The sequence below is a fragment of the Sarcophilus harrisii genome, chromosome 2 (assembly GCF_902635505.1).
Source record: "Sarcophilus harrisii chromosome 2, mSarHar1.11, whole genome shotgun sequence".
NCBI lineage: Eukaryota > Metazoa > Chordata > Mammalia > Dasyuromorphia > Dasyuridae > Sarcophilus > Sarcophilus harrisii.
Genome location: NC_045427.1, coordinates 280030324 through 280102412, shown reverse-complemented (window position 1 = coordinate 280102412; position 72089 = coordinate 280030324). Strand labels below are relative to the sequence as shown.

The 72089-nt window shown below is 36.1% G+C and overlaps 3 protein-coding genes and 1 pseudogene across 3 annotated transcripts; all 4 read right to left on the bottom strand.

The window, feature by feature from the left end:
* Positions 1–14058: 14058 nt before the first annotated feature.
* LOC116421564 (granzyme B(G,H)-like) lies at positions 14059–17729 on the bottom strand. Its single transcript, XM_031952282.1, has 5 exons — positions 17627–17729; positions 16912–17059; positions 15499–15634; positions 15011–15268; positions 14059–14349 (listed from the first exon to the last, which is right to left on the bottom strand). Exons 1-5 carry the CDS (start codon positions 17682–17684, stop codon positions 14200–14202), a joined length of 750 nt encoding a protein of 249 aa, XP_031808142.1. The 5' UTR covers positions 17685–17729; the 3' UTR covers positions 14059–14199.
* A 6994-nt stretch (positions 17730–24723) lies between these two features.
* On the bottom strand, positions 24724–28610 carry LOC100920867 (granzyme B). Its single transcript, XM_031952281.1, has 5 exons — positions 28469–28610; positions 27754–27904; positions 26669–26804; positions 26171–26422; positions 24724–24987 (listed from the first exon to the last, which is right to left on the bottom strand). The coding sequence occupies exons 1-5, from the start codon at positions 28524–28526 to the stop codon at positions 24838–24840; spliced, it is 747 nt and encodes a 248-aa protein (XP_031808141.1). The 5' UTR covers positions 28527–28610; the 3' UTR covers positions 24724–24837.
* A 13600-nt stretch (positions 28611–42210) lies between these two features.
* On the bottom strand, positions 42211–45883 carry LOC116421563 (annotated as a pseudogene).
* A 7055-nt stretch (positions 45884–52938) lies between these two features.
* LOC100913913 (granzyme B(G,H)-like) lies at positions 52939–56940 on the bottom strand. Its single transcript, XM_031949509.1, has 5 exons — positions 56874–56940; positions 56300–56447; positions 54879–55014; positions 54375–54626; positions 52939–53195 (listed from the first exon to the last, which is right to left on the bottom strand). Exons 1-5 carry the CDS (start codon positions 56929–56931, stop codon positions 53046–53048), a joined length of 744 nt encoding a protein of 247 aa, XP_031805369.1. The 5' UTR covers positions 56932–56940; the 3' UTR covers positions 52939–53045.
* Between the last annotated feature and the right edge of the window lie 15149 nt (positions 56941–72089).

Below are 72089 nucleotides of genomic sequence, written 5' to 3'. Positions count from 1 at the left end.
AGCTGCCTCCTGTACTCTCACTGTCTGCCCTCAGTCTGTACCCAATCTGACCATCCCTGCCCCCAAGCAAAAACAGACCTTTTTTTTAAATAGCTTTTTATTTACAAGATATATGCATAGGTAATTTTTCAGCATTGACATTTGCAAATCCTTTTGTTCCAACTTTTCCCCTCCTTCCCCTCACCCTCTCCGCCAGAGGGCAGGTTGACCAATACATGCTAAATATGTTAAAGTATAAGTTAAATACAATATATGTATACATGATCAAACAGTTATTTTGCTGTATAAAAAGAATTCATTTTGATTTTATTTTGGTATGGAGTGTGAGATGTAGTTCTATGCTGAGTTTCTGATATATTATTTTCCAATTTTCCCAGCAATTTTTGCCAAATAGTAAGTTTTTTTTTTCCAGAAGTAGGAGTTTAGGGTTAAGCAAATAGTAGATTTTTGTAGGCCTTGATTATTGTCTTGTGTGTATCTAATCTATTCCAGTGATCCAACACTCTGTTTCTTAGCCAGTACCAAATGGTTTTGAATACTGCTCTTTTATGATACAGTTTCAAGTTTAGTATTGCTCAGCCACCATTTTTTGTAATTTTTTTTCATTGATTCTCTAGATATTCTTGACTTTTTTCTTCCAGATGAATTTTGATATTTTTTGTTCTAGTTCTATAAAATATTGTTTTGGCAGTTTGATTGGTATGGCACTAAAAAAGTAGAGCAATTTAAGCAGAATCATCATTTTTATTATATTAACTCAGCCTAGCCATGAACAATTTCCCCAATTGTTTAGTTCTAATTTTGTTTCTGTGAGAAGTGTTTTGTAATTACTTTCATATAATTCTTGGGTTTGTCTTGGCAGGTAGACCTTCAAGTATTTTATTTTTTCTACTGCAACTTTAAATGGAATTTCTCTTTCTATGTCTTGCTGATGGGCTTTGTTAGTAATATATAGAAATGCTGATGTTTGTGGGAGTTTATTTTATATCCTACAACTTTGCTAAATCTGTTAATTGTTTTGAGATTTTCTAGTATTCTCTAAGTACATCATATTTCATCTGCAAAGAGTGGTGGTTTTATTTCCTCATTGCCCATTCTAATTCCTTTAATTTTTTTTATTCTTATTGCTAAAGTCAACATTTTTAGTACAATATTGAATAATAGTGGTGATAATTGGCATTCTTGTTTCACCCCTGATGTTATCGGTAATGCATCCAACTTCTCTCCATTACAAATAATGTGTGCTGTACATTTTAGATAAATACTGCTTATTATTTTGAGGAAAACTTCCTTTATTCCTATGCTCTCTAGTCTTTTAGTAGGAATGGGTGCTGTTTTGTCAAAAGCTTTTTCTGTATCTATTGAAATTATCAATGATTTCTATTAATTTTGTTATGTATATGGGTGATTATGGTAATAGTTTTTCTGATATTGAACCACCCAGAATTTATGGTATAAATACCACTTGGTCATGGTGTACTATTATATTGATAACTTGCTGTATTCTCTTTGCTAATAATGTATTTAAAATTTTTGTATCAATATTCATTAGGGAGATTGGTTTATCATTTTCTCCATAATGTTTCCCCAAGGAACATTATTGCAAAACTCCAAAATTATAATCTGAAGGAAAAAATGCTACATACTACAATTCAAATATCATAGAGCAACATTCAGGATTACCCAAGATCTGGCAGCTTCTATAATAAAGGATTGGGGTTCCTGGAATACCACATTTTGGAAAGCAAAGGACCTATGATTACAACCAAGAATTAACTACCCAGCAAGACTGAGCATCCTTCACGGGAGGAGATGGATCTTCAATGAAATAAGAGACTTTCAATTATTTGTATTGAAAAAAACAGAAGTATAGAAATTTAATCTTGAAACACAGGATTAGAGAGAAGGATAAAATGGGAAAAATATATATTATTTAAAGGTTAAACTGCTGACATCCTTAAATGGGAAACTGATATCTTTAATTCATGAGAACTCTATCTGTTTCAGTGTCATACATACATACATAGAGAGAGGAAGTCATACATAGACAGAGGAAGTGGTTATGAATGTACGCTGATAAGATGATAATAAAGAAAAAGTCATTAAGGGATGGAAAAAAAGGTCTGTACTGGAAGAAGAGGAAAGAGGAGGTATAATGGGACAAATTGGATCACAAGAAGAGGCACAAGAGACTTATCACAATTTAGGAAAGAAGGGAAGAGAATGAGCATCATCAGAAGTTTAATCTCATGAATTTTGGCTTAATAGGGAGTAACAGTCATTCAGTTAGGTACAGAAATTTATCTAACCCTAATAAATTAGGAGGAGAAAGAGGAAAGTTACATGAAAGTCTGGATGGAAGGAAGGACAAAAACACTAGTAGAAAGGGATAAGAGAAGGGAGGAGGGGAGAAAGAAGGTAGGGCAAGTGGAGACATGCTCATGGTTAAAAAACAAATCACTACTAAGTAGGGACAGGATGGAAAGAGGGAACAAAAGTATACACAGGGGAGAAAATAGGATAGAGAAATACAGAGCTGGTAGTGATAACTATGAACAGGAATGGGATCAACTCTCCCATAAAATGAAAGCAAATAACAGTGTAGATTAAAAAACAGAATTTTACAATATGTTGTTTACAAGAAATACATTTGAAACAGAGAGATGTATACAGACTGAGGGTAAATGGCTGGCACACAATTTATTATATTACAGTTGAAGCAAAAAAAGCAGAAGTAGCAATTCTGATTTCAGATAAAGCAAAAGCGAAACTAGAGCTAATTAAAAGAGATAAAGAAGGAAACTACATCTGGCTAAAGCAAACCATACCCAAAGAGTAATATTGAAACAAAAAGTATATGCACCATGTGGCAGAGCATCCACATTCTTAGGGAGGTTATTAAACTAGTTGCAGGAAGAAATAGACAGCAAAAGTATAATAGTAGGGGTTGTATAATATAACTAACTATATTAGTATATGCATATTTCAAAATATGAAACTAATTTTAAAATGTAGATATGATAATCTCTGGAGAAAATTGTATAAGGCCAAAAAGAAATATACATTTTTCTCAGCAGTACATGGCAGCTACACAAAAACTAACCATGTATTAGAGCTTTAAAAAACCTTATAATCAAATGTAGAAAGGCAGAAATAATAAGTGTTTCCTTTTCAGACCATGATACAATAAAAATTATTTTCAATAAAGGACTAGGGAAAGATAGAATGAAAACTAATTAGAAATTAAATAATCTAACTGTAAATAGTGAGTGGGTCAAATAAGAACTCATACCCAGAGAATGACAAAAATGAGACAACATAAAAAAACCTATGGAATGCAGCCAGAGAAGTTCTAAGGGGAAGTTTTATGTCTCTAAATAGTCACCTGAATAAAATAGAGAAACAGGAGATCAGTGAATTGAGGATGTAACTAAAAAATTTGGGAAAAGAACAAATTAAAAACCCTAATTAAATACCAAGTTTAAAATTCTGAAACTCACAAGAAAGAATAACAAAATCAAAAGTAAAACCAAAACAAACAAACAAACAAACAAACAAAAAAACCGATTGAACTAATTAATAAAAGTTGGTTTCATGAAAAAACTAAAAAAAATAGTTAATTTTGTTAACCTTTGGTTAATTTGATTATAAAAAGGAAATAAAAGAACCAAATATCCAACATCATTCTGGAGAGCAATCTGGAACTATGCCCAAAGGGATATAAAACTGTACATATCCTTGGACTTAGCAGTGCCACAATTAGGTCTGTATTCCAAGGAAATCCTAAAAAAAGCAAAAGGCTCCCATGTGCAAAAATTTTGTAGCAGCTCTTTTTATGGAGGCAAAGAACTGGAAAATGAGTAGATGCCCATCAGTTGGGGAATGACTGAATAAGTTATGGTATATGAAAGTAATGGAATATTAATATTCTGTAAAAAATGATGAACAAGCTGATTTTAGAGAAGCCTGGAGAGATTTACATGAACTGATGATGCTGAGAGAAATAAGCAGAATCAGGAATACATTTGTAGAAAGTAACAAGACTGTGTGATGACCACCTATGAAAGATCTGGTTCTTCTCAGGAGTTCATTGATCCAAGACAATCCCAATAAAGATTGAATAGAAAACATCACACTGTGTCCAGAAAGAGAACTATGAAGATTGAATGTAAATTGACACATCCTGTATTCACTTTTTTTCTTTTTTTTTTCTTCTGTTGAGGTTTTTCCCTTTTGTTTTGATTTTTCTCTCTCAACATGATTCATAAAGAAATGTGCATTTTAAAAGTTAACATACATATAAAAATGATATAAAATACAACAAAAAGAAAGTCATTAAAAACTCACATTGAACAAAGAAGAGTTCCAGACTATAGACATATGATATTCTCACAAGAGGTTTCAGACTCAGGCAGTCAAGTCGAATATTGCTTTTCCCTCTCACATTGTTAAAGAAAATGAGGAATCCTCAAACTTTGAGGTATGTCCAAGTATAGGGAAATAGCAAGAGGAGACTTCAGCAAGAAGGATAAATGGTCTGAATGATCCAAATATAGAGGTGGTTCCTAAGGTGTGAGGTTTTTATTAGTCTGTGAAGAGCTGGCTTATCACAGAGAAAATGAGAATTAAAATGTAGGTATATAAGACATTTTCAGTTTGTCTTTAAATGATTGCACTGTGCTTCGTGAACTTTTAATTCTTTTAGGGGGAAAGGAGGGGATAAGAATTTATAAAGGATTTATTATGGGCCTACTATAGAGAGCAGTGTGTTAAGTACTTTAAAAATATGTTCTTAGAGAAATGCAAATTAAGACAATTCTGAGGTATCACTACACACTTTTCACAGGAAAAGATAATGATGAATGTTGGAAGGGATGTGGGAAAATTGGGACACTGATGCATTGTTGGTGGAGCTGTGAATGGATCCAACCATTCTGGAGAGCAATCTGGAACTATGATCAAAAAGTTATCAAACTCTGCATACCCTTTAATCCTTTGATTGATAATGTTTCTACTGGATTTATATCTTAAAGAGATTTTAAAGGAGGGAAAGGTCCCCACATGTGCAGAAATGTTTTTGGCAACCCTTTTTATAGTGGCTAGAAACTGGAAACTGAATGGATGCCCATCAATTGAAGAATGGCTGAATAAGTTCTGGCATATGAATGCTATTGCTATATGGCATATGAATGCTATATGGAATACTATTGTTCTGTAAGAAACGACCAGCAGGATGATTTCAGAGAGGCCTGGAGAGGCTTATGTGAACTGATGATAAGTGAAATGAGCAGAACCAGATCATTATACACAGCAACAAGATTATAAGATGATGAATTCTGGTGGACGTGACTCTCTTCAGCAATGAGATGATTCAAACCAGTTCCCATTGCTCAGTAATGAAGAGAACCATCTACACCCAGAGAGAGGACTGTGAGAACTGGGTGTAGTCCACAACATAGCATTTTCACTCTTTTTGTTGTTATTTGTTTGATTTTATTTTGCTTCTCTCTCTCTCTCCTTTTTAGTGGTTTGATTTTATTTTTCTTGTGTGGCATGTTAATTGCATAAATATGTATGCATATATTGGATTTAACATGTATTTCTACCATGTTTAACATATATTGGACTACTTGCCATCTAAGGGGAGGGCATGGGGGAAGGGGAGAAAATTGGAACATAAGATTTTGCAAGGGTTAATGTTGAAGAACTTTCCATGCATATGTTTGAAAAAATATATAATAACTACAATAAAAAATATAATCTCACTTGGTCCTTTCTTCTAAATGCCTGGAATTTTTTAGGACTGACCTCTTCTTCTTATAGTTCAACATCTCTTAATTGAAATTCATAAACTTTAAAAATATTTATGTCTATTCAAAATAATTGCTGTCTTCTGTAATCCAATGCAGATTCATTTTTGTTGTTTTTCATAAAACATTATTCTCAGAAAGGGTCCATAGGTTGCATCAGACTTCCTAAGGGGTCCAGGGCACACACCCAAAAAAGTGAATACCAGCTATTAGAGAAAGGAGGACACCACAACCTAGTTGCTGGAAATGGAAAAAGCATTGATCACACTGGAATTCACATGGTCAGTATACATAAGGACCTCTCTTTGAGGTGGAAGGGAGGATGACTCTGAGCATTATTCATTCATTTAACCAACATATATCAAAAAAAATCACATGATGTGTATTAGAAATATAGAACTGATCTACACTGTACAGCACTAGTAGAAGCCGAGTTACTGCTCTAAGTTATGAGAAGAAGGCAATAAAAAATGAAATTTTCCCTGCCCTCCAGAAATTTGCCTAGCAATTAAGAGATGTACTGATATAATCATAATTTTAATAACAGAACATGATAATAATAACTAATATTTATGTAGAAATTTAAGGCTTGCAATGTGCTTTCCAAATATCTCATTTGATCCTCACAACAACTTTAGGAAGTAAATGCTATTAATATGGTCATTTTACAGCAGAGGAAACTGAGGCAGACAATGGTGAAGTGAGAGATTATTTACTACACCTCCTATCTGCTTCTATTTATGATTATCAACCAATAAGAAGCACATACTGGTGTGGGGGCAGAGTCAAGATGACACAGTAAAGGCAGAAACTAGCTCAAATTCTCCCTCAAACAGCTCCAAATTCCTTTAAATAGTGACTCTAAACAAATTTTAGAGCATTAGAACATTCAAAAAGACAGAGTAGAACATTTTCCAGCCAAAGGAAATTTAGAAGGTCAGAGGAAAAGATCTATGATAACAGGGTGGCAAAGAGATCATAAAGAAGGGAAAGGGACCTGTATGTGCACGAATGTTTGTGGCAGCCCTCTTTGTAGTGGCCAGAAACTGGAAACTGAGTGGATGCCCATCAATTGGAGAATGGCTGAATAAATTGTGGTATATGAATATTATGGAATATTATTGTTCTGTAAGAAATGACCAACAGGATGATTTCAGAAAGGCCTGGAGAGACTTTCATGAACTGATGCTGAGTGAAACGAGCAGGGCCAAGAGATCATTATATACTTCAACAACAATACTATATGATGATCAATTCTGATGGACATGGCCATCCTCAGCAATGAGATGAACCAAATAAGTTCCAATGGAGCAGTAATGAACTGAACCAGCTATGCCCAACAAAAGAATTCTGGGAGATGATTAAAAATCATTACATTGACTTTCCAATCCCTATATTTTTGCCCACCTACATTTTTTATTTCCTTCACAGGCTAATTGTACAACAGAGTCCGATTCTTTTTGTACAGCAAAATAATGGTTTGGTCATGTATACTTATTGTGTATCTAATTTATATTTAACATCTACTGGTCATCCTGCTATCTGGGGGAGGGGGTGGAGGGAAGGAGGGGAAAAATTGGAACAAGAGCTTTGGCAATTGTCAATGCTGTGAAGTTACCCATACACATAACCTGTAAATAAAAGGCTATATAATAAAAATAAATAAAAAAAAGATAACAGGGTGGGTGTTCAGAGTGCTGTCCAGGTGGAAGCTGCACCAGCACAGCCTTGGCTCCAGCCCCAGCATCAGCAAAGCAGGACCTCTGAATCAGCAACGGGACCAGTAGCTTCCAAACTTCTCAGCCCAGAGATGCCAAAAAAGACTTGAAGGTCAGCAGAAAAGGTCTATGGCAATGATTTGGGAGTCCACAACACAGTCTTAGCTCAGGACTAATGTACAGTGCCCAGTATAATGCCTGTCTGGCACATATTAAGTACTTACTAGATGCTTATTTATATTCTTCCTTTCTTTCCTTTCCCTTTTTTTAGCTTTCCTTACCTTATCTTTGCTTCTCTTCTGTTCCCTTTTCCCCTTTTTCTTCCCCTTCCCTGTACTTCTAGTTTTTATCTTCACTTACCTTTCCCCCCTCTTGTCTTCCCTTTCCTTTTTCTTCCTTTCCTTTCCTTTCCTTTTCACATGTAAGTGAGTGCCCCATGAGTGACACAATATGACTGAATCATGCTCTTCAATATAGCGTCCTGATAATATCAATGAAAAGTGAAGGGGTGGGTGAAGGGGTCTCTCATAGCTTCTCTGGCTTTCCCTTGCCTGATTCTAATTTTCTTAGAGTTATTTGCATCTCTGAGACTTTGTACCTCTTTTCCTAATTGGTTTACTTTTTTTCATAATCTTTTTGTTTTTCTTGGATAGTTTAAATATTTTTCTTTAGTTTTTCCTTAATGTCTCTTATTTGATTTTTGAATTCTTTTTTGAGTTCTTCAATAAATTCTCTTGGAAGCAATTTCACTGGGGTAGAAGCTTTTTTTTTTACTGAAGTATCCTTCTCTGAAGATGTACCCTGATCTTCCCTGTTCCAATCATTTGTTTCAGTGGTGGGATTCTTTGTTCTTTGCCAGTTCATTTTTTTTTAAATAAGAGGTAAGCACCTCTAATTGTGGGATGGGGAATAGTGCCTCAAAATTCGCTTCAGCTCTCCACTCTGACCAAGGACCACAAACAAAGAGCTTCACTCTCTTGTAGGTGCTCATAGTCAACAGTACCCCTGTCCCACTGCTTCTGCATCTCACCTGGTGCTGGTTCATTGTTACCTACAGTCACATCTCAGCAGCATAGCTGGGTCTGGTGCTCTCAATCATCCAAGGTTCACTTTGTCTTCTCAGGCTGAAACTCCCACTTGACAAACATTCCAGGAGATGAAATTCCTTGTGTTTCCTGCAGAGGCCTCAGCCACACCCAGCTGGCCCAGGTATCCCCACCTGATGTTTCTGGGGAGCTAGCCCAGAGGTGTTTGCACTTCAGACAGGTTAATATTCATATCTTTTTGGGTTGTATCAGGAGGACCCTAATTCTGCCCCTAGTCTTCTTGATTTTTCACCAGTCTATGTTTGCTCTGAGGTGCAACTTTGTTTTATTTGTGGGGGAAGTCAGAAAAACTTGAAATTTACCAACCTACTCCCCCATCTTCCCAGAATCGTCCTCTAATACAGTACATCTTACAGCTACAATGGGGCTGGACACTCCTGACAGTTCTAGGGGAGAAAAAGAGTTCTTGTGGTCAGGGGCCTAGAAGGATCTCTGAAAACAACTGCACAAAATCCCTGAAGCTTGAGACAGTGCCCTGGAAACAGAACCCTACTTTAACAAAGAGTTAAAAGCTGAGTGATAGGTTAGGAAAATGAGCAAATAACCTATAGTTTCTGAACATAGAAAGTTACCATGATGACAAGGATGATCAAAACACCTACTCAGAAGATGATAACTAAGTCAAATCCCTTACATTCTAAACCTCCAAGAAAAATAAAATTAGACTCAGGGCATGATAGTACTCGAGAGATTAAGAAAATCAAGTGAAAAAAGCAGAGGAAAAATTAGGAAAAGAATTCAAAGTGGTGCACAAAAGGAAATACAAAGAGCAAAAAGAATGCCTTAAAAAGCAAATTTGGCTTTGACAAAGGAGTTACAAAAGCTCACTCAGAAAAATATTCTTTAAAAACTAAAATTGAGAAAATGGAAGCTATTGACTTTATGAGAAAGCAAGATATAATAGAGCAAAACAAAAAAGAATAGAAAAAATGTGCAATATCTTCTTGGAAAAACAACTAACCTGGAAAATAGATCCAAGTGAGATCATTTTAAAATTATTGGTTTATCTGAAAGTTATGATTAAAAAAAAACAGCCTGGACATCATCTATGAAGAAATTATCAAGGAAAATTATCCTGAAATTCTAGAAATAGAGGATAAAATAGAAATTTAAAGAATCCACTAATCACCTCCTGAAACAGTTCCCAAAATGAAAACGCCCAGGAATATTATTAGCCAAATTCTGGAACTGCGATATCAAGGAGCAAATATTGCAAGCATTCTGAAAGAAATAGTTCAAGTATAGTAGAGTCACTGTCAGGATAAATCAATATTTAGCAGCTTCTACATTAAAGGACTCAGAAGGCTTGGAATATTATATTTCAGGGAACAATCAAGCTAGGATTGCCACTAAGAATCATCAACAAAACTGAATATAAGGGTTAAGAGCAAAAACTGGACATTCAATGAAATAGAGCATTTTCAAACATTCATGATGAAAAGACTAGAGTTGAATGAAAATTTTGATTTTTAAATGCAGGATTCAGGAGAAGCATAAGGAAGTAATCAGGAAAATGATATCATAAAAGACTTAATAAGATTTATCTGTTTACATTCCTATATGGGTTGTTGTTTGTCCTTCATTATCAAAGAGGCCTAGGACATCAGGAAGGTTATACAATGACATATAAGTGATTTGGATTTAGGTAAAGGAGAGCTGTGCAAGGTCACCTGCCTCTTTTTACCCTCCAGAGCAATGTAGGTTCAGTTGCAAGATATATATCAAGACAACTGGACATGGCCCTAGATGAAATGACAGACTTTGGCCTTTTTTAAGCTAAGGTCTTCAAAAGGTCTCAGTATGACTGACTGCACCCATTCAGTGATTAAGGCTAGGTAGCAATTGAGGCAAGACTCTTCTCTTTAGTTTAGTCCAAAAAAACCTAAATAAATAAATTAGTGAATGAAGGAATCTGGGAGGGGAAGACCCTCATGGTTTCTGGCCAAAGCAGAAATGACTTGTATTTACATTCAATCTGAGTGAATGACTTATAATGACCAAATGGAGCTTGGCTTAGGATCTATTGTTGGCAAATTAATATCATATTGGTTTTGGTTTAAAGGCTGGTCTCTAAGAAAGAAACCTATCCTATAAACCCCAAAATACCTTGGAAAGATCCAGAGGTACAAAAAAAAAACAGAAATGTTTTTAAGACCATCTATAGGTAATACTGTATGTGGACAGAGGGAGGGAAGCAGGAATGAAGAAAGGAAGAGAAAAAAGAAGGAAGGAAAAAAGGAAGGAAGGAAGAAAGGAAAGAAGAAGGAAGAAAGGAAGGAAGGAAGGAAGGAAGGAAGGAAGGAAGGAAGGAAGGAAGGAAGGAAGGAAAGAAGGAAGAAAAGTGGGAGGGAAAAGGATAGAAAGAAGAAGGAAAGGGAAGGGGGAAAGAAGGAAAGGAGGAAAGAGACAGGGAGGAAGGAAAGAGGAAGAAAGGGAGGACAGAGGGAGGGAAGAAGGGAAGAGTCTTCCTACTGAACAATTCCAGGCCAGCTTTACTCAAACAGGTTCTTGTTTGTCCTTTGTCCTCAAAGAAGACCAGGACATCAGGGAGGCAAAGTCATATCATGCAAGTGAATTGGATTTAAGTGAAGGCTGCTGTGCAAGGTCACTTGCGTCATCTTGCCCTCCAGAGCCATTTGGGTCCAGAGGAAACATATAGGTCAAGATGACTAGACATGACTATGGATGAAATGGGAAAACATGACCTTTTTAAGCTAATGTCTTCAAACTTTCTTATTATGGCAGTTTGAAGGAGTATATACAGACAGAAGGCACAAGTGTGAGTTGAATATGAAGGGATATTTTTTTAAATGATGAGATTAAAAGGAAAGAGAGGAATCTACTAGGAGAAAGGGAAGGGGAGCAGTGTAATGGTGTAAATTTTTAAAAGGTACAAATTATAAAGTTTATGGAGAAAAGAAATTATAATGGGCCAGAACCCTGGAGAAGTGTACTTGAAACGAGGATTCTTACAACAAGGTATTAACTCAATGGAATTGATAAGACAATGGTTATCTAGTTTTACATGTACTTAGTACTTAATATAGTTCTACAAGATTGACACCTATTCTAAAGATTCACACTTACAATGATGTGATTATAATAGAGTATATAAGAGCCAATAAGGACTGTATTAAATGCATACTGTCCTTTATGTTATGTATAATTTCAGACAGTATATATGCTGTCCTTTATATTATGTATAATTTCTTAATCTGAAAATTGTCTGTTCATATCCTTTGATTGTTTATCAATTGGAGAATGGCTTGAAATATTATAAATCTGAATCTGAGTCAATTCTCTATATATTTTAGAAATGAGGTCTTTATCAGTTCCTTTGGATATAAAACTGTTTTGTGGGGAAAACTTTTAATGCTTTCACACTGCATGTAATTAGGTTGTGTAGTTTTGGAAGAATGACAGGAAGGTACTGGGTTCTCTAAATACTGAACTCTCTCTTGCATCTAGATGTATAGCATATTGAACTTGGAAGAAGTTCTAATACTGAAAAACTATCTTTTCTTAATTGTGTGTACATTTTAAAGTTTCTATAGCCTTTTATTAATATTATTTCATTTGGTTCTCACAACAACCTTGGGGGTAGACATTAGTTTTATTGTCAATTTACAATTGAGGAAACTGAGGCAGACAGAGGTGAAATGACTTGCACCCAGTAAATAAGTACCAAAGAACACATGAACTCAGTTCTCTCCTGGCTCTAAATACATTGTTTGATCCATTGTACTATCAAATGGTCAAACTTTATTCTGATGATAACAACAAATAATAATTTTCATGATTTAAGTAATGTGATTCACTTCTATTCCTCCATTTATACAATGTTTAAAGTAGAAATTTTTTATTAAACAAATAAACTGTCCTGCCTGAATACCTCTCCCAATTTGGAAGACTGAAAATCAGGGAAATAGACTTTATGTTGGGGTTGGTTTTTGCCATAGGATTTGTGCTACAAAGGGCAAACACTCTGACCTTTATTAAATATTGTCATCTAATATGATTAAACTTTTGTATAATCTGATCATTGAGGCAATGAATGAATGATGAAATTATATTGTGTTGCAAAGACATAAAACTGTTCTCTTCATTTGGGTAATAGCTGTATAAATTGTATTATATGACTGTTGTGGTATATTGTCCTGTAAGAAACAACAAATGTGCAGAATTTGGAGAAACATGGGAAAACTTGTAAAGTGATATAAAGAGAACCAAGCAGAAGCAAGAAAATTCAGTGTTCAATAATTACAATAACATGAATGAAAATCATCCTCAAAAGTGAACAAATTTAGTACTATTGAATAAAATATGTAACACATCTCTCTAGTATGGAGAGAGAGAGATGCATACAGAACAACACAATTTCAGTCATTTTTACACACATCTTTTTCTTTTGTTCATAGAGAGGATTTGGTGAGCAGATAATATATTAGGAAAAACTGTTATTTTTTTAGGCAGTGAGAAAAAATAAGTGTGTGTGTGTGTGTGTGTGTGTGTGTGTGTGTGTGTGTGTAGGGAATCTTTAGGAATATCTGTTAGAAGCAACCTCATGGTGCAGTAGATAGAATCCTTGGTCTGAATTTAGGACATCTGGAGTTCAAATCTAGCTTCAGATACTTAAAAGTTGGGTCATCATAAGCAAATCCCTTACCATCTACCTATCAAACTTTCCTCATACTTTAACTGGAGAGAATAATGGCAATGACAAATGTCTGTGAGCATTACACTAAGGATCAGTTTAAATAATTTATCTAAACTGTTAAGCATAATGACTGCTTGGCACATGATAAGTACTTACTAAATAATTATTTCCCTTCTTTCCCTTTATTTGTTTTTGCATTAGCTTTTCTTTCCTTACCTTGGCGTGGCTTGGCTTCCCTTTTCCCTGCCCATCTCTTCCCTGCACTTCAATCCTTTATCTTCACTTCCCCTTCCTTCTCTTCCCTTCCCGTCTCTAGTTTTCCCTTTCCTTTTCTTCCCTTCCTCATATATGAGTAAGTGTCACATGAATAAATTAGTATGATTGAATATTGCTGATAAATCCTGGTAGTAGCAGTGAGAGCTGAAGGGGTCAGGGCTTACTGACCAACATGTACCTAGGAACTTGACTGTTTGACAAGACCTAGTCAAAAAAATGTCAGAACTTTTTTTGTTGATCAAAAGATCAATTTTCACCAAGTCTCCATCCCTGTGTCTAAACTTTTTCCTAACAATAATAACAAGATATGTTACTATGAAGGTCTCTTTATCACCTAATATAATAAAAGTGACTTGGATTATATGATTTCTAATATTTTTCAAGACATATTGCTTTATACCTAATATGAACTTATAACTAATATGAACATTTCTGCTGCTAATAGACTCAGAGATGATGAAAAAGGAAGAGGAAAAAAGAATGGCTACAGCTGCAAATTAACATTCAGATTTATTGGCATGTGATCCTTTTTATTTCCAAACATCCTCTTGACTTTAGACTCTATATCCAGAAACCACTTCTTGTTATCAGAGAGAATCATTCTGTCTTGGAAACAGAATCTCACTTGATGCTTAGTACTCATGAGCCTTCATTGTTTTCTTGATCCATGATAAGAAGCTGAAGATTCGAGTATAGACACGAGGATTTCTCCCATTTTTAAATCCATACGAGACAATACCCTGGGCCACTCTACCACACACTAGAGGACCTCCTGAGTCCCCCTAAAAGACACAGAAGTTTGAAAGTTAGGCAGAGCCACTCCTTCCAAACTCACTAATTCTTCCCTTATTTAAATGAGAACCAAGCTACTGAGGGACCCCAACCAGATGTGAAGAGACCTGAAACACATCATGGGTTTACAAGTCCTTATGGATTCTAGTTGCCCCTTTTGATTTGTTAGGAATTTAATCATTGCTGACACTCTTCCCAAAAGTTATTTCACTTTATATTACTCTGAGAAAACCTCACATTTCCCCAAATGTGTACATGTGTACAACTTTGTTTTCAGGGGAAACAAGGGTAACTCAACAACAATAATAATAAAAAATAATAATAGCATGACTTTAAGGTTTCAAAAACTCTTTATAAATATCTCATTTTATCTTTGCAGTAAAACTGGGATATAGAAGCTATTATCTTCATATTACAGAGGAAAAGCTGAGCCTACCAAAAATTAAGTGACTTTCTCTACACCATATAGCTATTAAGTCTAAGGCTGAATTTCTTCTTACTCCAGGTCCTGCATTCCATCAGCTACACCACCTTCTTCCCAATTACTTTTGGAATTTAGAATATGAGGGAATTATCCCATTTTCCTTGGAAAACTTTCTATTTCACATTCTGAACTTTCCCAAAAATGTTCAAGTAATGATATTGAAGTACCTTAAAAGAAGCCTTTTTCTCCTTAGGATCTCCAGCACACAACTGGGTAGACCTGTTGTAGTATCGCGGGTAGTTCTCCTTGCACTCCTTATCCTTACTCACTTTTAACTCCACCTCCTGCAGTGTGTTTGGGAATTTCTCTGCATCGTCACATCCCCAGCCTGCCACAATGCAGCTTTTCCCAGGCCTCAGCCTGTCTTTCATCCTGGGTAAGGGCAGGAGATTCACAGCTCTGTTCAGCTTGGCCTTCTTCTCCAGCTGTCACAGGGAGGAAGGAGATTCCAGGTCTCAGCAGCCCCCTCCCTAATCTCACAGCCAGTCTCTCCACCTCCCAGACACTTGGCGCTAGGAACCCACTAGAACCACAACTTCTTGGCTACTGAATAAAGAGATGAAGCAAATGTGAGAAGATAGAAAGGTAGAAAGGGGATCAGAGAGGCTTTCCTGTCTGGTGAGCCAGATTATGTATGTGCTAGAGGGGCTAGTACCTGAAGCAACATAATATCATTATTGTAGGTCTGGTTGTTATATTGAGGATGAGGAATAGCTCTGAGCACACCAATCTTCTGCTGGGTCTTTTCTGACTTCTTGATGTTATGTGCTCCCAGAATGATGCTGATGGAACTACAAAGAAGATTAAGGAAGTCACAGATGTGAAGTTCTTAGAGAATTTTCAGAGGACAGGCAGCCTAGTGATGTGGAAAGAGTGTGGTATCTGCACTCAAAGGATGCTAATGTTCATCCCAGTTCTACAACTTCCTGACTTTGGCCAAGACTATAAACTTCCCTGGGTGTCAGGTTCTTCCTCTGTCAAATGAAGAGGTTGGACTAGATATCTCTAAAATCTCTTCTAGTTCCATCGAGATGTTCTGTGACTTCATGACCCAGAGCCCCCAACCCTCAGACTCAGAGCTCACCTTGCAGCTGCTACCACCAAAGTAAAAAAGGTCCAGGCAGGAAAGGACTGAAATTGCATTACTTATGCCATTCCCCCAGAGGTACCTTTGTGCAGCTTTGTAGGCTCAGCGGTGTTCAGTCATGGATGACCCTGAGAAATGTTTGGAAGTTGTCAAATTTTGGCTGTTATCTCACATGACTTGATGCTGATCCCAGAAGTATTACAGAGTAGAGCTGGAAGCAGACCTAGATTTGCTTTTACTAAGCAAGTCCTCCTTACTCTTTAACTTCCTGGTACTGAACTTAAAACCAGGGTTAATAGGTTACCTCTCTGAGCCGTATATTTTTGATCAAAAAATAAAAACCAAATGCAAAGAAGTGGATCTAATGGGAAATAAATGCTCTGTGCTAGTCAGGCAGACATGTTGTGATACAGTAGATATAGGGCTGGGCATGGAGGCAAGAAAACTCTAGTCAAATTGAAGCTCCAGCATTTACTAGCTGTGTGCCCCTGCACAATTCTGCCTCCTATGAATACTACCTCATGAGAACACTCAGCTATAAAATGGGGGTAAGAGTAGCATTTATTTCACACAGGATTGTTGTGAGGATCAAATGAGATAACACTGTTATATCCCAGAACATAGTTTGTACTAAGAAAAAAGCTTATTCCCTTCTTTTCTCCACCTCTGCCATCCTGAGAGGGAAAGATTTCTTTAACAGTAGACTCTTCCTAGTCTTTAGGACACCCACCTATTCAGCCTGCATATAGAGCCAACTCTACTTGTAAGTGCTTCATGTCAGGGTTACAGGGATGTTGAGAAATTGCCAGGTTAATCTCTGAAGAGCTCACAAGGTTCCTTCTTTGTGAAAGGATGGGAGTTTGGGATGAGGGTGGGTTCAGCACATACTTCTAGGATCTCTCTTGGACACTTTGCTGTCCCCATTCAAAGCCTGCAGGGCTGTCAAAGGCAAAGGGTAGGGTCCCTGATCTGATGGCTTACCTTCCCCAGCAGTGAGCTGCTGTCAGCAAAAAGTCCTCTCGAACCAGGAATGCACCACATTTACTTTCTCTGTTTTCCAAACTGAACTTCAGATATGCCATGTATGGTCGGGAATGGGGCTTTGCTTCCCGGCCCCCAATGATCTCACCTAGAGAAGGAACCCCCTTGTGAGTCTTGAAGGTGGCACTATCCCTATATTCTGTGTTTCTCCAGGAAATTGGAACAAGATTGACAGATGATATGAGGTTTGAAGAAGGCTTAGAAAAGGAATGGAAGGTAGAATGTCAAATTTCATGGGAGAATCCCAGCAACTGAGATCCTGGATTCCTGAATCCTCTGATTGTTGAGAGTATATTCCCTCCCCAGGTCCCATCATTCTACTCTACAAAAAAAAAAAAAAAAAAAAAAAAAAAAAAAAGAAGAAGAAGAAGAAGATAATCCTTTGTCCAGAGCAATGTGGCCTCTACACCTAAAGATTAAAATGATGTGCTGTCTAAGGCTCAAAAACCTTTGGAAAATCTCCTAATATTCCCTACTTTTTGTGAGGTGAATTCAGTAACAGCCCTGGGGATGTTCCAAGACCAATAGTCCTCAGACAACACTTTTGAAGGTAACGACCTACAATCTGTCTGGAGGAATTAGGTACTTAGCAGAAGAAGGAGAGGATTTTGTAGCCGAAATCAAACTTTTTAGTATAGAAAATAGGAAAACTCACCAGCTCTAGCACCAGGAAATTGAAGCAAAATCACTAAGAGGGGAAACAGGAAATGCATCTTGCCACAGAGGGTATCCAAAGCAAATACTGCTTTTACCAGCAAGTCCCCAGAATTTATAGACTCTACAAAAGGAAGAATAGGAGGTGTTCAAATGACCTCATAACCCTCCTACTTAAAGCCATATATGTCTAAGCTGGGTCCCAGTGTTTAGTCACAAAGTCACACATTTAAAACATGCAGAAATGATTGAAGAACCAAGATTTCAACCACAGCCTGAATGAGTCATTGCAAGTTTCCTTTACCTACATGATGCAGGGACCAGAGAGGGCAGAGGGAGACAGAGCAGAGTCTCCCTTGAGGCAACTTAGTGAATTGGCAGCATAAAGCACCATAAGTAATCCAGACCTAACAAGTTTCTCAGCCCTTTAATGCAATTCATCATCTCAGCTTTCTCTTTGGTTTCTTCACCAAGAGAAAGTAACCCTTCCACCTGTTATCTTTACTTTACTACCATTCTCATTTTCTCCTACTTCATACTCTATTCATCCTACACACTACCTTTTAAAAAATGTATTTATTAAATATTATAAGCCTACATTCCCTATAGGTACTAGGATAGGCACTGGGTATTACAAAGATTAAAAATTAATCAGTCCCTCCCACAAAGGAAATTAAATTCTATCAACCCCAGCTCCACTTTCAATTTGTTGTTGTTCAGACTTTTCAATTAGGTTGACTTTTCATGATGACATTTTGAATTTTCTTGGCAAAGATACTGGAGTGACTTACTGTTTCCTTCTGTAGGTCATTTAACAGAGGAGAAACCTGAGGCAAAAAGGGTAAAATGACTTGTCCAGGACAAGTCCAGACAGCTATTGTCTAATACCAAATTTTTTTTTATTATAGCTTTTTATTTACAAGTTACATGCATGGGATTTATGCATTTGTGCATAATTTATGCATATGCAAGCATTTACAATTGCCAAAACTTTTTTTCCAATTTTTCCCTTCCTTCCCCCCATTCCCTCCCCCAGATGGTAGGCTGACCAATACATGTTAAATATGGTAAAGTACAAATTAAATACAATATAAGTATACATGTCCAAATAGTTATTTTGCTATACAAAAAGAATCGGACTTTGAAATAGTGTACAATTAGCCTGTGAAGAAAAGCAAAAATGCAGGTGTACAAAAATAGAGGGAATGGGAATTCTGTGTAGTGGTTCATACTCATCTCCTAGAGTTCTTTCGCTGGGTGTAGCTGGTTCAGTTCATTACTGCTCTATTGGAACTGATTTGGTTTATCTCATTGCTGGAGATGGCCAGGTCCATCAGAATTGATCATCATATAGTATTGTTGTTGAAGTATATAATGATCTCCTGGCCCTGCTCATTTCAGTCAGCATCAGTTTCTGTAAGTCTCTCAGGCCTTTCTGAAATCATCCTGCTGTTTATTTCTTATGGAACAATAATATTCCATAATATTCATATACCACAATTTATTCAGCCATTCTCCAATTAATGAGCATCCATTCAGTTACCAGTTTCTGGCCACTACAAAGAGACTTGCCACAAACATTCTTGCACATACAGGTCCCTTTCCCTTCTTTAAGATCCCTTTGGGATATAAGCCCAGAAGAAACATTGCTGGCTCAAAGGTTATGCACAGTCTGATAACTTTTTGAGCATAGTCCCAAATTGCTCTCCAGAATGGCTGGATGTATTCACAACTGATATCAAATGTGAACTTGTAATGGGCTGAGGTTTGAGCTGATGCACTGAGGTCCCAAGTACATGAGGCTAGATAGTAATTGGGCTATACTCTATTAATATACATGATTGGATAAAGAATGGTCCCTGCCCACTCTCCCTGCAAGTCCTGATGTGTTGTATAGGAAATGACGATTTTGGTGGGTGGAGGCAGAGAGAGAGGGAGGAAGACAAACTGGGGGAGAGATTGGGCTGGGTTCGAGACTCAGAGCTGCTGGTTGTGTGGCTGCTGGTCGAGCTAGCTTCTTGACTCAGCTGCACACATTGCTATCGCCGATTCTCTTCCACCTCCGATCCTTCTTCACTGAGAATAAAGACTTGCGATTTTCCCCTAACCTGAATTCCTGTCTCGTGCTGATCTTAAAATACACGATCTTAACATGAACTGAAAAAGATGAGCTTGAATCCAGGTTGTCACTCTCCCAATTCAGTTTCAAAGCTGTGAGCAAGCATGCCAGTGCTATTACAAATTCTCTCTCTCTGTCTCTGACATAGCTTTTAAATTTTACACACTCATACATATGCCCATACTTACACACATATATAATACATATTGAGAATTTTTCTTATTTTAAGCATAAGCACCTATATCTGATATAAAAATGAGTTAGATGACCAAAAAAAGCTTAAGGTTATAGTATTTAAACTCTATCCAGCCTTTCAATTTCTTTTTTCTCAACAGTATTTTATTTTTTCAAATATGTGCAAAGATACTTTTTATTTTTGTAAGACTTTTCTTTCAAGTTTTTCTCCTTCCCTCTCTTATCTTCCCCTCTTCAAGACAATAAGTAGTCTTGAATGATACCTCTTTTTCTTTCCATAGAGAGTGACTCCATGTCCCTCAGCTCCTCCTTTTATGCTGATGGACTTCTACTATAATACAAAGAACAGGCAGCTGTGAAGGATTCTCATTTCCAAATACTAAAGATTTCTTCAGAGGTGAAAAAGAAAATTACAATGGTGATAGAAACTGGAACTTTGATTGAAATGTTTGAAGGAGAAAACAGGACATTAGACCTCTCCTAGCTTCAGTTTTCTCCTGTCAATAGGGCAGAAAATGAGAGCTCAGTAGATAGCATACTAGTCTGAGAGTCAGGAAGACCTTCTTCTCTCACAGGTTAATTGTTGGAGTCAAATAAAATAATTTATGTAGAAAGCTTTTATTAAATGTAAGGATTATTATTCTCATAAAGGTCATTAAAAATCCATATTGAGCAAAGATACAGATCCAGCCTATAGGTACATATGGCATTTCCAGAAGAGGCTCCGGGGGATATCAGGCAAAGTACCTCAAAACTTACACTTCTCTTTCTCAGACACTGCTAAAGAAAATGAGGACTCCTCAAACTTTGAGGTATGTTCAAGTCTAGGGAAGCAGCAGCAAGAGACTTCAGTAAGAAGGATAAAAGACTATAAAACTGGAGAAAGATGGACTGGAAGAGACTGAATGACCCAGGCAAGTATAGAGGTGGTTTCTGAAAGTGTGAGTTTTTTCATTAGTCTATGAAGATCTGGCTTATCACAGAGTAAGTGAATATTGAAGTATGGGTATGTTAGACATTTCTTAGTTGTCTCCAAATGGTTGTACTTTCTTCCTGATGTCTTCATTATTTTAGGGGGGAAAGAAAAGGATCAGAATTTCTATAGAAGTTACTATGAGCCTACTATAAAAAGCAGTGTTTAAAGTACTTTAAAAATATGATCTAACTTGATACTTTACTTTCTAAATGCTTGAGGGCTTTAGGGACCACTGACCTCTTCCTCTTATAGCTCAGCATCATTAAATTCAAGTTCACAAATTTTAAAAATATTTGTGCCTATTAATAACTATTTCAAAATAATTTCTTTCTTTTCTAATGCAATGCAGATTATTTATTTCATTTAAAAATATTACTGTAAGAAGGGATCCATAGGCTTCATCAAACAAGCATTATAATCAGAAAGATGAAGAATCCTAGCTCTTATAGTAAGCAGGATTCCACAGCGTAGCTGCTGGAAATGGAACTAAGGAATGGCCACACTAGAATTCACATGGTTGAGTCTATGTTATGGGCCAGAACTTGAAACAAGGTACTAAGTGGGATTGAGGAGACAATGGTTAAATCTAGTTTCGCATTGATTTAATCCTACAACAAATAATGGTTTCCTAGTGATATGATGATTGGTTTGTACTCAGTGTGGAGCATATAAGCAAGAAGCTCCCAGGGCCAAAAAAGACAAGCGCACTAGAATCTCTCAGAGGTTGAGACAGATTCATTGCAGCGTCCACCTTTGTGGTGGCTGGAGGCTGAAGGACAGACCTTTGGATTCAGAGAGATTCAGAGGGCAGAGAAGGAGACAGGAGCTCAATGTCTTGGAACCAAGGAGAGAGATAGGCCTTTAAGAAAATTAACTGGGCCCCAGGAAAGGAGACAAGACTTTGAAGGAGACAATAAAGAATTTGGACTTTAACACCTGGCTGTACTTGTGGTAATTACTGAACTGAAATGAAGGCTTCTCACAGAGACCCTAAGAAATCCTCAACACAGAGCATTACATTTTAGAGAGAACATTACAAGTCTACATAAGAATGTTTATTGGAGGTGGGAGGGAAGATTTTTTAGACCAGTGGTCCTCAAGGCACGGTTTAGAGAATCCTGGGGATCTCTGAAACCCTTTTAGAGGGTCTACAAATTCAAAAATAGTTTTTATTTCCAGTATGGTAAATGCCTATAAATATAACCCAAATAAACAAAAATGCTTTGGAGAGATCCTCAATAATTTTTAATAGGATAAAGATATTGAAAACAAAAGTTTGAGAACCACTGCATTAGACCATATATAGTTATTTATCAAATAAATATATAGTGGATATTAGAAACAGAGTACTGAACTAAGGTTTGTAATAATGGTAGAAGCTGAGTAGTGTGCTAAATTACAAGAGGAAAGCAATGAAAAATAAGATCTTCCCTGCCCTCCAGAAACCGACAATTGCAATTAATGGAATACTGATACAACCACAAATTTAATCGCAAAATATGATCATAGCTAATATTTATATAGACATTTAAGGTTTGCAATGTGCTTTTCAAATATCTCATTTGATCCTCACAGCAACTTTGGTAAGTAGATAATATTATTATGGTCATTTTACAAGTGGGGAAAACTAAAGCACACAAATATGAAGTGAGACTATTTATTGCATCATCTATCTGCTTCTATATGTGATTAGAAACAATAAGTATTAATAAATGTTAAATTCACATAGAAAAGAAATAATTTCTGATTTGGAGGTGGGAATATCAGGACGGTTTGTCACTGCATCTAGTTAAATAATGTAATGGTATGATTAAGAAAGATACTGGGTTCTCTAAATCCTGAGTTCTCTCAAATCAAGATGTATAGTATGCTAGACATGGAAGCAGATCAAATCCTGCAAAACTCTCTTTTTTATAAGTGTGTGTGTGAGAGAGAGAATGTGTGTGTGTGTATTTTTAAAAGTCCATAACTCTTTACTAATATTACCTCATTTGGTTCTTGTAACAACTTTCAGGGGACATACTAGTGTTATCATTTTACAGTTGAGGCAGAGAGAGGTGAAATGACTTGCACATAGCCATATAGTGGTAAGTATCTAAGAAAACTTTGAATTCAGGTCTATTCTGACTCCAGGTGTGATATTTGATCCTCTGTACTAGTAGTCCTTTATGCTCATGATAATAATAATTAATAATTCTCACGAGTTAAGTAATATGATTGACTTGTATTTCTCTGCCTCTACAATGTGTAAAGTTAGAATACTTTTATTAAGCAAATGAACTTTCTTGCTTGCCTAATTCTTGCAATCTGGAAGACTGAAAATTCAGGGAAACATGTTCCAACATCGGCATTTGGTTTTGCCACAGGGTTTGTGATACAAAGGGCAAAAAAATTGATTTTACTAATACTGTCTTCTAGTATGATTAAGTCTTTTGCTTAACCTAACCACTGAGCCAATGAATAAATGATGAATAATATTGTGTTTGGAAGGCATAAAGGTGAAGAATTGTTTTCATTTGAGGAATATACAAACTGTGATATATGAATGTCCTGGATTGCTGAGAAAAACTAAATATGAAGAATTTGGAGAAACAAGGGAAATCTTGTAAGGTGCTATAAAGACAGCCAAGCAGAAGCAGGAAAATGCTGTGAACAATGACAATAATCAGAAAAATGAAAATCATAGTCAAAAGTTGTTGCAATCAGATTAATTGAAGTGAACCAATTTAGTCCTGTAAAATAAAAGTGCAACACATCTCTGTACATGGTAGAGGAGTGGAGGATACATGAAAAACAAAATAAAATTTCAGTCATTTTCACACAAAATTCTTTCCTTTCCTCCTACAGAGGATATGGGGACCAGGTAGAAAGAAATGATTGCTTTGTTTTCTAAAGGATTAATAGAATTAGTAGGAGGAAAATCATTGGAAGTATCTGATAGAAGCAGCTTGATGGGGCAGTGGATAGAATTCTAAGCCTGGAGAAGATTTTAAATCTAGCTTCAAACACTTAGTTGCATCAAACTAAGCAAAACACTTAATTTCTGTCTGCCTCTGTTTCCTTATATATTAATTGGAGATCTGCATAGCAAGACGATACCTGACTCTGAGTATTATTTTAAGGCTTAAATAAAATAATTTATGGAAAGGACTTAGCATAATGCTTTCTTAGCGTATAGTAAGTACTTACCAAATGCTTATTTCCCTTTTTCCTTTCCTTTCTTTTCCCTTCCCTTCCTTTAGTATTCATTCCCTTACCTTGATTTTTCTTCCCTTTCTCTTTTTTCCTTTCCTTTTGCTTCCCTGTACTTCCATCCTTTATCTTCACTTGCCTTTCTTTTTCTTCCCTTCCCCTCTTTAGTCTTTCCTTTATTTTTCTTCCCTTCCTTTCCCTTCCCTTCCTAATATGTAAGAGGAACATGACTGACACTATGACTGAATGTTGATCTTAAATAAAGTATCCTGGTAGTAGATGTGAGGGGTAAAAGTATAGAGGACTGATAAATATGTACTTGGGTACTTGAGTGTTGAGACCTAGCCAAAAATATGGTAGGACTTCTTTGTTGATCAAAAGATCAATTTTCACAAAGTCTCTATTCCTGTGTCTAAAGTTTTCCCTAATATTAACAACAATATGTGTTACTATGAAGGTCTCTTTATCACCTAATGTAATTAAAGCGACTTGGATTTTATATTATTTTTAATATTCTTCAGGCCATATTGCTTTATAACCAATATGAACATTTCTGTTGGTAATGTGTTATAGACCCAGAGATAATGAAAAATAAAAGAATGGCTACAACTGCAAATTAAGTTTCAGGTTTATTGGGATATGGTCCCTCTTCTTTTCCACACAAGCTCTTGGCTTTAGCCTCTATATCCAGTGAGCACTTCTGGTTATCAGAGATTATGAATCTTGATGCTTAGTACTCATGAGCATTCATTGTTTTCTTGATCCATGATAAGAAGCTGGAGATCCGAGTATAGACACGAGGATTTGTCCCATCTGGGTTTCCATAGGAGACAATGCCCTGGGCCACTTTACCACACACTAGAGGACCTCCAGAGTCCCCCTAAAGGACACAGAAGATTGACAGTTAAGCAGAATCACTCCTTCCAAACCCATTAATTATTTATTTTTTTAAAGGAGAACCAAGGTATTGTGGGGCCCCAAACAGGTGTGGAGAGTCTTGGAACAAACCATGGATTTTCAAGTTCTTATGGATTCTAGTTCCCCTTTTAATTTATTAAGAAGCCATTCATCTCTCACATTCTTCCCAATAGTTACTTCACATTAAGTTGCACTGAGAAAACCTTACATTTACCCAAATGTGTACATTTATACAATCATCATTTAAAGGAGGAACAAGCATAATTCAACCACAAAAATAAGAAAAATAACAATATCAGGATTTTAAGGTTTCAAAAGTCCTTTACAAATATCTCATTTTATCTTCACAATGATCCCCAGACACAGGAAAAATTGTTATCCTAATATTACAGAGGAGAAAACTGTGGCTAGGAGAGATTCAATGACTTTCTCTGTGTGGTATAGCTATTAAGTGTCTGAGGCTGAATTTCTTCTTACCCCAAGTCCTGCACTTCCTCAGCTACACCATATTCTTTCTAATTACTTTTGCAAACTGCAATATAAAGAAATCATCTCATTTCCTTTGAAAAACCCTTTCTACTTAATATTCTGACCTTTCCGAAATATGTTCAAATCAGTTTTTTATTATAAATAATATTTTAGTTTTCCCCTAGTAACATCTCAAGAAAATCTTTAGCATTCATTTTTTATGAGATTTTGAGGTCCAAATGTTTTCCCTTCTTTCCTTCCCTCCTCTTCCAAATATAATAGGCATAATAATTGACATAGTTTATACATGTGCTATTATGTAAAACGTATTTCCATCTTGGTCACAGTTGTAAAAGAAAAAAACAGATCAAAAGAAAAAAAAGAAACCATGAGAAAGAATAAAGTGAGTGAAAAAATGCTTTGATCTGGTCTTAGAGTTCATAAGTTCTTTATCCAGATAAAGATAATCATTGTACTTCTTTTGGATCATTGTATTGCTGAGAAGAGCTAACTCATTCATAGTTGATTATCACACAAATTTTTTTCATACTATGTAAAATGTTTTCTCGTTCTTCACATTTTTTTTTTGCATCAGTTTGTCCAAGTGTTCCAGGTTTTTCTGAATCTATCTGTTTATCATCAAATCAGTTTTTAAACAAGTAAGGAAATTGAATTACCTGAAAAGAAGCCTTTGTCTCCTTAGGATCTCCAGCGCATATCTGGGTAGGACTGTTGTAGTATTTGAAGTTTTTGCACTCTTTATCTTTTCTCACTGTTAAATCCACCTCCTGCAGTGTGTTCGGGTATTTCCCTGTATGGTTACTCCCCCAGCCTGTCACAGTACATGTCATCCCAGGCCTCATCCTGCCCTTATTCCACGGCAAGTCTAAGACCTTCACAGCTCCATTCAGCTCAGCCTTCTTCTCCAGCTGTCACAGGGAGGAAGGAGATTCCAGGTCTCAGCATCCCCCTCCCCAAACTAACACCACAGAGCCCGTCTCCCCACCTCCCAGACACCCAGTGCTAGTAACCCACTAGAACCACAACTTCTTGGCTACTGAATAAAGAAATGAGGCAAGTGTTAGAAGAGAGAATGGTAGATCGTAGAAAAGAAATCAGAGAGACTTCCCTTTCTGGTGAGCCAGAGTATGTATGTTCTAGAGGGGGGCTACAACCTGAAGCAACATAATATCATTTTTGCCGGTCTTGTCGCTAAATCGAGGATGAGGAATAGCTCTGACCACAGGAATTCTCTGCTGGGTCTTTTCTGGCTCCTTGATGTTATGTGCTCCCAGAGTGATTATTATGGAACTATAAAGAAGATAATGGAAGTCACAGATATGAAATTCCTAGAAAATTCTCAAAGAGACAGGCAGCCTAGTGAAGTGGAAAGAGAATCATATTTGCACTCAAAGGATGCTAATGTTCATCCCATTTCTACTCCTTCCTGACTTTGTCCAAGATCATAAGCTTCTCTGGGCACCAGGTCCTTAATCTGTCTAAAGAACAGGGTAGATTAGTTAGGCTCTAAGGTCCCTTCCAGTTCTATGGAGGTGATCTGTGATGCCATAATCTCTGAGCCCCCAGATCTCAGACTCAAACAGAGCCAAAGAGACTCGGCAGCTGCCTCCACTGAAGTAAATGAGGTCCAGACAGGAAAGGACTGAACTTGCATTACTGAATGTCCTTTCCCATAGGGAATGCTCCCCTTTTGTCCAAATTTTGAGACTCAGAAGTTTTCAGGATCATAGAGGTCCTAAGAAAAGTGTAAATTGTCAAAATTTGACTGATTTCAAAGCTGTATAATAGAGATAGTAGCAGGATAATATACCTCACACATGTCAGTTGTGAGGATCAAATGAGATATAATTAGCATAATTCCTAGTATGTAGTAGGTACTATATACATACCTATTCCTTTCCTTTCCTTATCTGAACTTTGCTATCCCAGTAGGAAAGGTTTCTTCAACATAAGATCTTTCTCATTCTTTAGGATAGAGCCCACATAATGAGCCATAGATTCATCCTCCATAAAGAGCTGATCCTACCTATAAATGCCTCGTGTTAGGGTAACAGGATGTAGAGAAGTTGCCAGGTTAATCTCTGAAGGGGTCATGAGGTTCCTTCTTTGTAAAGGGATGAGAGTTTGGGATCAAGGAGCTTATATTTTAGGATCTCTCCTAGACAACCTATTGTCCCCATTCCCAAAGCCTGCAGGGCTGTCAAAGGCAAAGGGTAGGGCCCCTGATCTGATGGCTCACCTTCCCCTGCAGTGAGCTGCAGTAAGCAAAAAGTCTTCTCGAACCAAGAAAGCACCACATCTATGTTTTTTTCCATCTTTGTTGATGAAAGTCACAAATGCCATGTATGGCCGGGAATGGGGCTTTGACTCATGGCCTCCGATGATCTCACCTATAGAAAAAAATTCCATTGTAAATCTTAGAAGAGGGACTATTCCCATATTCTGGCATTCTCTTAAAATTAGAACAAGATTGACAAATGATCTGGGACTTAAAGAAGGCTTATAAAAGGAAAGGGAGGTAAAATGATAAACTCTGTTGTAGAAGACAAGTGACTAAGATCCTGAGTTACTGAGTCTCCCAGATGATTTGAGTATTAAATTTCCTCTGTAGAACCCATTTTTTCTGCTCCAAAAAAGGGAAATGGCAATCATTTGTCTGAACCAATTCTACTTCAAACAAGAAAAGTTTGAAGTTTAAAATGACAAGACTAATTTTTCAGACAGCTACATGCTCAAAGACCTTTGAAAAATGCTCACCCAATATTCCCTATTTTTTTTTCCTGAGGTAAATTCAGCATGACTCTGTGAATGGTCCAAGAAGAGTACTACTCACAGAAGTTTGGAGGCCAAACATCTACAATAGGTCTGGAAGAATTAGGTATTTAGCAGGGGAAGAAGCAGGGCATTTTTGGACAAACTCAAACTATTTAGGATGAGGAAATAGGAGAACTCACCAGCTGTAGCACCAGGAGATTGAAGCAAAGTCACTAAGAGAGGAAACAGGAAATACATCTTGCCAGAGAGGGTAGACAAACCAAGTTGCTTTTACCTCTGAGACCCCAAAATTTATGGCCTCTACAAGGGAAGGAGAGGAAGTGTGCATGTAACCTCACAGCCTTCCAAATTAGGTCTATATACATTGAAGATGGATACCAGTGCTCAGTCACAAAACCATTTAAATGATACAAATCTTTGGGTTAGATAAAACAAAAATAACTGAAGAACCAAGGTTTCAACCACAGCCTGAATGAGTCACTGCTAATGACATTTACCAATAGGATGTAGGGTGATGGGAGAGAGAGAGTAGAAAGAGTCTCAAGGTTACAAACCCTTGATGCAAAAGGCTGTCTTACACTCAGATTAGGGAATTGGCAGCATTTAGTGCAGTATATAATTGATACCTACTAGGTTTCTCAACCCTCAGATGTCATTAACCCTCTCAGTCTTCTTTCTTATCAAGAGTAACCTTTCCACCTGTATCCTTTGTCTTACTATTCTCATTTTTCCAAGTCTTTATCTATCACACTCACTACCTTTTAACTTTCTCTTTAATTACTTGAAATATAAATTAATACCTACATTACATATGCATAGTCAAATGACAAGATACCAGATAGCAAAAAAAGGTAAGAAAATTATATAGATAATTGAAAAAGTGAATTTTCTCATTGTTTCCACAATCTGATCTCAGAGAGCAAAACTAGCCATTATAAATTTAGTTTCTTTTGTTTCTCTTGCCCATTTTCTAATGCAAGAAATAATAAATTGGTATCAAATTATATAATGGCTATATATTAGAAAATAGATAAGTGAAAATCAAGAAACATTTTGAAGAAAAACAAATTTCCAAATACTGATCACTCAAAAATAAAATTTGTGTTTTACACCAACAGAACTCTTTTTTATTAAACATGTTCAAAACCTTTAAAGATATCCCCATATTTGTCATATTGTGCAAGAAAATAGACTAAAAGGGGGAAAAAAAACTATGAGAAAGAAAAACAAACAAAAATGGGTGACAATACTATGCTTCAATCCACATTCAATCTCCATAGTGCTCTCTTTGGATGCAGATGACATTTTCCACACCAAATCTAATGGAACTTTCTTGGATAACCACATTAATGAGAAGATTCTCAAGTCCATACACATAAGCTTGCTATTCCTGTGTAAAATGTTCTCCTGATTCTGCTCACTTTCTTCTGCATTAATTCATTTAAATCTTTCCAGGCTTTTCTGAAATCAGGTTGCTCGTCATTTCTTATAGAATAACAATATTCCATTACATTCATATACCATAACTTATTCAGCCATTCCTCATAGACTCAATTTCCAATTCCTTGCCTCTGCAAAAACAACTGCTACAAACATTTTTGCATATGTGGGTCGTCTTCCCTCTTTTATTATCTCTTTGGAATACAGACCTAAGAGTGACACTGCTGGATCAAAAGATAGGCAGTTTTGTAGTCCTTTGCACATAGTTCCAAATTGCTTACCAGAATGATTGAATCATTTCACAACTCTACCAAGAACACATTCTCACTACCTTTTACAAAAAAAAAAAAAATGTTTCTTAAATATCTATTAAACTATGTTCCCTACCAACACTGTGCTAGACACCAGACATTATGAGGGTTAAAAATTAAAAATTAAATTTGGAGCAGTATTGCCCCAAAGCAATATAAATTTGATTAATCCTAGCTCTACTTTCAATTTGTTGTTGTTCAGTCTTTTTGGTCATATCTGATGCTTCATGACATAATTTGGAGTTTTCTTGGCAAAGATACTGGAGTACTTTGCTATTTCCTTCTCTAAGTCTGTTCACAGATGAGAAAACTGAGACAAACCAGGGTAAATAACTTGCTCAGGGTCCTAAAGCTAGTGTCTGAAACCAAATTTGAATTCATGAAGATAAGCCTGAATCCCAGCCTGAAACTCTCTCATCGAGCCCCATAGATGATAAACACACATAAACCATTACAAACTCTCAGATATAATTTTTTTAAAATTATAGACACATAACACATATGCATACTTAACACACCTACATAGATATCTGTCCAGACCATTTTCTTCATTTAAACACAGAAGCATTTATCTGATATAAAAATCACATGATCATAAAAAGCTTAAGATCATATCTCTTAAAATGTATCCAGCCTTTCAATTTCTTTTTTTTTTTTTCTTAATACTGTTTGGTTTTTCTCACTCTCTCTGTTATTTGCTTGCTTCTTTCTTTTTCCTCCTTCTTGATCGAATTTTTCATGTGTAGCAAGATAACTGTATAAGTATGTATACTTAAATTGTATTTAACATGCATTTTAACATATTTAACATGTATTGGACTACCTGTCAGCTGGGGAGGGGGTGTGGGGAAGGAGGGGAAAATTTGGAACAAAAGGTTTTTCAAGGATCAATGTTGGAAAAATTACCCATGCATATGTTTTGTAAATAAAAAACTTTAATTAAAAAATATCATTTTGTTTTTCCAAATACATGTAAAGATTGTTTTCAAGATTCATTTTTGTAAGACTTTTGTTCTTTTCTTCATCCCTCTTTTACTTCCCATTCCTCTAAGACAGCAAGCAATTTGACATAAAACCTGTCTTTTTCAAAAGAGGCTCATAAATGTTAAAAGGATTGCTCAAATTGGCATCAGTGGTGAGTAACAGACATAATTCGAAATTAGGTCTAGGTTCTGTGCTTTTGGCCCTATGTCATGCTCAGGACTTCTGTTTTGCTGTGATTCCCTTCACTTTAACAAAGGATTCAAAGTTCCCTTTTTAAAAAAGGAGAACCATTCTGGCTTAACTACTCTGGTGAAGGAGAGAATGATCTTGCTTTCTCTTGCCATAGAGAGTGATTCCATGTTTCATCCCCAGGTCCTCATTCTTTGATAATGGACTAATATTATAGAACAACAGAACAGGCAGGAGCTCAAAAGACTGAAGTTTTCTCCACAAATGAAAGAAAATTCTCACGGTGACAAGGAGAGACTGCGAAGGCTGATTGAAGTGTTTGAGTTTTTTTGTCCCTTTTAGGCCTGGTTTTGGGGCTGGATAAAACAACACAGCTGAAGTGCCATTGCTTTACAGATGGAAAATTAGATCTCTTCTAGCCTCAGTTTTCTCATGTGTATAGTGCAGAGAATGAAAGCACTGTGAATAGTATGGTAGTCAGAGTTAGGAAGATCTTCTCTCACAAGGTAGTTGTTTGAATCAAATAAAATCACTTGTATAGAAAAGTTTCATTAGTTGCAAAGAATTATTATTCTCTTAAAAAAATCAGTAAAAACACATATTGAGCAAAGGCAGAGATCTAGGCTATAGATACATATTTCATTAATAGAAGAGTCTCCAGGTGCAGTCAAAGTAACTCAAATCCTGGTCTTCTGGCTCTCAGATATTGCTAAAGGAAATGAGGAGTGCTCAAACTTTGAGCTATATTCAGATCTTGTGAAGCAAGCAGGCGGAGACTTCAATAAGGATACATGACCAGCTAGAAACTTGTGGAAAGATGGAGTAGAAGATACTAAAAGATCCAGGTATACAGGTGGTTTTTAAGGTTTCAGTTTTTTATTAGTCTATTGTGATGACCTCGTATTTTAAAATCAGCCGGAGTCAGGAATTCAGGTTAGGGGAAAATCGTCAGTCATTATTCTCAGTGAAGAAAGATCGGAGGTGGAAGAGAATCGGCGATAGCAATGTGTGCAGCTGAGTCAAGAAGCTAGCTAGACTAGAGGCCACGAGATCAGCACCACCAGAGTAGAACCCAGGCCCAATCTCTCCCAGCCTCTCTTCCTGTCTCTGCCTCCACGCACCAAAATCGTCATTTCCTATACAATACATCAGGACTTGCAGAGAGTGGGCGGGGGGCCATTCTTTATCCAAGCATGTATATTAATAGGGTATAGTCCAATTACTATTTAGCCTCATGTGCTTGGGACCTTAGTGCATCAACTCAATCCTCAGCCCATTACAGTCTATGAAAAGCTGACTTGTCACAGAACAAGTGTTGTAATGTGAGCTTATTGGACATTTCCTGCTTGTCACCAAATGGTTGCAATTTCCCTCTTGATCTTTTAATTCTTTTGGGGGGAAAGGAAGGGAGTAAGAATTTATATTGAAGTTACTATGGGTCTATTATAGAGAGCAGTGTGTTAAATACTTTCAAAATATGATTTCACTTGATCCTTTTACCTTGGGATGAATATTTACCCCATTTGGGTTTTTTGGGGGTTTTTAAGGACCACTTCCTCTTATAACTCAGCATCATTTAATTGAAGTTCATGAACTTTTAAAATATTGATACCAATTGTTAACTGTTCAAAATAATTGTTTTCTTTGTAATCTAATGCATTGTTTCTTTATTTCATTTAAAAATATCATTCTAAGAAGAGGTCTGTTCATATCTGTCTGTTCCTGTTTTTTTTACCATTTATCAATTAGGGAATGATTTGTATTTTTATAAGTTTGACACAGTTCTTTATATATTTTAGAAATGAGATCTTTATCAGAAACACTGACTGTAAAGATGTTTTCCCGGCTTTGTACTTCCATTATAGTCTTCTTTCTGTTGGTTTTGTTTTTGCAAAAACTTTTTTATTTAATGTAATCTAAGTTGTCCATTTTGCCTTTCATAATGTTATCTAGTTCTTCTTCCCTTCTACAAAGATGAGATAAATAAATTATCTTTTACTTTCCTAATTTGTTTATGGTATGATCTTTATCCCTAAATCATGTGTCTATTATGGGTTGTGAGATGTAGGTCATTGCTGAGTTTCTGACATGTTCCAATTTTCTCAGTAATTTTTGTCAAATAGTGAGTTCTTATTTCAGAAGCTGGAGTTTAGGGGCCTATTAAATACTAGATTACTATAGGCCTTGAATATTGTATCATGCGTATCTCCTCTATTCCACTGATCTGCTACTGTACTTCTTAGCCAGTACCAAATAGTTTTGATGACTGCTGCTTTATAAAATAGTTTTAGGTCTGGTCCTGCTAGGCCACCATCCTTTGCATTTTTTCATTAATTGTGTTCTTCAATTATTTTTTCTGCTTCTAGTTCTTTTGGGAGTTTGACTGGTATGGCACTGAACAAGTAGATCAATTTAGGCATTTTTATTATATTAGCTTGGCCTAACCATGAGCAATTGATATTTTTCCAATTGTTTAGATGTGACAATTTGTGTGAGAAAAGTTTTGTAATTATGATCATATCATTCTTGGGTTTGTCTTGGCAGGTAGACACCTAAATATTTTTTGGTCTACAGAAATGTTAAATTTCTCTTTCTATCTCTTACTGATGGGCTTTTTCAGTAATTTAGAGAAATGTTGACAATTTGTATGGGTTGTAACTTTGCTAAAGCTGATTTAAGATTCATGGATGATTTTCTAGGATTTTCTATGTATATAATCCTATCACTTGCAAAGAATGATGATTTTATTTCCACGTTGCCTATTCTAATTCCTTTAATTTCTTTTTCTTTTCTTAATGCTAAAGCCAACATTTCTAATTCAATGTGGAATAACAGTGGTAATAATGGGAATCTTTACTTCACCCCTGATTTATTGGGAATGCATTCAGGTAATTCCATTACAAATGATGTTTGCTGTCAGTTTTAGATAGATATTGCTTAATATTTTAAGGAAAACCCCCTTTATCCCTATTCTCTCTGGTATTTTAATAGGTATGGGTGATGTATTTTGACAAAATATTTTTCTGCATCTATAGATATTATCATGTGATTTCTTTTAGTGTTGTTATTGATGAGGGTGATGATGACAATAGTTTTCCTGATAATGAACCAGTCCTGAATTCCTAGTATATATCCCACTTGGTGGGATAGTGGATTATCCTGCTGATAAGTTGCTGTGATCTCCTTGCTAAAATTTTATTTAAAATTTTTGTATCTATATTCATTAGGAAGATTGTTCTGTACTTTTCTTTTTTTGGGGGGAGGAGGTGAAGCTCACCCTGATTTACATATCAGTACCATATTTTTGTCATAGAAAAAATTTGACAAGACTCCTTTTTCACCTATTTTTACATAGTATTAGAATTAATTGTTCTTTAAATGTTTGGTATAATTCACTTGTAAATCCATCTGACCTTAGAGAGTTTTTCTTAGAGAGTTCATTAATGGCTTGTTCAATTTCTTTTTCTAAAATGGGATTATTTAGGTAAGTTATTTTCTCTCCTATTAATTTGGGCAATTTATGTTTTTCTAGATATTTATGCATTTGTTAGATTGTCAGATTTACTACCAAGCTTTAATTTCTTTTTCATTAGTGGTAAGTTTTCCCCTTTCATTTTTAATGCTAGTAATTTGGGTTTTGTTCTTTGGTTTTCTAATCAAATTAACCAAAGTTTTATCTATCTCTTTTATTGATTTTTTCATAAAAACAACTCTTCATTTTGTTTATTAGTTCAATACTTTTCTTAGTTTCATTTTATTAATTTTTTCTTGTAAATTGTTCTTTTGTTCTCTGCACCCCAGATACACACACACATGTCTTTCCTATTCTTCCTGACTTTTTTGAAAATCTGCAAAATCACTGAATGTCCATTTTTTCATTCCAAATTATAGATAATTTTGCTAGATGTGATATTTTTGGCCGCAGGCTTACTTCTTTTCCCTATCTGTACATATGATTCCAGGACTTGAAGTCTTCGGTTGTAGCTATTATCTTGTACAATTCTGATTGTAGTATTCAACATACCTGAATTGTTTTTTTTTTTATTCTCTTTAATCTGGAGGTTTAAAAATTTGGGGAAAATATTCCTATGTTTTTTCCACAAAGTGTCTCGTTGATGTGATCAGTGGATATTTTCTTTTTCTACTTTTCCCTCATGTTCTATCACTCCAGGACAACTTTCTAGGATTATTTCATGCATTATTGTGTCAAAGTTTCATTTTGGGTCACAAATTTCCGACAGTCCAGTTTATTCTCATATTTTCCATTTTTGATATGTTCCCTAGATCTGTCACTTTTCAGAAAGGGACCTGTATGTGCAAGAATTTTTGTGGCAGTGGATGCCCATAAAATGGAGATTGGCTGAATAAATTGTGGTATATGAATATTATGGAATATTATTGTTCATTAAGAAATGACCAACAGGATGATTTCAGAAAGGCCTGGAGATACTTACATGAATTGATGCTGAGTGAAATGAGCAGGACCAAAAGATCATTATTTACTTCAACAACAATACTATATGATGATCAATTCTGATGGACGTGGCCCACTTCAACAATGAGATGAACCAAATCAGTTCCAATAGAGCAGTAATGAATTGAACCAGCTTCACCCAGGGAAAGAACTCTGGAAGATGACTATGAACCACTACATAGAATTCCCAATCCCTCTATTTTTATCCACTTGTATATTTTATTTCCTTCACAGGCTAATTGTATGCTATTTCAAAGTCCGACTCTTTTTATACAGCAAAATAACTGTGTTGGACATGTATACATATATTGTATTTAACTTATACTTTAACATCTTTAACATGTATTGGTCAATCTGCCATCTGGAGAAAGGGGGGGAGGAGGGAAAAAAATTGGAACAAAAGGATTTTCAACTGTCAATGCTGAAAAATTACCTATGCATATATTTGTAAATAAAAAGCTATATTAAAAAAAAGATCTGTCACTTTTACTATAAGATGTTTCACATTCTGTTCTACTTTTTCATTTTTTATACTCTGTTTTGTTATTTCTTGGTCTCTCATAGCTTTTCTGGCTTTTCCTTGCCTGATTCTAATTTTCAAAGAATTATTTGCATCTCTGAGACTCTGTACCTCTTTTTTCTAATTGGTTTACTTTTTTCATAATCGTTTTTGTTTTTCTTGGAAGGTTTAAATATTTTTCTTTAGGTTTTCTCAATGTCTCTTATTTGATTTTTGAATTCTTTTTTTGAGGTCTTCTATAAATTCTCTCTGGGCTGGGAGCAATTTCATTGGGGTAGAAGCTTTTTTTTTCTTAAAATGTCCTTCTCTGAAGATGAGCCCTGGTCTTCACTGTTCAAATCATTTGTTTCAATGGTGGAATTCTTTCTTTTTTGCCAGTTCATTTTTTAAAATAAGAGGCAATACTGTAAGCACCTCTAATAGGGGGGTGGCAAATGGTGCCTCAAACTTCACTTTATCTCTCCAAAGACCCCAAACAAAGAGGTTCACTCTCTTGTAGATGCTCACAGCCAACAGTACTCCTGTCCCACTGCTTCTGCACTCACCTGGTGCTGGTTCCTTTTTACCTAGAGTCCCATCTCAGCAGCACAGCTGGGCCTGGGGCTCCCAATTATCCAACGTTCACTTTGTCTTCTCAGGCTGAAACTCCCACTTGACAAACAGTTGAGGAGGTGAAATTCCCTGTGGTTCTTGCAGAGGGTCCAGTAATACTCAGCTAGCCCAAAGAATCTCCACTTGATATTTCTGGGAGCTAGCCCAGAGTTTTGCACTTCAAACAGGTTAATCCTGGGCCAGGGTTTGTCTTCAGAGCTTTTTGGGTTATATCAGGAGAACCCCAGTTCTGCCCTAAGTCTTCTTGATTTTTCCACAGTCTATGTTTGCCCTGAGGCACAAATTTGTTGTATTTGTGGGCAAGTCAGAAAAACTTGAAATTTACCATCCTACTCGCCCAGCTTCCCAGAATCTTCTCCTAATGCAATACATCATACAGCTACAATGGGGCTGGACACTCCCAACAGTTCCAGGGTTGAAAAAGAGTTCTTGTGGTCAGGGCCTTGAAGGATCTCTGAAAACAACTGCACAAAATCCCTGAAGCATGGGACAGTGCCCTAGAACAGAGCCCTACTTTAACAAAGGGTTAAATGCTGAGTGATAGCTTACAAAAATGAGCAAACAAAATAATTTCTGAACATAGAAAGTTATCATGGTGACAACGAAGAACAAAACACCTACTCAGAAGATGATAACAAAGTCAAAGCTCTTATATTCTAGGCCTTCAAGAAAAATAAGAATTAGATTCAGGGCGTGGAAGTACTCAAGAAATTAAGAAAATCAAGTGAAAAAAGCAGAGGAAAAATTAGGAAAAGAATTGAAAGTGGTGCACAAAAGGAAATACAAAGAACAAATGAGAAGATGCCTTAAAAAGCAAATTTGGCTTTGCCAAAGGAGTTACAAAAACTCACTCAGAAAAATATTCTTTAAAAACTAAAATTGAGAAAACGAAAGCTATTGACTTTATGAGAAAACAAGATATAATACACCAAAACAAAAAAGAATAGAAAAAATGTGAAATATCTTCTTGGAAAAACAACTGACCCGGAAAATAGATCCAAGTGAGATCATTTTAAAATTATTGGTTTATCTGAAACATATGATCAAAAAAACAGCCTGGACATCATCTATGAAGAAATTATCAAGGAAAATTATCCTGACATTCAAGAAACAGAAGATAAAATAGAAATTTAAAGAATCTACTATTTACCTCCTGAAACAAATCACAAAATGAAAATGGCCAGGAATATTATAGCTAAATTCTAGAACTGCCACATCAAGGAGCAAATGTTGGAAGCATTCTGAAAGGAACAATTCAAATATAGTAGAGTCACAGACAGGATAAATCAATATTTAGCAGCTTTTATATTAAAGGACTCAGAAGTCTTGGAATATTATATTTCAGGGAACAATCAAGCTAGGATTGCCACTAAGAATCATCAACAAAACTGAATATAAGCTTTAAGAGGAAAAGCTGGATATTCAATGAAATAGAGCATTTTCAAACATTCATGATGAAAAGACCAGAATTGAATGAAAATTTTGATTTTTAAATGCAGGATTAAGGAGAAGCATAAGGAAGTAATCAGGAAAATGATATCATAAAAGACTTAATAAGATTTTCCTGTTTACATTCCTACATTGGTTGTTGTTTGTCCTTCATTATCAAAGAGGCCTAGGACATCAGGAAGGTTATACAATGACATACAAGTGATTTGGATTTAGGAAAAGGAGAGCTATGCAAGGTCATCTGCCTCTTTTTACCCTCCAGAGCAATGTGGGTTCAGTTGCAAGATATAGATCAAGACAACTGGACATGGCCCTGGATGAAATGACAGAACTTGGCCTTTTTTAAGCTAAGGTCTTCAAAAGGTCTCAGTATGACTGACTGCACCCATTCAGTGATTAAGTCTAGGTAGCAATTGAGGCAAGAATCTCCTCTTTAGCTTAGTCCAAAAAACCTAAATAAATAAATTAGTGAATGAAGGAATCTGGGAGGGGAAGACCTTCATGGTTTATGGTCAAAGCAGAAATTACTTGTACTTAGATTCAATCTGAGTGAATGACTTATAATGACCAAATGGAGCTTGGCCTAGGATCTATTGTTGGCCAATTAATATCATATTGGTTTTTGTTTAAAGGTGGTCTTTAAGAAAGAAACCTAGCCTGTAAACCCCAAGATACCTTGGAAAGATCCAGAGGTACAAAAAAAAACAGAAATGTTTTTAAGACCATCTATAGGTAATACTGTGGACAGAGGGAAAGAAGCAGGAATGAAGAAATGAAGAGGAAAAAAAAAGAGAAGGAAGGAAGGAAGGAAGGAAGGAAGGAAGGAAGGAAGGAAAGAAGGAAGAAAAGTGGGAGGGAAAAGGATAGAAAGAAGAAGGAAAGGGAAGGGGGAAAGAAGGAAAGGAGGAAAGAGACAGGGAGGAAGGAAAGAGGAAGAAAGGGAGGACAGAGGGAGGGAAGAAGGGAAGAGTCTTCCTACTGAACAATTCCAGGCCAGCTTTACTCAAACAGGTTCTTGTTTGTCCTTTGTTCTCAAAGAAGACCAGGACATCAGGGAGGCAAAGTCATATCAGGCAAGTGAATTGGATTTAAGTGAAGGCTGCTGTGCAAGGTCACTTGTGTCATCTTCCCCTCCAGAGCCATTTGGGTCCAGAGGAAACATATAGGTCAAGATGACTAGACATGACTATGGATGAAATGGGAAAAAATGACCTTTTTAAGCTAACGTCTTCAAACTTTCTTATTATGGCAGTTTGAAGGAGTATATACAGACAGAAGGCACAAGTGTGAGTTGAATATGAAGGGATATTTTTTTAAATGATGAGATTAAAAGGAAAGAGAGGAATCTACTGGGAGAAAGGGAAAGGGAGCAGTGTAATGGTGTAAAGTTTTAAAAGGTACAAATTATTAAATTCATGTAGAAAAGAAATTATAATGGGTCAGAACCCTGGAGAAGTGTACTTGAAACGAGGATTCTTACAACAAGGTATTAACTCAATGGAATTGATAATACAATGGTTATCTAGTTTTACATGTACTTAGTACTTAATATAGTTCTACAAGATTGACACCTATTCTAAAGATTCACACTTACAATGATGTGATTATAATAGAGTATATAAGAGCCAACAAGGACTGTATTGAATGCATACTGTCCTTTGTGTTACGTATAATTTCGGACAGTATATATGCTGTCCTTTATATTATGTATAATTTCTTAATCTGAAAATTGTCTGTTCATATCCTTTGATCGTTTATCAATTGGAGAATGGCTTGAACTATTATAAATCGGAATCTGAGTCAATTCTCTATATATTTTAGAAATGAGGCCTTTATCAGATCCTTTGGATATAAAACTGTTTTGTGGGGAAAACTTTTAATGCTTTCATGCTGCATGTAATTAGGTTATGTAGTTTTGGAAGAATGACAGGAAGGTACTGGGCTCTCTAAATACTGAACTCTCTCTTGCATCTAGATGTATAGCATATTGAACTTGGAAGAAGTTCTAATACTGAAAAACTATCTTTTCTTAATTTTGTGTACATTTTAAAGTTTCTATAGCCTTTTATTAATATTATTTCATTTGGTTCTCACAACAACCTTGGGGGTAGACATTAGTTTTATTGCCAATTTACAATTGAGGAAACTGAGGCAGACAGAGGTGAAATGACTTGCACCCAGTAAATAAGTACCTAAGAACACTTGAACTCAGTTCTCTCCTGGCTCTGGGTACATTGTTTGATCCATTGTACTATCAAATAGTCAAATCTTTATTCTGATGATAACAACAAATAATAATTTTCATGATTTAAGTAATGTGATTCACTTCTATTCCTCTATTTATACAATGTTTAAAGTAGAAAATTTTTATTAAACAAATGAACTGTCCTGCCTGAATACCTCTCCCAATTTGGAAGACTGAAAATCAGGGAAATAGACTTTATGTTGGGGTTGGTTTTTGCCATAGGATTTGTGCTACAAAGGGCAAACACTCTGACCTTTATTAAATATTGTCATCTAATACGATTAAACTTTTGTTTAACCTGATCACTGAGGCAATGAATGAATGATGAAATTATATTGTGTTGCAAAGACATAAAACTGTTCTCTTCATTTGGGTAATAGCTGTATAAATTGTATTATATGACTGTTGTGGTATATTGTCCTGTAAGAAACAACAAATGTGCAGAATTTGGAGAAACATGGGAAAACTTGTAAAGTGATATAAAGAGAACCAAGCAGAAGCAAGAAAATTCAGTGTTCAATAATTACAATAACATGAATGAAAATCATCCTCAAAAGTGAACAAATTTAGTACTATTGAATAAAATATGTAACACATCTCTCTAGTATGGAGAGAGAAAGATGCATACAGAACAACACAATTTCAGTCATTTTTACACACATCTTTTTCTTTTGTTCATAGAGAGGATTTGGTGAGCAGATAATATATTAGGAAAAAACTGTTATTTTTTTTAAGCAGTAAGAAAAAATAAGTGTGTGTGTGTGTGTGTGTGTGTGTGTGTGTGGAGGGAATCTTTAGGAATATCTGTTAGAAGCAACCTCATGGTGCAGTAGATAGAATCCTTGGTCTGAATTTAGGACATCTGGAGTTCAAATCTAGCTTCAGATACTTAATAGTTGGGTCATCATAAGCAAATCCCTTACCCTCTACCCATCAAACTTTCCTCATACTTTAACTGGAGAGAATGATGGCAATGACAAAAGCCTCTGAGCATTACACTAAGGATCAATTTAAATAATTTATCTAAACGGTTAAGCATAATGAATGCTTGGCACATGATAAGTACTTACTAAATAATTATTTCCCTTCTTTTCCTTTATTTGTTTTTGCTTTAGCTTTTCTTTCCTTACCTTGGCTTGGGTTGGCTTCCCTTTTTCTCCCCATCTCTTCCCTGCACTTCAATCCTTTATCTTTACTTCCCCTTCCTTCTCTTACCTTCCCCTCTCTAGTTTTTCCTTTCCTTTTCTTTCCTTCCTCATATATGAGTAAGTGTCACATGAATAAAATAGTATGATTAAATATTGCTGTTAAATAAAGAATCCTGGTAGTAGCAGTGAGGGCTGAAGGGGTCAGGGCTTACTGACCAACATGTACCTAGGAACTTGACTGTTTGACAAGACCTAGTCAAAAATGGCAGGATTTCTTTTGTTGATCAAAAGATCAACTTTCACCAAGTCTCCATCCCTATGTCTAAATTTTTCCTAACAAAGTAACAAGATGTGTTACTATGAAGGTCTCTTTATCACCTAATGTAATAAAAGTGACTTGGATTATATGATTTCTAATATTCTTCAAGACATATTGCTTTATACCTAATAAGAACTGATAACTATAATATAAACATTTCTGCTGCTAATAGACTCAGAGATGATGAAAAAGGAAGAGGAAAAAAGAATGGCTACAACTGCAAATTAACATTCAGATTTATTGGCATGTGGTCCTTTTTATTTCCAAACATCCTCTTGACTTTAGACTCTACATCCAGAAACCACTTCTGGTTATCAGAGAGAATGATTCTGTCTTGGAAACAGAATCTCACTTGATGCTTAGTATTCGTGAGCCTTCATTGTTTTCTTGATCCATCATAAGAAGCTGAAGATCCGAGTAAAGACATGAAGATTTCTCTCATCTTTAAATCCATAGGAGACAATGCCCTGGACCACTCTATCACACACTACAGGACCTCCTGAGTCCCCCTAAAAGACACAGAAATTAAAGTTAGGCAGGGACACTCCTTCCAAACTCACTAATTCTTCCCTCATTTAAATGAGAACCAAACTACTGAGGGACCCCAACCAGATGTGAAAAGACCTGAAACAAATCATGGGTTTCCAAGTCCTTGTGGATTCTAGTTGCCCCTTTTAATTTGTTAGGAATTCGTTCATCGCTCACACTCTTCCCAAAAGTTATTTCACATTATATTACTCTGAGAAAACCTCACATTTCCCCAAATGTGTACATTTGTGCAACTATGTTTTCAGGGGAAACAAGGGTAACTCAACAACAATAATAAAAAAAATAGCATGATTTTAAGGTTTCAAAAACTCTTTATAAATATCTCATTTTATCTTCACAGTAAAACTGGGAGATAGAAGCTATTATCTTCATATTACAGAGGAAAAACTGAGCCTACCAGAAATTAAGTGTCTATCTCTATACCATATAGCTATTAAGTATCTAAGGCTGAATTTCTTCTTACTCCAGGTCCTGCACTCCATCAGCTACACCACCTTCTTCCCAATTACTTTTGGAATTTAGAATGTGAGGGAATTATCCCATTTTCCTTGGAAAACTTTTTCTATTTCACATTCTGAACTTTCCCAAAAATGTTCAAGTAATGATATTGAAGTACCTTAAAAGAAGCCTTTTTCTCCTTAAGATTTCCAGCACATAGCTGGGTAGCCCTGTTATAGTATCACGGGTAGTTGTCCTTGCATTCATTACCCTTTCTCACTTTTAACTCCACCTCCTGCAGTGTGTTTGGGAATTTCTCTGCATCGTCACATCCCCAGCCTGCCACAATGCAGCTTTTCCCAGGCCTCAGCCTGTCTTTCATCCTGGGTAAGGGCAAGAGATTCACAGTTCTGTTCAGCTTGCCCTTTTTCTCCAGCTGTCACAGGGAGGAAGGAGATTCCAGGTCTCAGCAGGCCCCTTCCCAATCCCACAGCCAGTCTCCCCACCTCCCAGACACTGGCACTAGGAACCCACTACAACCACAACTTCTTGGCTACTGAATAAAGAGATGAAGCAAATGTAAGAAGATAGAAAGGTAGAAAGGGGATCAGAGAGGCTTTCCTGTCTGGTGAGCCAGATTATGTATGTGCTAGAGGGGCTAGTACCTGAAGCAACATAATATCATTATTGTAGGTCTGGTTGTTATATTGAGGATGAGGAATAGCTCTGAGAACACCAATCTTCTGCTGGGTCTTTTCTGACTTCTTGATGTTATGTGCTCCCAGAATGATGCTGATGGAACTACAAAGAAGATTAAGGAAGTCACAGATGTGAAGTTCTTAGAGAATTTTCAGAGGACAGGCAGCCTAGTGACGTGGAAAGAGTGTGGTATCTGTACTCAAAGGATGCTAATGTTCATCCCAGTTCTACAACTTCTTGACTTTGGCCAAGACTATAAACTTCCCTGGTGTCAGGTTCTTCCTCTGTCAAATGAAGAGGTTGGACTAGATATCTCTAAAATCTCTTCTAATTCCATGGAGATGTTCTGTGACTTCATGACCCAGAGCCCCCAACCCTCAGACTGAGAGCTCACCTTGCAGCTGCTACCACCAAAGTAAAAAAGGTCCAGGCAGGAAAGGACTGAAATTGCATTACTTATGCCATTCCCCCAGAGGTACCTTTGTGCAGCTTTGTAGGCTCAGCGGTGTTCAGTCATAGAGGACCTGAGAAATATTTGGAAGTTGTCAAATTTTGGCTCTTATCTCATATGACTTGATGCTGATCCCAGAAGTCTTACAGAATAGAGCTGGAGGCAGACCTAGATCTGCTTTTACTAAGCAAGTCCTCCTTACTCTTTAACTTCCTGGTACTGAACTTAAAACCAGGGTTAATGAGTTACCTCTCTGAGCCATATATTTTTGATTAAAAAAAAAATAAAAACCAAATGCAAAGAAATGGCTCTAATGGGAAATAAATGCTCTGTGCTAGTCAGGCAGACATGTTGTGATACAGTAGATAGAGGGCTGGGCATGGAGGCAAGAAAACTCTAGTTCAAATTGAAGCTCCAGCATTTACTAGCTGTGTGCCCCTGCACAAGTCTGCCTCCTATTAATATTACCTCATGAGAATACTCAGCTATAAAATGGAGGTAATAATAGCATTTATTTCACACAGGATTGTTGTGAGGATCAAATGAGATAACACTGTTATATCCCAGAACATAGTTTGTACTAAGAAAAAACCTTATTCCCTTCTTTTCTCCACCTCTGCCATCCTGAGAGGGAAAGATTTCTTTAACAGTAGACTCTTCCTAGTCTTTAGGACACCCACCTATTCAGCCTGCATATAGAGCCAACTCTACTTGTAAGTGCTTCATGTCAGGGTTACAGGATGTTGAGAAATTGCCAGGTTAATCTCTGAAGAGCTCACAAGGTTCCTTCTTTGTGAAAGGATGGGAGTTTGGGATGAGGGTGGGTTCAGCACATACTTCTAGGATCTCTCTTGGACACTTTGCTGTCCCCATTCAAAGCCTGCAGGACTGTCAAAGGCAAAAGGTAGGGTCCCTGATCTGATGGCTTACCTTCCCCAGCAGTGAGCTGCTGTCAGCAAAAAGTCCTCTCGAACCAGGAATGCACCACATTTACTTTCTCTATTTTCCAAACTGAACTTCAGATATGCCATGTATGGTCGGGAATGGGGCTTTGCTTCCCGGACCCCAATGATCTCACCTAGAGAAGGAACTCCCTTGTGAGTCTTGAAGGTGGCACTATCCCTATATTCTGTGTTTCTCCAGGAAATTGGAACGAGATTGACAGATGATATGAGTTTTGGAGAAGGCTTAGAGAAAACAAATGGAAGGGAGAATGTCAAATTTCATGGGAGAATCCCAGCAATCCTGGATTCCTGAATCCTCTGATTGTTGAGAGTATATTCCCTCCCCAGTTCCCATCATTCTCCTCAAAAAAAAAAAAAAAAAAAAAAAAAGAAGAAGAAGAAGAAGATAATCCTTTGTCCAGAGCAATGTGGCCTCTAACACCTAAAGATTAAAATGATGTGCTGTCTAAGGCTCAAAAACCTTTGGAAAATCTCCTAATATTCCCTACTTTTTGTAAGGTGAATTCAGACATAATCCTGGGGATGGTCCAAGACCAATAGTCCTCAGACAACACTTTTGAAGGCAACCATCTGCAATCTGTCTGGAGGAATTAGGTATTTAGCAGAAGAAGGAGAGGATTTTGTAGCTGAAATCAAACTTTTTAGTATAGAAAATAGGAAAACTCACCAGCTCTAGCACCAGGAGATTGAAGCAAAATCACTAAGAGGGGAAACAGGAAATGCATCTTGCCACAGAGGGTATCCAAAGCAAATACTGCTTTTACCAGCATTTATAGGCTCTACAAAAGGAAGAATAGGAGATGTTCAAATGACCTCATAACCCTCCTAGTTAAAGCCATATGTATCTAAGCTGGGCCCCAGTGCTTAGTCACAAAGTCACACATTTAAAACGTGCAGAAATGATTGAAGAACCAAGATTTCAACCACAACCTGAATGAGTCACTGCTAATTACCTTTACCTTCATGATGCAGGGTGCCGGCAGAGGGAGACAGAGCAGAATCTGTACACTGGAAACCCTGGAAGCAACTTAGTGAATTGACAGCATAAAGAACCATAAGTAATCCAGAACTAACAAGTTTCTCAGCCATTTAATGCAATTCATCATCTCAGCTTTTTCTTTGGTTTCTTTACCAAAAGTAACCCTTCCACCTGTTATCTTTACTTTACTACCATTCTCATTTTCTCCTACATCATACACTATTCATCCTACACACTACCTTTTAAAAAATGTATTTATTAAATATTATTAGCCTATGTTCCCTATAGGTACTAGGATAGACACTGGGTATTACAAAGATTAAAAATTAATCAGTCCCTCCCACAAGGGAAATTAAATTCTGTCAGGCCCAGCTCCACTTGGAATTTGTTGTTGTTCAGACTTTTCAATTAGGTTGACTTTTCATGATGCCATTTTGAATTTTCTTGGCAAAGATATTGGAGTGATTTACTGTTTCCTTCTCTAAGTCATTTAAGAAAAGACAAAACTGAGTCAAAAAGGGTAAAATGACTTGTCCAGGACAAGTCCAGACAGCTATTGTCTGATACCAAATTTTTTTTTTATTATAGCTTTTTATTTACAAGTTACATGCATGGGATTTATGCATTTGTGCATAATTTATGCATATGCAAGCATTTACAATTGCCAAAACTTTTTTTCCAATTTTTCCCTTCCTTCCCCCCATTCCCTCCCCCAGATGGTAGGCTGACCAATACATGTTAAATATGGTAAAGTACAAATTAAATACAATATAAGTATACATGTCCAAATAGTTATTTTGCTATACAAAAAGAATCGGACTTTGAAATAGTGTACAATTAGCCTGTGAAGAAAAGCAAAAATGCAGGTGTACAAAAATAGAGGGAATGGGAATTCTGTGTAGTGGTTCATACTCATCTCCTAGAGTTCTTTCGCTGGGTGTAGCTGGTTCAGTTCATTACTGCTCTATTGGAACTGATTTGGTTTATCTCATTGCTGGAGATGGCCAGGTCCATCAGAATTGATCATCATATAGTATTGTTGTTGAAGTATATAATGATCTCCTGGCCCTGCTCATTTCAGTCAGCATCAGTTTCTGTAAGTCTCTCAGGCCTTTCTGAAATCATCCTGCTGTTTATTTCTTATGGAACAATAATATTCCATAATATTCATATACCACAATTTATTCAGCCATTCTCCAATTAATGAGCATCCATTCAGTTACCAGTTTCTGGCCACTACAAAGAGACTTGCCACAAACATTCTTGCACATACAGGTCCCTTTCCCTTCTTTAAGATCCCTTTGGGATATAAGCCCAGAAGAAACATTGCTGGCTCAAAGGTTATGCACAGTCTGATAACTTTTTGAGCATAGTCCCAAATTGCTCTCCAGAATGGCTGGATGTATTCACAACTGATATCAAATGTGAACTTGTAATGGGCTGAGGTTTGAGCTGATGCACTGAGGTCCCAAGTACATGAGGCTAGATAGTAATTGGGCTATACTTTATTAATATACATGATTGGATAAAGAATGGTCCCTGCCCACTCTCCGTGCAAGTCCTGATGTGTTGTATAGGAAATGACGATTTTGGTGGGTGGAGGCAGAGAGAGAGGGAGGAAGACAAGTGGGGAGAGATTGGGCTGGGTTCGAGACTCTGAGTTGCTGGTTGTGTGGCTGCTGGTCGAGCTAGCTTCTTGACTCAGCTGCACACATTGCTATCGCCCATTCTCTTCCACCTCCAATCCTTCTTCACTGAGAATAAAGACTGACGATTTTCCCCTAACCTGAATTCCTGTCTCGTGCTGATCTTAAAATACACGATCTTAACATGAACTCAAAAAGATGAGCTTGAATCCAGGTTGTCACTCTCCCAATTGAGTTTCGTAGCTATGAACAAGCATACTAATGCTATTACAAATTCTCTCTTTCTCTCTGACATAGTTTTTAAATTACACACACACTCACATATATCCCCATATTTACACACATATATAATACATAGTAAGAATTTTTCTTAATTTAAGCACAAGCACATATATCTGATATAAAAATGAATTAGATGACCAAAAAAAGGCTTAAGATTATAGTATTTAAATTCTATCCAGCTTTTCAATTTCTTTTTTTCTCAATAGTATTTTATTTTTTCAAATATGTGTAAAGATAGTTTTTATTTTTGTAAGACTTTTCTCTCAAGTTTTTCTCCTTCCCTCCCTTACTTTCCCCTCTTCAAGACAATAAGTAGTCTTGAATGATACCTCTTTTTCTTTCTGTAGAGAATGACTCCATGTCCCTCAGCTACTTCATTTATGCTGATGGACTTCTATTATAGTACAATAGAACAGGCAGCTGTGAAAGATTCTCATTTCCAAGTACTAAAGATTTCTTCAGAGGTGAAAAAGAAAATTACAATGGTGATAGAAACTGGAACTTTGATTGAAATGTTTGAGTTCATCCTACTCTTTTTATCCCCTTTAAAGGCCTGATGTCGGGGCTGGATGAATCAACATAACTGATGTACCATTGCTTCAGGGACAGGACATTAGACCTCTCCTAGCTTCAGTTTCCTCCTGTCTATAGGGTAGAGAATGAGAGCTCAGTGGATAGCATGCTAGTCTGAGAGTCAGGAAGACCTTCTCTCACAGGATAGTTGTTAAAGTCAAATAAAATAATTTATGTGGAAAGGTTTTATTAGATATAAGGATTATTATTCTCATAACGATCATTAAAAATCCATATTAAGCAAAGATAGAGATCCAGCCTATAGGTACATATGGCATTTCCAGAAGAGGCTCCAGGGAGTATCAGGCAAAGTACCTCAAATCTTGCATTTCTCTTTCTCAGACACTACTAAAGAAAATGAGGACTCCTCAAACTTTGAGGTATGTTCAAGTCTAGGGAAGCAGCAGCAAGAGACTTCAGTAAGAAGGATAAAAGACTATAAAACTGGAAAAAGATGGACTGGAAGAGACTGAATGACCCAGGCAAGTATAGAGGTGGTTTCTGAAAGTGTGAGTTTTTTTATTAGTCTATGAAGATCTGGCTTATCACAGAGTAAGTGAATATTGAAGTATGGGTATGTTAGACATTTCTTAGTTGTCTCCAAATGGTTGTACTTTCTTCCTGATGTCTTCATTATTTTAGGGGGGAAAGAAAAGGATCAGAATTTCTATAGAAGTTACTATGAGCCTACTATAAAAAGCAGTGTTTAAAGTACTTTAAAAATATGATCTAACTTGATACTTTACTTTCTAAATGCTTGAGGGCTTTAGGGACCACTGACCTCTTCCTCTTATAGCTCAGCATCATTAAATTCAAGTTCACAAATTTTTAAAATATTTGTGCCTATTAATAATTATTTCAAAACAATTTCTCTTTTATAATCCAATGCAGATTATTTCATTTAAAAATATTACTGTAAGAAGGGATCCATAGGCTTCATCAAACAAGCGTTATAATCAGAAAGATGAAGAATCCTAGTTCTTATAGTAAGCAGGATTCCACAGCGTAGCTGCTGGAAATGGAACCAAGGAATGGCCACACTAGAATTCACATGGTGAGTCTATGTTATGGGCCAGAACTTGAAACAAGGTACTAAGTGAGAATGAGAAGACAATGGTTAAATCTAGTTTAGCATTGATTTAATTGTACAACAGATAATGGTTTCCTAGTGATATAATGATTGGTTTGTACTCACTGTGGAGCATATAAGCAAGAAACTCTCAGGGCCAAAAAAGACAAGCGCACTAGAATCCCTCAGAGGTTGAGACAGATTCATTCCATCATCCACCTTTGTGGTGGCTGGAGACTGAAGGACAAACCTTTGGATTCAAAAAGATTCAGAGGGCAGAGAAGGAGGAAGGAGCTCAAGCTCTCGGAACCAAGGATATAGGCCTTTAAGAAAGTTAACCGGGCCCCAGGAAAGGAGACAAGACTTTGAAGGAGACAATAAAAAATTTGGACTTTAACATCTGGCTGTACTTGTGGTAATTACTGAACTGAAATGAAGGCTGCCTCCAGAAACCCTAAGAAATCCTCAATAGAGAGTATTACATTTTAGAGAGAACATTACAAGTCTACATAAGAACATTTATTGGAGGTGGGAGAGAAGATGATACTGAGGATTATAGACCAGTGGTTCTCAAAGCACCGTTTAGAGAATCCTGGGGATCTCTGAAATCCTTTTAGAGGGTCTATAACTTCAAAAATAGTTTTTATTTCCAGTATGGTAAATGCCTATAAATATAACCCCGATAAACAAAAACGCTTTGGAGAGATCCTCAATAATTTTTAATAGGATAAAGATATTGAAAACAAAAGTTTGAGAACCACTGCATTAGACCATATATAGTTATTTATCAAATAAATATATAGTGGATATTAGAAACAGAGTACTGAACTAAGGTTTGTAATAATGGTAGAAGCTGAGTAGTGTGCTAAATTACAAGAGGAAAGCAATGAAAAATAAGATCTTCCCTGCCCTCCAGAAACCGACAATTGCAATTAATGGAATACTGATACAACCACAAATTTAATCGCAAAATATGATCATAGCTAATATTTATATAGACATTTAAGGTTTGCAATGTGCTTTCCAAATATCTCATTTGATCCTCACAGCAACTTTGGGAAGTAGATGATATTATTATGGTCATTTTACAAGTGGGGAAACCTAAAGCACACAAATATGAAGTGAGACTATTTATTGCATCATCTATCTGCTTCTATATGTGATCAGAAACAATAAGTATTAATAAATGTTAAATTCACATAGAAAAGAAATAATTTCTGATTTGGAGGTGGGAATATCAGGACGGTTTGTCACTGCATCTAGTTAAATAATGTAATGGTATGATTAAGAAAGATACTGGGTTCTCTAAATCCTGAGTTCTCTCAAATCAAGATGTATAGTATGCTAGACATGGAAGCAGATCAAATCCTGCAAAACTCTCTTTTTTATAAGTGTGTGTGTGAGAGAGAGAATGTGTGTGTGTGTATTTTTAAAAGTCCATAACTCTTTACTAATATTACCTCATTTGGTTCTTGCAACAACTTTCAGGCGACATACTAATCATTTTACAGTTGAGGCAGAGAGAGGTGAAGTGACTTGCACATAGCCATATAGTGGTAAGTATCTAAGAAAACTTTGAATTCAGATCTATTCTGACTCCAGGTCTGATATTTGATCCTCTGTACTAGTAGTCCTTTATGTTCATGATAATAATAATTAATAATTCTCATGAGTTAAGTAATATGATTGACTTGTATTTCTCTGCCTCTACAATGTATAAAGTTAGAATATTTTATTAAGCAAATGAACTTTCTTGTTTGCCTAATTCTTGCAATCTGGAAGACTAAAAATTCAGGGAAACATGCTCCAATGTTGGCATTTGGTTTTGCCACGGGGTTTGTGATACAAAGGGCAAAAAAATTGATTTTACTAATACTGTCTTCAAATATGATTAAGTCTTTTGTTTAACCCAACCATTGAGCCAATGAATAAATTATGAATAACATTGTGTTTGGAAGGCATAAAACTGAGGAACTGTTTTCATTTGAGGAATATACAAACTGTGATATATGAATGTCCTGGATTGCTGTCTTGTAAGAAAAACCAAATATGAAGAATTTGGAGAAACTAGGGAAATCTTGTAAGGTCATATAAAGACAGCCAAGCAGAAGCAGGAAAATGCTATGAACAATGACAATAATCAGAAAAATTAAAATCATAGTCAAAAGTTGTTGCAATCAGATTAATTGAAGTGAACCAATTTAGTCCTGTAAAATAAAAGTGCAACACATCTCTGTACATGGTAGAGGAGTGGGGGATACATGAAAAACAAAATAAAATTTCAGTCATTTTTTACACAAAACTCTTTCCTTTGCTCCTACAGAGGATATGGGGGCCAGGTAGAAAGAAATGATTGCTATGTTTTCTAAAGGATTAATAGAATTAGTAGGAGGAAAATCATTGGAAGTACTTGATAGAAGCAGCTTGATGGGGCAGTGGATAGAATTCTAAGCCTGGAGAAGATTTTAAATCTAGCTTCAAACACTTACTTGGATCAAACTAAGCAAATCACTTAATATCTGTCTGCCTCCGTTTCCTTATCTGTTAATTGGCATTCTGGATAGCAAGACAAGACCTGACTCTGAGTATTATTTTAAGGCTTAAATAAAATAATTTATGGAAAGGACTCAGCATAATGCCTGCTTAGCATATAGTAAGTACTTACTAAATGCTTATTTCTCTTCTTCCTTTCCTTTCTTTTCCCTTCCCTTCCTTTAACATCATTCCCTTAGCTTGGTTTTTCTTCCCTTCCCCTTTTTTTCCTTTCCGTTTGCTTTCCTGTACTTCCATCCTTCATCTTCATTTCCCTTTCTTTTTCTTCCCTTCTCCTTTTTAGTCTTCCCTTTTTTTTTCTTCCCTTCCTTTTCTTTCCCTTCCCTTCCTTGTATGTAAGAGGAACGTGAGTGATACTATGATTGAATGTTAGTCTTAAATAAAGTATCCTGGTAGTAGCTGTGAGGGGTAAAAGTATAGGGGACTGATAAATATGTACTTAGGTACTTGACTGTTAACAAGACCTAGCCAAAAATACGGCAGGACTTCTAGGTTGATCAAAAGATCAATTTTCACAAAGTCTCTATTCCTGTGTCTAAAGTTTTCCCTAATATTAATAACAATATGTGTTACTATGAACGTCTCTTTATCATCTAATGTAATTAAAGAGACTTGAATTTTATATTATTTTTAATTTTCTTCAGGCCATATTGCTTTATAACTAATATGAACATTTCTGTTAGTAATGTGTAATAGACCCAGAGATGATGAAAAATAAAGAAAAAAAAGAATGGCTACAACTGCAAATGAGCATTCAGGTTTATTGGGATATGGTCCCTCTTCTTTTCCACACAAGCTCTTGGCTTTAGGCTCTATATCCAGAGAGCACTTCTGGTTCTCAGAGATTATGAATCTTGATGCTTAGTACTCATGAGCATTCATTGTTTTCTTGATCCATGATAAGAAGCTGGAGATCCGAGTATAGACATGAGGATTTCTCCCATCTGGGTTTCCATAGGAGACAATGCCCTGGGCCACTTTATCACACACTAGAGGACCTCCAGAATCCCCCTAAAGGACACAGAAGATTGACAGTTAAGCAGAACCACTCCTTCCAAAACCATTAATTATTTATTTTTCTAAAGGAGAACCAAGGTATTGTGGGGCCCCAAACAGGTGTGGAGAGTCTTGGAACAAACCATGGATTTTCAAGTTCTTATGGATTCTAGTTCCCCTTTTAATTTATTAAGAAGCCATTCATCTCTCACACTCTTCCCAATAGTTACTTCACATTAAATTGCACTGAGAAAACCTTACATTTACCCAAATGTGTACATTTATACAATCATCATTTAAAGGAGGAACAAGCATAATTCAACCACAAAAATAAGAAAAATAACAATATCAGGATTTTAAGGTTTCAAAAGTCCTTTACAAATATCTCATTTTATCTTCACAATGATCCCCAGACACAGGAAAAATTGTTATCCTAATATTACAGAGGAGAAAACTGTGGCTAGGAGAGATTCAATGACTTTCTCTGTGTGGTATAGCTATTAAGTGTCTGAGGCTGAATTTCTTCTCACTCCAAGGCCTGCACTTCCTCAGCTACACCATGTTCTTCCTAATTACTTTTGCAAACTGCAATATAAAGAAATCATCTCATTTCCTTTGAAAAACTCTTTCTACTTAATATTGTGACCTTTCTGAAATATGTTCAAATAAGTTTTTTTATTTTAAATAGTATTTTATTTTTCCCCCAGTAACATGTCAAGAAAATCTTTAGCATTCATTTTTACAAGCTTTTGAGATCCAAATGTTTTCCCTTCTTTCCTTCCCTCCTCTCTTCCAAATATAATAGGCAGTTTGACATAGTCTATACATGTGCTATTATGTAAAACATATTTCCATCTTGGTCACAATTGTAAAAGAAGAAACAGATCAAAAGAAAAACAAAGAAACTATGAGAAAGAATAAAATGAGTGAAAAAATACTTTGATCTAGTCTTCGAGTTCATAAGTTCTTTATCCAGATAAAGATTGTCGTTTATACTTGTTTTGGATCATTGTATTGCTGAGAAGAGCTAACTCATTCACAGTTGATTATCACACAAATTTTTTTCATACTATGTAAAATGTTTTCCTGGTTCTTCACATTTTTTTGCATCAGTTTGTCCAAGCGTTCCAGGTTTTTCTGAATCTACCTGTTTATCATCAATCAGTTTTTAAACAAATAATGAAATTGAATTACCTGAAAAGAAGCCTTTAATTCCTTAGGATCTCCAGCGCATATCTGGGTAGAACTGTTGTAGCGTTTGAAGTATTTGCACTCATCATCTTTTCTCACTGTTAAATCCACCTCCTGCAGTGTGTTTGGGAATTCCTTTGCAAGGTTAAGCCCCCAGCCTGCCACAGTGCATCTTTCCCCAGGCCTCAGCCTGTCATTATTCCACGGCAAGTCTAAGACCTTCACAGCTCCATTCAGCTCAGCCTTCTTCTCCAGCTGTCACAGGGAGGAAGGAGATTCCAGGTCTCAGCAGCCCCCTCCCCAAACGAACACCCACAGAACCAGTCTCCATACCTCCCAGATACCCGGTGCTAGTAACCCACTAGAACCACAACTTCTCAGCTACTGAATAAAGAGATGAAGCAGACACTGAATAAAGAAATGAGAAGAGAGAACAGTAGAAAGGGGATCAGAGAGGCTTTCCTTTCTCGTGAGCCAGAGTCATGTATGTGCTGGAGGGGCTAGTACCTGAAGCAACATAATATCATTCTCGAAAGTCTGATAGTTGTATTGTGGGTGGGGAATAGCTCTGAGCACACCAATCTTCTGCTGGGTCTTTTCTGGCTTCTTGATGTTATGAGCTCCCAGAATGACGCTTATGGAACTACAAAGAGGATAATGGAAATCACATAAATCCCTGTAGCATTCTCAGAGAGACAGGCAACATAGTAATGTGAAAAGAGAGTTATATTTACACTTTAAAGGATGCTAATATACATCCCAATTCTACACCTTCCTGACTTTGGCCAAGTCAATAAACTTCCCTAGGTGTCAGATTCTTCCTCTGCAAATGAAGAGGTTGGACTAGTTAGACTCTAAGGTCCCTTCCAGTTCTATGGAAATGATCTATGATCCCATAACCCCTGAGCCCCTAGACTCAAATAGAGCAACTGCCACCACCAAAGTAAAAGAGGTCTAACCAGAAAGAACTGAAATTGCATTACTTAATATCCTTTCCCATAGGAAATGCTCCCCTTCTGTTCAAATTTTTGAGACTCAGTGGTTTTCAGTCATGGAGACCCCAAAAAAGTTTTGAAACTGTCAAATTTTGACTGTTGCATCACAAGACTAGATGCTTTACCCAGAAGCCTTATAGAGAAGAATTGGAGGCAAATCTACACATGCTTTACCAGCATGGTCCTCCTTACTCTCACTATCTCTTTTCTCCCCAATAAACTTCCTTGTATTGAGCCTAAATCAAAGGTTTAATGAATTATCTCTCTGGAGCATATTTTCAAAGAAAAGGTAAAATATTAATGCAAAGAGATCAACCTAATGAGAATATCATGTTCAATGGAAGGCTCATTGGGCAAGCGGCTTATGATATAATGGACAGAGTGCTGGACATTGAGTCAGGAAAACTCTGATTCTAATTGGACCTCTAACATTTACTAGCTATGTGATCCTGCACAAGTCTCCTAGGTTCAACTTTTAAAATTGAGAGAGTCACAGGATTATCTGCCTCACACAGGCCTATTGTGAGGATCAAATGAGATAATATCATAAAGTAATTAGCATAGTTCCTAGCACATAGTAGGTATTATATAAATACTTATTCCTTTCCTTTTTCTGCCTTTGCTACCTCCAGTAGGAGAGATTTCTTCAAGAGTAGGATCTTTCTTAATCTTTAGGACACCACACATAATATACCACCTAGTTTGCCTAGAGATAGAGTTTACTCTATCTATAAATGAGTCATGTCAGGGCTATAGGATATTGAGAAGTTTCCAGGTTAATCTCTGGAGAGCCTATGAGACTCTTTCTTTGTGAAGGGATGGGAGATTGAAATGGGGAGGCATGGCAGAAACATACCTTTAGGATCTCTCTTGGACACCATTGAAACCCTTCAGGGATGTCAAATGCAAAGGGTCCCTAATATGATGACTTACCTTCCCAAGCAGTGAGCTGCTGTCAGCAAAAAGTCCTCTCGAATCAGAAAAGCACCACAAACATATTCTTCATTTTGCTGTCTGTAATTCATATATGCCATATATGGATGGGAATGGGGCTTTGCCTCATGGCCCCCGATGATCTCACCTATAGAAATAATTCCCTTGTGAGTCTTAGAAAAATCACTATCTCTATTTTCCTATCTTTTCCAGGAAATTGAAAAAAGTTTTGACAGATGATCTGGAGCTTGGAAAATCCAAGCAATTGAGATCCTGGACTCCTGGATCCTCTGGTTGTTGTGAACATTATGTTCCCTCCCAGACACTACCTTTCTCCTCTTAAAAAAAAGAAGAGAACAATCCTTTGTCCAGTTTCAAACAACCAAAGATTGTTCCCTTCTTTTTGTGAGGTAAATTCAGTATGACTCTGGGCTTGTTCCAAGACCAATTCTCTTCAGGAAACAGTTTGAGACCAATGATCTACAGTAGATCTGGAAGAATTAGATACTTAGCAGAGGAAGGAGAGAGGATTTTAGTCAAAAAACTATTTGTGATGAGAAATAGGAGAACTTACCAGCCTTAGTACTTGGAGATTGAAGCAAAATCAGTAAGAGGGGAAAGAGGAAATGCATCTTGCCAGAGAGGGTATCTAAAGCAAGAGATGCCTTCACCCCCCAAATCCCCATAATTTATATCCTCTACAAGGGGAAGGAGAGGAGGTGCTCAAGTGACCTCATAGTCCTCTTGATTACATCCATATATGTCTAAAGTAGAGATCAATGCTCAGTCACAAAACCATTTAAATGATTCAAAAAATGATTGAAGGAACAAAATTTCAACCACAGCCTAAATGAGTCATTGCTAATCATCTTATAGGATATAGATTATCAGCACAGGGAGACAGGGCAGAGTCCTAATACTGGAAACACCTTGAAGCAGAAGGCTCTGTTTCACTCAGCTTAATGAAGTGACAGCATTTAACACAATATTATAACACAATTTATACCTGTTAGGTATAAATTACCTAATAGGTTTCTCAGACCTCTAATGTCATTCATAATCTCTTACTAACATTTTCATTTTCTCCAAGTCCTTTATCTATCCTAGACATTAACTTTTAAAAAATATTTATTAAATATCTATTAGCCTATTTCCCTCCAGATACTCTGCTAAACTCCAGGGGGAAATTAAACCTTCCTTTCCTCCTACGAATTTAAATTTTATCATCAATCCAGCTCTGCTTTCAATCTGTTGTTTTTGAATGTTTTGAGTCATGTCTAACTTTTTGTGATGCTATTTGGGGTTTTCTTGGCAAAGATACTGGAGCGCTTTGTCTTTCCTTCTCTAGATCATTTCATAAAAGGAGGAAACCAAAGCAAACAGGGTTAAGTGACTTGTCCAAGGTCCTATAGCTAATGTCTAAAGCTAGATTTGAATGTAAGAAGATGAGACAGTCTTCCTGACTCTATCCACTGAGACACCAAGCTGCTCTTTTACTTTGCAATCTATTCTCCATTTAAGATTGAAGAATCCTGTGGTATATTTCTGACAGTACCACTGAGGATTCGGACTTTACTATTTTATTATTGCGTTTTGTCCATTTTTCCCCATTAGATCAGCATTTTAAAAAAATAATGTATTTCTCTCACCACCTTTCCTCCACTGAGTAAATTTCAAAGACTCTTCATATGTAGCTACATTGTCCGGGGGAAAAAAATTCCACTGTAGCCATACTTGAAAGAGTATGTCTCTTTCTGCATTTTAAATTCATCCCCTCTCTGTCAGAAAGTAAGTGGCATATTTCATCTTTATTCTTTTGTTGGCTTATCATGTTGATCAACATGCTTGAGTTTTTCAGTGTTATTTTTCTCTATAATATTATTATCATTGTATAAATTGTACTCCCATTTCTGCTCATGTTACTGTGCATCAGTTCATGAAGGCTTTCTCAGGTTCCCTTGAAATTGTCCATTTTACTGTTTTAGGTCCAATAATATTCTATAACATTTATATAACAGTTTGTTTAACCATTTCCCCCAATAAGAGGGCGCTTCCTTATTTCTTTTGTTTGCCATATAGTTCTTTTTCTCTTTTTTGATTTCTTTGAAGCCCAATCCTACTAAGACCCTTAGATCTCTTTCATCTTCTGCTTTCCTTCTCTACTGGTGTTCTGCATGCAACAAACATGCTGAAATTATTTATAGAAATAATATGAAAATAAAGAAAATTTCTCCCCAAATATTTTTGCCTCATTTTCTCATCTTATTTCTAATCTTTCCTTCATTGTATAACTTTAAAATAATTTACATTTCCAATTTCTCCTTCCTTACTAACTTATTTCTTCCACCTTTGTTATCTGGCTTCCATCCTCACCATACCTCACTACTCACTCCAAATTCATCAGTAACTGCTTAGTTGTCAAACCCAATCACCTATTCTCAGTCTTCATTCTCTTGATTTCCAGAGCACTTTATTTTCTGTTAGCACCTGTAAACATCCTTTCTTTCTTGATTATTGTCTCTTCTTCCTTAACTTCTCTAAGACTCTTTCTTCCCATATTTTCCTACCTCTAAGACAACTTCCATTTCATCTCATTCCAAAGCAAATAAAAATAAAGTTTCTTATGTGACTAGCAGAGAGAAGGTCAGGCTAGCTAAATCAAAGAGTCCATGAGAGAAAATCCTCAGCAGTGAACTTGAAGGGAAAAAAAAGTTTAGAATCAAATTGTAAAGAGTTTTTAAAAACTAAGCAAAATGATTTGTGATTTATCTAAGAGATTCTGGAGAGCTGCTGTATTTTATTGAGAAGGGCAGTGATATAAATAGATCTATAATTAAAGAAATTCATTTCAGCAACTGGACAGAGGCAAGACAAATGGGTAGGGACTTTAGGTAAGAACACAAATTAGAAGAATTGTAATCTATGGTAAGATTCATCTTTTCCCTTCACAAATGTGAAAACTATATCATGGCATATTTTTTCTAATTTTCAAAGTTTTGTTTAAAATACAGCTGATTGTTTTGAAATTTATTGTTATATATGAGATTTGTTAAGCTACTATCCAATTTTCAACAGTTTTTAATCTAATAATCATTACTTCTTTGTATTCAAATTTATAAAATATTAGCCTGTGCAGTTTTTGTTCTAATTCTGGATTATTTTTCTCTTTTCTTGATCTCTTTTTCTATTTTTTATTCAGTACTTGACAGATTACTGACTATTTGATAGCTTTTAAATCAGTGTGGTGGTTTCATCCAGAAGGAAAGAACCTGGTATTCAACCAAAAATGATTATCCTCCTCCAGAAAACAGAGCCAAAGACTGAAGATTAGCTGGGTGACTCACTACAGACTAATTGGGGAGAAAAGTGAAATCCCACAAGTCCTATTTTGGGAGGGGAGAAACCTTCTGACTAAAGAGGAATAGCAACAGGTCTGAATCAACTGTTTACTGCTTTAATACTTTCCTCTCTCAGGGGTGACCAGATCAATAACAAGTCCAAAATAATTAGGTAGTTATAAGCAGAGCTTTTTTGGGAAACACCCACATCTTTTCCTTGTGGAAGTTTGTAAGCAGCCAGGAGGTATTCTCCCTTGACCTTCTTCCCACCTTCTTACCAATATATTTCTACTTAAAGTGGAACTTTTTTATACTCTGAAGGCCGTTACCTGAAGCCATGAATTTGGCTTTATAACAGAGGGAAACATAAATACCACAAAAATGAAAATTTAGGAAAATTCAAGCCATTTTCTCCCAGCTTCTCCCTTGTTGCATATCTCCCTACTTTTCATCAAAAGCACCACAAAACCAAAGAAGCATTTTCTCATAAAATACTCTTCCTCTGTAATCATAAAGAAGAAAAAGCCTAAAAGTGTGAATATAAACAGAGCTGTTTGTGGTCACTGTGGGAAAGATGTGACAGTGCTTAGAGACAATAACATTTTAGTGGTTGGTTTGGTCCCAGAAAACAATTAAAGAACAGAAAGTACAGATAGCTTCCTGGGCTTAACTCTCAAAGAAGTAAACAAAGAAGAATGACTACTGTCATCTAATAGAACTACAAAATTGTGATTTTCTGGTTTACTTGAATTAACAAACTGCACTTCTTCCTGAAGCACACAGATCACAGAAGAAAGATCAGGCATTTTGGTAAGATTGATCTGGATTCTGCATAAATTCAGAGGATCATAGTATCATAAATTTGTAGGCTCCTCAGAGGATCATATCTTTAGAATTAAAAGGATTTCTCATGTCCATAGTACTCATTTTATAAATGAAACAAAGGCATAGATTGGTTAAGTGATTCACCTGATGATAACTCCAGTTCATCACTTTTGGGATTTCTGAGTCTTACCACAGTCATTTTCTGCTTAGGGAAATGTTGTATGGTAATGCTGAATAGGAAGGCAATAGATTCATTGGTTTGAGCCTTGGAATTTGCTATTTTCTCTTGTCTCCAGGATTTGATCTCAGCTCCATAGGTTCTGATACTTCATCAATATATCCAGATGATACTAAAATGGATCATTAATTTCTTCACACTGATTTTGTGGTATCCATTCATGAAAATATATATCCCATTTTTAATCTGTGGCTGGTTTTCCTCTTCCCATGATTGGCTTTCCCTAAGATAATTGTAGGATTTAAATTTCTAGGGCATAAGGAAATATCAATCCCTAAAGCATATAGCAAGACCTTCATTTCGGATAGCACCTAAGGGATGATCATTCCTTCTAACTCTGACATAAATGGAAGAGAAATAAGTAGAGTGACATTAGTCGTAAAAAGTGAATGGACAGAACTCACCCATGCTCTCAAAACCTTAGATGAAACATTTCTAAAGCCAAATTCATGGTTCAAGTTTCGTCATTTGTTCCCCAGGTCTGGTCTTAGAACTTTAGACTCTGAACTTTGATGGTCTAATATATCTTATATTTCCCATGGTCTCTCATGGTCACAGGGAGCAGGAGGAGGTCACAGAGATCTGTGATGTTGTAGTCACAAATAAAGTCCCACAGTTTTCTGAAACACTCTGAGCTCAATCTAAAATCAGCCTATCTCAGATATGATTTTTACATGCCCATGTGATATACTTATGTGTATACCTACATGTTTACTTCTTCCTTTATTCTTGCCTCTGCACTTCTGTCAGTGCAGATAATTTAGTATCTTGCAATGGAGTGTACATTAAACTTGGAATGAAAAAATCTGGATCCAAGTCCCAGATCATCCATTTCATAATCTTATGAAAAGAAATGTCAGTTCAACTCTGAGCCTCAGTTTTTTTTAATCTATGAAATAAGGATAATAATGCTCCCAGGTTATTGTGAGAAAAGCACTACATGAATTATTTATTATCATTCTACTTGTACTGATTTAGCTTCTCAGGAAATAACTTCTATTAAGTACTCAAATTCAATCTCCATCAAAAGATGACCCAGGAAAAATGTATCAAGATGTGACATCCATCCATATTCATTTCAATGTTCATGAAAAAAAATGTCATTTTTAATTGCTTTGCAATAATATTCTACATAGTATGGGATTTATTGGGCAATACAAGCCCAAATCTCAAAACATTTCTGATTGGTTTCAATTCAACACACGGGAATTTAGGGAGCCAGCTTCTAGCTCTAAGTGATTGAGAAATTGATGCTGAGTGTGACAAAAAAAAAAAATTTCCCACTGGTTTCAAAACTGAAAAAACTAATGACTGAAGCAAATTGAGTTTGTATATAAAAGGCCTGATTTACCTTTACTTTCTACCACTTCTTTTGTTGTTTCTTCTTTGGTAATCTTTCAGTAAGGGGATAGAACTGTTATGAGTCTTTAAATGAAGGAGAGACATCAGGCTCTATTGCTCACCCAGGAAACACATTATTTCTATTGAATCTTTTTTTTTGTTCTTTCCTGTTCTTAGATGAAACAGTATCATAGTCAGTACTGAACTGATTATAACTTTGTAAACTTCAAAAAGTGAGAAAAAACTATCCTATGTTAAGCAACTAAAGTTAGCAGAGTTTACTGGTATTTATACAACAGTTAGGTTTTGTGAGAAATCAATCATGAAAGGTGACCTGCTTGATCTGCTATCCCACACCAAAACGTGAATTTGTAGGGAATATAAGAAGAGAGAACAGGATTCCCAGGGTCAGGAAGTGTCCTCATGACTCTAGTTCAAAGGTAAACCATTTTCTATCAATCACTTTAAATTTTCCCAGGGACTAAGTGCAGAAGCTGAAGGTACACCTCCCAGTTTGGGGAAATGGTTTTATACATTTCTTCTTGCTATTTCTTCAAAGTTATTGTCCCTTTTGTAAGAGCTAATTGGTGTAAATGAAATTAGAGAGTACTTGATAGGAACTCATAACCAGTAATAGTAGAACCCTGCAATCCTTAAAGACTCTGAGAGATCTGAGGTTTCATCCCTAGAACTTCGAAAGGAGGACATGGCAACTTCCCTCTGACAATCTATTTGTAAGAGTGAGACTTGAGAGAGAGGGTGATCCAAGAGGATGCACTGCACCTAAAAGACCCTATAAGTTTGCCTCCATGCATGTGTCTCCTTTTTCCTTATTGTGTGCATTTTTCTCTCTATGTTGCTATCTCTATGAGGAAATTTTTTATAATTTTAATATGTTTAAGCTAAGCTTTAGCAAAACCTTTTTAGTTATGATACATAGAGGACTCTGTAAAGGAGAGACAGACAGAGACAGAAAGGGAGACAGAGACTCAGAGAGAGGGAGGAAGAAATAGAGAAAAGAGAGAAGAGAAAAGGAGGCAAATATAAGAGGAGAGGTGGAAAAGAGAAGAGGAAAGAAGGAAAAGTAAAAGAGAAAAAAAGGAGAAGAAATGAGAAAAGATGAAAGGAATGGAGGAGGAATAAAGAAGTTGAAAGGAATGGAGGAAGAATAAAGAACTTAATCTATTCCCTCATTTCCCTTCATCCTTTTGGGGGGAGGAGAGGAAGAAGGATATTCTGTAATGTGCATATAGAGTATCTATAAACTAGGAGAGCTTAGATATTTTTTCACCACAGAATTTCAGCAGTTTTCCAATTTTCTTGTCCCTTCCCAACTGAGGCCCCATCCCCTATTGTCTTTAACTCCATTGGTAGAGAGGATGCCCAAATCAAATTTTCCATTCTTCCCAAGGATGTATCCTGTGCATAATTTTTGCCAATAGCTACATATGCAGACTCATTTTTGAGACATAGATAAATAAACAAAAATGTGTCACTGGGAGCAGTTCACCTATAAAAGCTCACCCACCTCATTTTCTTTTAGTCATCCTCCATATTTCTCCCATTTTTCTCGTTTTTATCTTCTCTAGATTTTGGATTCAGAATCAGTTTCAAAAGTCTGTTGTTATTTTAACTATTGTTTTGCTTTCATAGTGCTTTATTGAACTCCGGGGAATCAGTACCCTATAAATAAATAAAACTATTATCATTATATGTCTGCATTCAAAGCATTAATATGAAAGGGAATGACATTTTTCGTTATTTGCATTAAAAATGTGTTACAGTCACAACAATTCTCCAAATTGGGATTAATGGCATAATTATTCAGTCTTTGTTGAAGAGATGGAATAAACTTGAACAAAGAATGAATTATTATATCAAAACGGATACCCCATTCTCTCTAGGTGCCTAATTAATTCTGAGTTATAAAATTCCGACAGAGGTATCAAAGAGAACAAGGACATTGGATTCAAGCAGTAGCTATTCATTCTTTGCAATAAACATCAAGTGATTAGATTATGGACCATTTGAAAGCAAAATGGATGTCTCAGTGTATTGAGTGGGAGAGAGCATGTTGTTGTCAATCCACAGAGGAAAATGCTCCTATAGTAGAAATAATTACCTTCCATCAGCTTAATACAAGTATGGTGGCCCCTAATAATTTGAGACTGTTGTTGCTTTAGTTGTAACTAATTCTTCATGATCCTATTTGGGATTTTCTTGACAAAGATGCTAAAGTGGTTTGCCATTTCTTTCTTCAGCTCATTTTATACATGAGGAAAATGAAGTGAACTGGGTTAAGTGACTTTCCTAGAGTGATACAGCTATTAAGTTTAAACTTATAAGGCCAGATTTAGACTCAGGTGTTCCTAATTTCAGAACCATCACTCCACCCAAAAATTTAGGACTGAGCAGAGTGAATTGAATGTGATGGCCAAGATTACACACTCTACTTGTCAGTCATTGTGTCCAAAATGTTCCTCATTATAGAGACTTCTTTCAAATAAGGTATTCTCTCCAACAAATCCCTGTGAAGATGCACATGTGTTGTCTATAGGAAAGTAACACGCTAAAGGAAGTCTGTTTTGAGAATGTAGGATTGGGGAATGGATAGGTAAAGTGATATAAAAAAAAGAAAGAAGTATCAATAAAACACTTTAAAAAATACACAAAAAATAAAGGAAAATTTTAAAAGGAAAGAAACAAGTTAATTTTTTATTGTAATGTTAAATTTATTATATTCTTCTAGCATAGTGGCTATCTGACCCAGTCCCTGTATGATATGTCAACAAGGTTGACAAAGCGTTTATTGTTCTTGGGTTGCCTGATTTCTCAAGAAGAGGATTATGCTCACCTAATTCTTACATCCATTAGCTCTATACCTCACCCTGATGTCTTTAGAAAAAAAATTGCTATTTATATGACAGCTAATTATAGAAATTACTACCTATGGAAATATTATATATAGAAATATATATATATATAAATTCTCTTTAGCTAAAGGGAATGTGTACAAACATGAATTAGATATACAACAAATCACTTATTCCCACACAAAAAAAAGATAAGAAATAAAAATTCATAGGATGTTCAGAATAGAATTCATTACCATTTCACTACTATTATAATCAGTTGGGAGGCTAACAGTAAACATCTTTATGACATAAAAAGTTGTTGCAATATTGTTAATTAGTCACTTTGAATTTCACCTCCCCTGAGGTCACTCATCAAACAGCAAGTGAGATCTTCTTTCCAGGGATGTCTTTCTCAGTGTTGACAATTCCCTTATCAAAGAACCAAATCTTGCAACTGCTATTGCATCTTCAATGTGTCTGGTAGGGGCCTTCCCTGCAGAAACTTTTCAATTCACAAGGTCAATGCTAGAGGAAAAGAAACACAAAAGGAAATATAAGGTAGTTAAGAACATATAATATACAATATACCTACACAGCAGGTCCTGGAAGGCTTTGGCCCAGGAATTATATTAGAATAGGGAATTACAACTTGTCTCATTGAAAGCTGCCTCCAAGAGACCTGCCATCTGGAAAGTGCCTTTTCTATCTTGTGGGATACCTTGTATCATTAAAATTTAGGGCTCAGCAACTGGTCTTTTTCTAAGTCTTTTCATTATCAGACAAAACATACTGTTGAATCATCATGGCCAAAGGCAGTAGTCAGAGGATATCATTCCAGTTCTGAAAGGAAGTGGAAGAATTTCATGGCCTTTGACTAGAATATTAATAGAATATGACCTATCAAGGTAAAATTACTTAATAGAAGGTCACAATTCATGTGCAGTCCTCATTTTCTGTTCTTTTATGTTTACTGAAATCTTTGTTTCTTAAGTTTGCAACCACAAAAAAGGAGATTAAAATCTATTTGTACCCAAGAACATTACTTTTAGTTTATCAAATATGAGACATCAATCTTTAAAGCTCTAAGGAACCAAAGAAATCATCTATTTTATCCGTCTTTTCCATTTTACAGGTGAAAAAATTTGAGTCCTACAATTGATTAATAGAAACCTGGGAATTGCACTAAATTGATAATTAATTTATGTGATATTAGGACAGATTTTTTGTGCACTTACTGGGAAAGCCCACAATGATAGTAGGGGCTATATAATCACACCACAGGAATGGAATGGTGAAGGAAGGTAAATAGAATGAGGAAGAGGAGCATGAGAGAGTACCACATACATATTCATAGATTAAAATTGGAAGCACAAGGTTGTAATGGGCTGAAGTTTGAGTTGATGCACTGAGGTCTCAAGTACATGAGGCTAAATAGTAATTGGACTATACTCTATTGATATACATGATTGGATAAAGAATGGTCCCTGCCCACTCTCTGTGCAAGTCCTGATGTGTCGTACAGGAAATGACGATTTTGGTGGGTGGAGGCAGAGAGAGGAACAGGAAGAGAAGCTGGGAGAGATTGGGCCTGGATTCCATTCTCCTAGCTGCTGGTTGTGTGGCTGCGGGTCTAGCTAGCTTCTTGACTCAGCTGCACACATTGCTATCTCCGATTCTCTTCCGCCTCCGATCCTTCTTCACTGAGAATAAAGACTGACGATTTTCCCCTAACCTGAACTCCGGACTCCTGCTGATTTTAAAAATACACGGTCTTCACACAAGGTTGCATGGGGCCTGATGGAGATGGAGAATGCTGGGACAGGGTTGGGGGTGGGAGTAGTAGCTTTGAGGTAGGAGTTTGAGGTTTATTTTTATAGAGAGTTTATTTTTTCAAAGTTCAGTTTAGTCTTTTCCCTCCAGTCCTTTCTGACTCTTTGTGACTCTCTGTGGGGGTTTTTTGGTAAAGAGTAGTTTGCTATTTTCTTTTCCATCTCATTTTGCAGATGGGGAAACTGAGACAAACAGAGTTAAGTGACTTGTCCATGGACACACAGCTACGAAGTATCTGAAGCCAGATTTGAACTCAGAGAGATGTCTTCCTAACTCCAGGTCCAACACTCTTCCATATTGGGTACTGTTGGAGTTAGTTCATTAACATATACAAATCATTTCAAAGTTGTCAGTAAAACTTAAAAGTTAACATATCCACATCATTTTAAAAATTATTCAGCACCTTTTTGTTTTCTGCTGATCTTACTGTAGATGCCTGAAAATTGTTTGGGCTTTATGTAACATGGAACTAAAAGGCCACTTGACAATATAGCACCTAGATAGTTTCTGCTGATTTAACACATATTACTAGGATGTGAACGTTGGTTAATATATGTTTCAATTTATAAATTATTTTCCTTTGATCTTTGGAACAATTTTATGTGAATTCCAGGTTTCCCTCTTCGATATTTTCTTTACTATTTTTCTTTTATACAGGCTACTTATAAATTTACTTATGATACTGACTAGAAGTGAAGGGGTAGAGGGTGATTTAGAGGTACAGAGCAAGATACATCTTTGACACAGACACAAAGGAAAGATAACTTCATGCAGATGAAAGAAAATTGTGTAGAGAAAAGGCATCAAAAGCAAGTAAAAAGAAGGCCACTAAACTATGCATAAGGATCACCTCAGGCACATATTGACTTAGAAAATCATATATTAATATTATCTATGTTCTATTGTATTTTTATTTATTTTGTTAAATATTTACCAGTTGTATTTTAATCTGAATTTCCTCTACTTGAGAGTGTTTGGCGGTGTATTTGATATATTTTGAGAAGGGCATCCACACTACAAGGATATATGATAGACTGGGTTAGGAGATTCAGGATTACCAGATTTATGATCACTGGAAGCCTGTCCTAAAGATATTGACAAGATAGGTGGGCATCAAAGCCAAATTTCATCCCTCAGCAATGGGATCTGATCTGCCTATGGCAGACATTTTTTTTCAGCTATGTTATCGAAACAATATTTTTCCTGTGTTCTTTGTAGGGAAAGGGAAGAAATGGCTATTACTAGTTTTAAGAAGTGATTCTCCACTTAACTCTAGACATGGAACAGATGGAAGATTTTCTCTCACTTCTCTCACATGAGCCCAATACACACACACACACACACACACAAAACCACATACACACACATGTACACACACATGCACACACATGCACATACAGGTTGGAGAGGAAGCATGACACAGAGAAAGGACTCAGTGTCAGGAAAGTTTAGATTCAGATCTAAGTTCAGATAAGTATCCAGGAACTAGTTAAGTTATGCAGCTATTGACTGAGCAAGTAATTTAACCTTTTAGTGTCTCCATTTCTTATCTACAAAATGATTGGACCCATTGCCCCTGGTATCCTATGTATCTCTAAGTCAATCATTCTATCATCTTTCAGAAGACATAAGGAAAAACTAAAATGATTTTATAGAATTTCAGGAGTATAAGGAAGTCTTGGAACAGTTAGGTAGCACAGTGGATAGAGCTTAGGGCCTGGAGTCAGGAAGATTTATCTTCCCGAGTTCAAATCTGGCCTCAGACATGTATTTGCTATGTGACCTTGGTCAAGTCACTTAACTTTGCCTCAGTTTCCTCATTTTTCAAATAGCTTGGAAAAGAAAATTGCAAAAAATTCTTGTATTTTTGCAAAGAAAATGCCAAAATAAGGTTAATAAAAGTTAGATGTGACTGAAACAACTGATCAATGTCAGCAAAACTTAGAATAGCATTGCTTCATGGCTGATCATTTCCTAAGCAAGATGAGGCCTTAAAGTATCAATAGTCTAAATTTTTTAATTTTAGGAATGAGGAAATTGAGACTTATCCAAATATGATTTATCCAAAGCCACAAGCCCAAACCTGATTTTTAACAATCCAAATGACATCAACATTTCTATAAATTAGGCTCTATAGCAGGCTGATTTCAGAAGAGTATGGAAAGACTTACAAGAACTGAGGCTAATTAAAGCAAGCAGAACCAAGAAATCATTGCACACAGCAATGACAAGACTATGTGATGATCAACTGTGATGGATATGGCTTTTTTCAACAATGAGTTGATTCTGACAATTACAATAGACTTGTGACTGAGAGAGCCATTCACATCCAGAAAGAGAGGTCTATAGGGACTGAATGTGGATGGAAACTTAATATTTTCATCTTTTTTGTGGGTTTTTGTGGGTTTACTTGTTTTTTCCATTTCTCATTTTTCCCTTTTGATCTGATTTTTTTTTTCTTCAGCATGATGAATATAGAAATACATTTAGCCATACACATTTAAGCTGTATTGGATTGCTTACTGTCTTAGAGAGGGAAGAGAAGAGAGAGAGAAATCTGGAACAAGTTTTTAACTGTGAATGTTAAAAACTATCTTTGCATATATTTGAAAAAATAAAATATCATTAAAAGTGAAAAAAAATAGGCTCTATATTCTTATGGCTTGAACCCAGGCTTCTTTCATTTAACCAATTAAGAAAATTTTCATGATTAAGCATTGGATCAAAGTTTTTTTCTGAGGTTTGGTGATATCTTGTATCACCATGACAGCTTGGAATAGATATGTTTGAAGTAGAGCAAGAGTACAATCCTTCTCTCCTTTTCCTCAGTTTCAAATGTAAAAGCAATAATATTAAGTTCTCTATAACAGTTCTTTGATTTCCACACCTTCTTAATTAGCTCCTCCCTGTTTATAAGCAGCAGCTCCTTGTGAAAGCTATGGAGCAGGAACCCAACTAGGCACTTGAAGCTTAATTGATCTGGATGTTTAGAATCAAACTTCATTAACTCAAATTACTTCACTTTGCTTAATGTGTGCCTTCCCTCTGAGAACACTGATAAGCTTGATTTAACATTTTCTAAACTGTGATGTTTATCATCATTGCTACCTTCTTTAATTAAGCCCTCCAGACTCATGTGCTCAGGGAACATGAAGGGTTGGAAGGTATAGCTTCTGAAAGCATTCCATCATTACTGTTTCCATGTTAGTCTTTTAAAACTTGATGATGTTGTTTAACATTTAGCATTGATATTCTTTCTCTAATCATTTTCCATTTGTTGCTGGAAAGGGTCTAGAAATCTATTTTCAGGATGAAGAATGACAATTAATGCTGTGACTTTCAGTATATCACTTAACCTCACAAGGTTTCAGTTTCCTCTTGTGTAAAATTAAGAATCGTACCAGATGATTTCTAACATCCAATTAAAATGTAAAATTCTTTGATCTAGTAATATTGGAACCATGAGATATGAAGGATTCTTTCTGTATGGAAAGATCATTCAGATGATCTGGTTTAATAATGACTGCATCAGATTTCAAAACATGGCATAGCCTGTGGAAAGAGGTCTGTAATTACTTAAAAGAATTTGTCCTGAACATCTACACAGGCAAAAACAAAGGGTTGCAGAATATCTATTACCCAGATTATGTTATACAGTTAGAAAAAAATCCATATAGCTTATCCATTGGTGAACATATATGTGTGTTTACAGAGAGAGACAGTAGATATATACATACATATGTACATGTGTATCTATGCACATATGTGTACATACACAAATACTATAAATATACAAAGTCACTTTATATACTGACTTATTTCCATACTACAATCTGACTCAATAGAAAAGCCAAATTCTTTGAATTATGAGTAAATTACACATGATATCTTAAACCATACTATATTTTTTGAAGTGTCTTGATCACTTTTAGGAATTTGATATGTTGCTAAGAAATTCCTTATCTCCAACCCCAGTAGAACATAAAGTACTTGAATTAAAGGATTATCACTTTTATCTTTGTACCTGGCATATGTAGGTATATAATAAGTACCTGATGAATTGAACTGAATGAATTGGAAATCCCTCTACTAAAGCATATAGGCTTACATATGGGTGATATCTTGGTTAATTTTGCTGCTTGTTTTTTTTTTTTTTTTTTTTTTTTTTCCTCCTTTTAAGATAGGTTTGTTACAAAGGATAGGTTGTTTTAAGGGAAGTAGGAGAATATATTTGCAAATAAATTTGGCTTAAATACAAAAGGTATCACTTAAAAATGAAGAGGAAGATTAGCATAATTGGCCTTTAATTAAGGGAGACTACCTTTGAAATACCTTGTCTGTGTGACTCAGAGAAATCATTTAGCTTCTTGGTTCTCAAGAAAAAGTGCTAAGATTTTTAAGTTGCAGAGAAAGATACCAACTTGTACTATAAAGGGAGTGTCCTCACTCAGAAATTAAGTTAATCAATTGATTAATTATATTGAAGGCCTAGCTCCTTTCCCTACACTGCCTCTCTATTTTTTTTTTTTAATTAGAGTCTTAGATGCAGGTGATTTAGGGTTTACAACTTCACACCCCAAACCCCAAGTCTTTTTCATAGTGGGTCTCCACATGACCAAACAGACAGGAAGTTCATAATCTCCAACAAACATCTAACCAATTCAGTCAAGCAAACCGAAAATAGATGTCCAGTAATATGTTAGTAATCTTTAATTCCACTGAAATAGTAAAATGGTTTTTTGAATATAGTTTCACTTCTAGTCTGGTGGGTATGATTCTGAGAAAAATACTGGGTCATTTGTGTAAGCTAGAGAAATTTTCGGCCCTCTCTGATCTGCAAAAACTTATTCCCTTTTTTCCTTGAACCCGGAACTCCCTTATATACCTGTTTGTTTTGCATATTGAAGTGTTTCCTTTAGTTTCTATTTAGACAATGTAACTAACCTCTTTGACATGAGAACTATAGGTTGCTGACTTGGTGTGCTACCCAAGTCAGTTTTCAAGAATTTATTTTGAGTGTAGACTAATTTATACTTTGAGTTGAGAATGATTTTCAGATCCAGAAGAAGACTATGTCACTGATACCAGAAAATCACCTAATGTGTTCTGTTTGATAAGAGAAATATGTATTTTTCCAGTTGATTTATTTTTTAAAATAAAAATTAATTTATGGAATAAAACAAGCATTTCTATAACAGTACAATAAAGACAAATATACATGAAATGACAACTCTATTGTGCACAATTTGCTATTCCTTTCAAAAATACAAAAAAAAAAAAATAATCATGGAACTTTTTTCTTCCCTCCCCCACCTTACCATAAGACACAAATAGGTATACGCATACATACATGCACATATTTG

Excerpts from the sequence above, each read along its gene's own strand:
- LOC116421564 (XM_031952282.1), bottom strand. The coding sequence starts at position 17,684 with ATGCATTTCCTGTTTCCCCTCTTAGTGATTTTGCTTCAATTTCCTGGT. Across the intron at positions 17,060-17,626 it reads ATTTCCTGGTGCTAGAGCTG|GTGAGATCATTGGGGGCCGG; the intron begins GTGAGTTTTCCT and ends TTCCTTCTCTAG. Across the intron at positions 15,269-15,498 it reads ATGATATTATGTTGCTTCAG|CTGGAGAAGAAGGCCAAGCT; the intron begins GTACTAGCCCCT and ends TCCCTGTGACAG.
- LOC100913913 (XM_031949509.1), bottom strand. The coding sequence starts at position 56,931 with ATGCATTTCCTCTTTCCCCTCTTACTGATTTTGCTTCAATCTCCAAGT. Across the intron at positions 55,015-56,299 it reads GCAGCTCACTGCTTGGGAAG|TTCCATAAGCGTCATTCTGG; the intron begins GTAAGTCATCAT and ends TCCTCTTTGTAG. Across the intron at positions 54,627-54,878 it reads ATGATATTATGTTGCTTCAG|CTGGAGAAGAAGGCTGAGCT; the intron begins GTACTAGCCCCT and ends TCCCTGTGACAG.
- LOC100920867 (XM_031952281.1), bottom strand. The coding sequence starts at position 28,526 with ATGTATTTCCTGTTTCCTCTCTTAGTGACTTTGCTTCAATCTCCTGGT. Across the intron at positions 27,905-28,468 it reads ATCTCCTGGTGCTACAGCTG|GTGAGATCATCGGAGGCCAT; the intron begins GTGAGTTCTCCT and ends TTTTTTCTATAG. Across the intron at positions 24,988-26,170 it reads AGACAAAGGCTTCTTTTCAG|GGGGACTCTGGAGGTCCTCT; the intron begins GTAATTCAATTT and ends TGTGTCCTTTAG.